Genomic DNA, 72,089 nt, shown 5'->3' on the forward strand with positions numbered 1-72,089 from the left:
AATTTTATTATTGAATTTAAATTTATAGTGGATAATAAGTATATAATTATTTTATTATTTAAATTAATTTAATATTAATAAAAAATTTAAATTTTGAGTTATATATAAATACTAAAAATTCAAATTTATTTTTTTTAAAAAATAAAATTTATAGCATAAAATTATTAGAATAATACATTTAAACATTAAATAATATTAAAAAAAGTAATATATAAAATTTTTAAATAATAATAATTATATACATAATAAATATATACCTATAAATATAATTCACTCATATTATAAATTTTTAGATAATATTTAATTATATGTATAATAAAAATATAGCTATAAATATAATTTGGTCATATTACTATAAATATAATTACTCATATTATAAATTTTTAGATAATATTAATTATATGTATAATAAAAATATAGCTATAAATATAATTCATTCACTTAATTAAGACTAGTACTATATATAAAAGTAGAAAGAGAGGAAATATTTAGACTTCCTAAATTATCCTTATTATATTTTATTAATTATAAATTTATTGTTATATAAATATTTTAAATTTAATTATTTAATTGTATTAATATTTTATTTAAATTCAAATTAATTGACGAAATCTCTTAACATTTAAATCATATTTGATTAAATTTTATCAAGGAAGTCTCTTAATATTTAAATTATTTATATTCAAATTTTATCATAAATTAAATTATATTTTTTTTAAAAAAATAATTATAGTATATTATTATTTAAAATTTTTTAATTTAATTATTTAATTTATACCATATATAAAGGTGATAAGAGAGAGAAATATTAGGACTTTCTAAACTATCTCTATTATATTTTGTTAATTATAAATTTATTGTTATTTAAAAAATTTTAATTTAATTATTTAATTATATTAATATTTTATTTAAATTCAAATTAATTGACAAAATCTCTTAACATTTAATTCATTATTGATTAAATTTTATCAAGGGATAATCCTCTTAATATTTAATTACTTATACTCAAATTTTATCATAAGTTAAACTATATTTAAAAAAAAAAATAATTATAATATGTTATTATTTAAAAATTTTTAATTATATTATTAATCTATGTAAATTTAAATTCATCGAAGATATTCTTGATTAAATTTTATTATAAAAAATTTTTTATGTTATGACCCAAGCCATCCAAGGTGTTGATAAGTTACCCATCTGCCTCAATCTTTCTCTTGGTCTCCCCTTCCTCACAATGTTGTCAAAATCAATTTTAACGGAGTAATGCTAGAAAGTTTAGCCCGTAGAGAACATTCTCCTGCTAGCGTTTTCAACATTTTTTCATCGAAGGAGATATACTCTCTCCAAGTAATACAAGCTATCAACCCTTCGATTGTTTTAAGAATTGTGCTTGATACTCTAGGACTAGCAAAATCTTTCACTTTAATTCACTCTAGAGTTTATTGCTTGGCCAAAAAGAGTCAGCATGATGATTCTTTTTATGTTAATTCTTTGACCCAATGTGACTTTGTTATTTCTTCCCTTTTTCTATGAGAGTAGCCAGACTTCATATATGAGAGTACAGAGTCTAATCGACTATCGTAGGCATCTATGAAGTCTGTTGTGCCCACTCTTTATAAACATTCTCTCTGTTTAGTTGATGCAAAAATTACTGTAACGACAATATCCGTATGCTTGTAAAATTACAATTTTACCCTTTTAATAAAAAAGTAATTCATTGATGAATTCTCACCATTGTTTTTTTTTTTTTTTTACTCTTGTGAGGCTTATCTTCATAATTAGCTTGCATAATTCTAGTGATTTAATTTATCAAGTGATTTTTTAGACCGACTTGATTAAGGTGTTCAAATCAAATGCCAAGCATCTAAAATGGGGACCCATAAGCCCCAGAAATTGTAGTTCATACATGGTTCTCAACTTGAAATTCAAATGGAAGCCAGAAGGGGATGCTCTCAATCCATGGTGAAAACAAAGCATAAAACAAAATCATAGTCGTTAAAGTTGAATTACCCAATTCATTGCTTCATGAAAAAGCCCTCCATTTACCAGAAACTCAGTTGAACACACCTTGTTCAAACTTGACTCAGTTTAACATCAAATTGAATAACAGTAATGTAATCTTACAGAAGACACCGCGATTATTTAGCTAGCAACCATGTCGTTCTACGACTAGATGCCAAGGCAACCCAAAAAAGGGAGGGGGACCTCTAGTCTGACACTACAGTGCGGAGGGGCAGAGAACTTTCAACTTCTTTGGCTTGAGCACTCCTTTCTGCAACAATCTTCGACATTCCAAACATCTGAAATTGAAGATCAGTAGATTAAATATGTAAGCTTCCAGACAAGGAGCAAATTATCATTGGATATGTAAGGAGTTTAACCTTTTGGATGGTCTTCTTAAAGCAGCTCTTGTGCTCATCCATAGATGCATGAATGAATTCATCAATGTGATCTTTCAAATCCTCCATAAAAGTGGCTTCTTCATTCTTCTTCTTCCGACATGAAGTAACAGCAGGCGATGGTTGATTTTGCTGTTGACTGTTTTGGGTTTCCATACTTTATATTTCCTGTGAACAAGAATTCATTTCCAATATAACATCACAAAAGTGAGAGATAAAGTGACAACAATAGTATCATTTCAAGTTACACATCCCACGCATAATCAATGGCCGGAAAGAAAGCTAGTATTCATATGATAAGTACTTAGCCTCACCCTTCTACATAATTTCCCGGAGTGCCCAAGCCAGACATAAGGAATCTTCATAGCAGACCAGCCCATGACTTGCAACAATGTAATGTGCGTAAAACTAGTTTCATTGCCAGAACAAACATTCTCCTATGACTTCTCATGGGTTAGAACTATTCACAAATCAATTATAATAGTTTGGAATATAGAGGCATAGCAGGTTCTTAAGTTCAAGAAGATGAAACCTGATAACTAAAATTTTAGTCCATTGGAAATTTACTTCATCACTCAGTTTGGAGAATAAGATCATTCGCATCAGTATATATTAAAGCCAACGTGCGACAAACTTTAACAACACAATATCAAGGCCAAAAGAAATAACAGAATCCTCTAGCACAACAGTTAATCAGTAGAAAATGGAAAATCGAACACAATAGGAAAGATATGTGTAACAATTAAAATTCATTCAGACATTTTATCGAACAACTGAAGTACAATATCCAAGTCCATCACAAATTTCACTAAGTACGACGCAAATCACACGGAGAATCACATTAATTGTAAAATTTAACAGGGTGCTTCATAAGACCAATCAAATTTATTGCAGCGAATATTAAGCAATCCTTGAAAAAAGAGAAAGACGGTGACAAGGGCAACTATTGGCCAAAGAAAGAAATATGCATAATCTGAAATCAAAACTATGAGACAGCTATACCCACCCAGTGTTTCTTCCAATTGAAAGCTTTGCTCGCCTGAAAAATCAAACGGCTAAAGAGATAGTGCGGGGGCGATGTGAAATGAAATTTTACTATATAGAGGAGAACCCTGTGGGCTGGGTTGGATTTCGAAAACTACGAGCGTTATTTCTTTTTCGTGGTGAGCAAGTTTCTTTTTGTTATTATTATTATTAAGTTCTTGGTGGGCAAGTTTGTGCCATATCTTTTTGGGATTTTCCATATAATCTGTTTCATTTATCATTTTTTTTAAAATTTTATCTGAATTTTTTTCATTTTAATTAAATCAATAATTATATTATTAATCTATTTTATAGTAGTGGTAATATAAGTTTCAACTTTCCTATTTTAGTTACTTTTTATAAATCTTTGTAAAATTGTAAATAATTTTTAAAAATTAATGATATTGTTATCCTTTTAATATTATTTCCATTTATGTATAATAGATATAATTAATCATATATTCTATAAATATTTAATTATTATTATTTCAATCTCTAATTAAATACAGCAATCGCTAATATTCGGCCAACTTATTTTTGCTATTTGTGATGCCTAGTGTATAAAAAAATTACTAAAATATGTATAAAGAAGATGAAATGATTTTGTCCTTAAATGCATTTATATTCCAAAATTAGCTTATTTAATTACCCAAAAATCAGTTTCCATTTTATTTTGGTCAATAAGCTTTGACTAATTTTTCAATAAATTAAATTCCATAATCCAACCAATCATGATAGAGCTCAGCTTTTATTTAGCCAATGAATTCTCACCAATCTCTCAACTAATAAAATTCTATCAAATCTTCAACTAATCAGTTTTCTCCAATCCCTCAACCAATCATAGCCTACCAATGTTTAACCAATTATAATTAATTTTATATATTTATATTAAATATTTTAACCTTTTAACTTATAATTAATAAATAATTAGTCTGTTCTAATATAGTTCAATAAATAAAGACATTTTACTTAGTTAAAATATTCATATTCGAGTACTCGTATCTTAATTTTTTATTTAAAAAATAATAATTAACTATATAATTAATTAATAATTAATTATAATTAATAACTAATTATAATTAATAGATTAAATTAAATAGTCAAAAAATATTTGTAATTATGTATTTAATTATATTCATGAATTTATTTTTGTTACCGAAAATCAATTCTTATATTTCGTCAATTAATTTATATTGCTTCAAATTTAATCTTATTATTTCATCAATTTTTACCCAAAATTAAACCCTTACATTTCACTAATTAATTTCATGTTACCCAAAATTTAACCTCACATTAATTAATTTTTTTAAAATGAAATTTAATCCCTCCTTTATTTCAATAAATTTTTTTCTCAAAATTAATTCATCGAATGAATTAATTGCTTATACATTATGATGATCTGAGATCCAATAGAATAGGGTTTTACAAGGGTTTTGGTATTGAAGAATAAAGCTTGTCCATCTCTCTAGAGGGGTATCCCTTTTATCCTTTCTGTCTGCTTGCTGATGACGTACAACGGCTCTCCTATGATTGGGCCACGCGTCTCTGCCATACAGATATGGGCGTACGAGGATATCAGGCGTCTGCTCCATGCGTAACGGCCTCTGATTCTCCCCCGTGCGTACGCTCGAGCGGATCTGCCAGGCTGTATGACGAGTCTCGTTCTGGATCCTGGGCTGGGTCGAGAGCTGGGCTGGACGCGGAACCCAGGAGGAGTAGGAATCCGTGGGGAGGTTATACGGGCTGGGCCGATCTCGATGAGGAAGAATCTGGTGGAGTCCAGCCTCAGGGGTCTGATGTTCTGGGCTTGTTTTGAGAGGGCGTGCGGGCCTTCCTTTCATGGGCCGTGGCCGTAATCTAGGCCCAGGAATGGGGGTAGGGAAATCCAGCGGTCATCAATTGCCCCTTCACCTTCTTGGCAGTTATTGCTCCGACTGCCGAGGGGGTGAATATCGAGAACCATTATGACCGCGCCTGTTCGAGTGTAAATGCCTTCATAACTCCCTTTCATCTTTTTGTCATTCCTTATTTCTTGAATCCTATCTGCCTCTTTCCCTTTCTGGCCTTTCCTTACCTCTCAGATACTCTGCTCTTATTTACTTTCCTGTCATTATCGCCTGGACATGCTTCTTTTTTCCTTTTCCATGAATATCTTTTAAAGATCCTGACATCGTGGGCTTAGAGTCTAGAGTTACTTTGCGCTAAGACTTCAGATTTTGAGTATATATCAGTGTTGACTCCTCTTCACTTCTAGGCCCTTTGTCGGAGAAAAGGAGTCTTTCCTTCCAGCCCTCTGTCTGTTTCCTTCTTCCAGCGAGATTCTCCTATTTTTTCTGCAAAGGACCTATTTGACGCCTTCTTCAAACGGATTGAGGTGAGCTTGGGGCTTCATTGCTTTGTTGCCCCAGAGGTTTGCTCTAATCTTGCTTTCATGATCTTGACAAAAGATTATCCTGACTTATCTCTGTTTGAAACTTTTTGGCAGTACCTGAGATAAAGATGGGTCAGTCCAAACCTCTTAAAAGTCTGATATTACCTCGAGGGAGTCTGAAGGTTTCCTCAGCGGTCCTCCTAGTAGGGCGGTTGATGGGTAGGGCCGTTTGGCAGGTCGTTGAAACTGTTTTACCCAGATCGTCTGGCTGGCCTCCTCCTCTGGTTGTTGTTCGAGCTCCAAAGAGGTTATGGGCTGTTGAGAGGTCTGCTTTGACTTTACCTTCCCCGATGCCCCTGTTGTCTGCTTTTGATATAAATGGAGGTGGCGAAAATGATCAATTTATTGTCCCATTTGGTGTGGAGTACCTGTATTATGAGAGGCTGAGATCTGCTGCACTCAGTCAAGCTTCCGTCGATGCCTTCGAATATATGCTCTGTGATCTTCTTGAAGCCGTAACTCGAAGACTTATGTTTTTCATGCGTGACATACGAACAACATATAATATCTGAGCTTGTTCGTATGTACCGTGCATCACATTTGGGCAACCGAATGTTTACCTATAGGGGGACAGTGAGAAATGCTTATGGGAATCAACTTATTCAGTTCCCCTATAATAACGAAGCAGGGCTCGGCCGACCTACGGAGCTCGTTTTCCGTATTCAAGAGTTCCTCTGTATCAAAAACTAGGATAGTGATAGGTGATAGTGATGTAAACGTAGACGATGTATCTGGTCATGTAAATCCTCTGAGGATAGCTTTTTATTCTGTAATGTGGGTATTCGTAACGTGCTGTAATGAAACTTTCGTTTTTTCGTTCATATCCGAACTGATCCTTCTTTATTATGAATGAGATGTTGAGACTGTTGTCTTCGTGGTTTTTTCTGAGAAGTCTGCGATATTGTTTTTTCCTTCTTGCCTTTTAATTGATCCGACCTGGAATCCACTTAGCCAGTCCCAGTTTTCAGTTTACTCTTTCCGAGCGGTACCAACTGATCTGCGAGCTCGGTTTCGGTTTACTCTATCCGAGCGAGACTAACCGACCTGTGAGCTCGCTTTCGGTTTACTTTATCCAAGCGAGACTAACCGACCTGCGAGTTCTGCTTTTAATCAAGGGGTTGTGCTTCTGACCCATAACTTTCAATTTACTTTTTTCGAGCTGGACTAACCGACCTGTGAGCTTTTTCTTTTAATCAATGGGTTGAGCTTCTGACCCATAACTTTGTAAGATTCCGAAGTGTCTTCATCGCTTCGTTCTGGGCTCCTGGCCTTTGCTTAATGATGATCCTTCTTAGGTGATAGGCCGGTTTGACCTTTATCATGCTTCCCCCTGTTTGTCTCCTTGGGTCTTTCTATGACTTACTCTTTTTCCTTAGTTTTTACTGCCTGGGCGGTGATGATGTGCATTTTGCATGTCAGGTCATCCTGAGGGAGAGATTCGACTGGAGCTTGGTTTCAAGGTTTTGACAACTTGAGTTTGTTTTATGCGAATAACGTGTGGGCCTTCGGCTGATGGGCTATTGTCGTGGGCCTGGCCCTTTGTAGGGGTGGAGAAGCCCAGCGGTCATCTCCCTGCCCCTTTACCTTCTCGTCGGTTATTATCTAACCGTTGAGAGGGTAAACTTCGAGAGCAATTAATGATCGCGCCGCTCCAAGACAAAACTGCTCAGAACAACGTTTCATCTCATTATTGCCTTTCACTTCGAATTCTCCCTGTCTTCTGAAGAAACTCGCTCTCTTCTGCTCTCTGTTTTCCTGCAACTTCTTCTGTTTTTTCCATCCTGATGATCTGAGATCCAATAGAATAGGGTTTTACAAGGGTTTTTGTACTGAAAAATAATCTTAAAAAAACTTATGCTACCTGGGGAGGAAGCTCCCCTTTTATCCATTTCGCTTTGCTTACTGGTGACGTGTAAAGGCCTCTCCGTGATTGGGACACGCGGCTCTGACATACAGATTCGGGTGTACGAGGGTATCAGCCGCCTGCTCCATGCGTAACGGCCTCTGATTCTCCTCGTGCGTACGTTCAAGCGGATCTGCCAGGCTGTCTGAGTAGGGCTCTGGACACTGGGCTGGGCCGAGAGTTGGGCCGGACGCTGGGCCCAAGAGGAGAGGACCTGCTTCGCGTGGGCTGGGCCGACCTGAGTGAAGAAGCTTGATCGAGCCCGGCCTTGAAGGATGAATGAGTTGGGCCTTTGGCTGTGGTCAAGGCCCAGGACTGGGGTAAAGAAATCCAATGGTCATCAATTGCCCCTTCACCTTCTCGGTAGTTATTGCTTTCAACTGCCGAGGGGGGGAATATCAAGAACCATTATGACCGCGTCTGTTCGTGTTCAGATGCCTTCATAACATCCTTTCATCTTTCTGTCGTTGCGCAGTTTTTGAATTTTATCTGCTTTTTCCCCTTTCTGGCTTTTCTCTATTCTCCGTGTCCTCTGTTACCTTTGCTTTCTTGTCGTCATTATCTGGACATGTCCTTTCTTTCCTTTCCCATGAACATCTGTCATTGCTAGCTTAGAGTCTAATATAACTCTATCTTGTGCTAGGGCCTCAGACTTCCGGGTATATATCAACGCCAGCTTTTCTTCTTTCTCGAACCCTCTGTTGGAGTAAGGGGTTCTTCCGTTTCCAGTTTTCTGTCTGCTTCCTTCTTCCGACGAGATTGTCCTGTTTTATCTGCGAAGGATCCATTTGACGCCTTCTTCAAATGGCTGGAGGTGAGCTTGAGTTTGTATTGCTTTGTTACTCCATAGATTTGCTTTAATCTTGCCTTTATCATCTTGATAGAAAATTGTTCTGACTTGTCTCTATTTTGAAACTTTTTGCAGTACCTGAGATAAAAATGGGTCAGCTCAAAATTTTTGAAAATTTGAGGTTACCTCTAAGGAGTCTGAGCGTTGTTTTGGAGGTCCTTCTGGTAGGGAGGTCGACGGTTGAGACCATTCGGCAAGTCGTCGGAACTATTTCACCCAGGTCGTCTGGCCGGCCTCCTCCTTTGCTTGTTGTCCGGATTCCGAAGAGGTTCTGGGGTGTTGAGGGGTTTGCTCTAATTTTACCTTTCTTCGGGAGAGACAAGGAAATTTCCCCGATGCCCCTGTTATCTGCTTTTGATATAAATGGAAGTGGCGAAAATGCTCAACTTATTGTTCCCTTTGGTGTGAAGTACCAGTATTATGCGAGGCTGAGATCTGCTGCACTCAGTCAAGTTTCTGGCGATACCTTCGAATGTATGCTCAGCGATCTCCTTGGAGCCGTAACTAGAAAGCCCGTGTTTTCATGGTACATACGGACAAGCTCGGATATTATATCCTATCCGTATGTATCGTGAATCACATCTGGGCAATCAGGGTGTCGACCTATTATAGGGGAACAGTGAGAAATACTTATGGGAATCAACTTGTTCAATTCCCCTATAATAGCGAGACAGATCTTGGCCTTTTCTGCCAAACTCACATTCCGAGCTGCGAGAGTTCCTCCGAGCTGAAGATTAGAGTAGTGAGGTAGGTGATGACGATGTAATCGTAGATGGTGAAGTATCCGGACATGTAAATCCTTTAAGGATAGTCTTCCATTCTGTAGGCCCGGACATGTAAATCCTTTAAGGATAGTCTTCCATTCTGTAGGCCCGGACATGTAAATCCTTTAAGAATAGTCTTCCATTCTGTAATGTACTTTTCTTTTAATGAAATTCTTGTTTTTCGTTCATACTTGAGCTTGTTCTTTTCTTTGTCGTGGATGGAGTACTGATATTGCTTTCTTCATAGCCTTAGCCAACTAAATATTGTTTTTTCCGAGCTGAACTGACCGTATTCGTGAGCTTTTGCTTTTGATTAATGATCTGAACTCCGGATCCACTTAGCCAACTGAGCTTTCGCGTTACTCTTTCCGAGCTGGACTTACAGACCTGTGAGCTCTGTCTTTACTCGATGGGTTGAGCTTTGAATCTCTTTAATCAGCTGAGCTTTTAAGTTACGTTTTTCGAACTGGACTGACTGACCTGTGAGCTCTATTTCGGTTTACTTTTTCCGAGCTAGAATGCCGACCTGTGAGCTCTACTTTTATTTCATAAGTTGAACTCTGAGCCCTTAGCTCTGTATGTTTCCGAGGTGCCCTTGTTGCCTCCGATCTCGCAGCATTTGTTCAATAACAATCAAATCTTATAACTTTTTAAGTGATAAGCAGGTCTGACCTTTATCATGCTCCCACCTGTTTGTACTTTTGAGTCTTTTCATGAATTGCCCCTCTATTTCCTTGGTATTTACCGTGGAAGTGGTAAAGTGGTGAATCTTGCAGGTTGAGTTACTGTGACTGACGAGTTGGGCTTGTATTATGTAGATGGCAAATGGGCTTATGTAGATGGGCTGTCATTGTGGACTTGGCCCTTGACGGGTGTGGAGAAGCCCAACGATCATCCTTTTGCCCCTTTACCTTCTCGCTGGTTATTATAAACCGTTGAGAGGGTAAACTTCGAGAGTAATTAATGATCGCGCCGCTCCAAGACAAAACTGTTCAGATCAACGTTTCATCTCATTATTGCCTTTCATTTCAAATTCCTTCTGTCTTCTGAAGAAACTAGCTCTTTTCTGCTCTCTGTCTCCCTGCAACTCCTTCTGCTTTTTTCACCTTATTGCATTTTCAGGTACGCTTCCTTGTTCTTCCATGGCCCTTTCAGAGCTTCCTGATGTTGTTAACATTGAGTCGCATATTATTCCTTCCAACATAACTAAGTATATTTCCCGGAGGCTCTTAGATACTCCTCTGTATCTGATTCGAGCGCCTCTTCCAAATGAAAGGATAGTCCTTCCTTACCCTCCCCCTTCGGGTTTGGTGGATCCCCAAGAGGGTCGTCGTATAGTGTTTTTCTTGAAGCAGAGAGAATTCGGTCTACCGTTTCCTTTTACCCCTTTCTTTATTGAGGTCTTTGAATATTTCGGGGTGACTCCTCGGATGTTATCCCCAAACTCCATTTTGTTCATGTCCTGTTTTGAGTCTATCTGCCTGGGTTGGGGTTTTACACCCACGGCCTGTCTGTTCGTTACTTTTTTCCGCCTGGTTAAGGCGATTCAAAACTTCTATTACTTTTCCCCCCGTAGGGGGTTATCTTTTCTCACAGGCTACAAGGATTCTATAAAGGGATGGGTAGAGAATTTCCTTGTGGCGGAGCTGAAATTAGGGTCCGCCAGAACGTGGGAGGTGGATCTAAGTTGGGGGGAGATCTTTCCGGGGTGCAACGAGTTGCCCCAATTGAGTCTTATTGAGCAGGTGGGGCTGCTTCGACTGAATTCTGTTGAGAAGAAGTATGACGTCGAGAAGTGTATGTTCGTGTCCAATCTTAGGGATATCCGGGACATGGGTATAGTGCCTTGTCCAACTATTCTGTTTCTTCTTTGCCCGTAATATCAGAAGATATGCTGACTCTTTGTACTTTCGTGTTTTTTGTAGCTTCTGAGGTAAAGATGAATGACATCAAGTTTCCCAAGAACTTTGTCCTATCTCGGGACAATATGCATGCAATTTTCGACGCTTTTGGGGCTGGGCGTTCGGTAACTGAGATTGCTGCGGAGGTGGTTCAAGCTGCTTCCTCCAAGAAAGTTAGTCGACCTCCCGCCAAAGCTCCTTCTCGAGCTTCAAAGCCGAGCTCCCGCAGCACCAAGCCATCTAGCCGTGGTGGGTTGAGCTCAACTCTTAGGCCTGCTGAAGGGTCTAGGTCTGCCCCAGCCTCCTCAGAGGGCGTGAGAGGAACTTCTCTTCCTATTGTGGAGCAGACCCCTATTGTTGAACAAGTGGAGCAGGGTATTACCCATTCTCCTGGAGGGGTGTCAGGGGGAAAATCTAAGTCCCCTGTTACTAAAGACAAGGAGGCCTCTGGGACAGGGCTGGAGATCGTCCTTATAGAGAACCCAATTCCAGAGGTTTCTACCCAGGATGCCTCTGCCCCTGTGAGGACTGAACCTGAGGGTTCTGAGGGCATTCCATCAAAGACCGGGAACAAGCGCCCATCCCCTCCTAGAACATCTGCCCCATCTCCTGCTCGGAAGAAATCCAGGGCTGCCGCAGGAGCTTCTCCAGCTCTTCCTTCCATTGGGAAGGGGAAAAGTGTTGCTGCCGAGTCTCCGTTGTCTTCCTCTGACAACTCTCTGAACGCGTCAGACATTACCTCCGAGTCTCCGACCAGTGCTGTCGCCGAATTTCTTAAGGAGCGATGTAACGACCTGAAAATCCGGACCGCTACCGGCGCTAGGATCCAGATCGGCATAAGGCCGCCGAGACCCGTAGCAAGCCTACTATGCATCCTGTACAGCTGGTATAATCCCAAACATGATCAAACATATCCATAAAACATTTAAAACTTTACCTTTAACCAGTATGACCTGTGTATGCATTATGACTGAACTCATAGAACCCCTAGGGTCAGCATACTCTATGTCAAACTCGGTTCATCACATGTAACAACATAAAATAAAACTCATGTACAAAGGGATTAACCAACTCGGGCCAAGCACAATACTATAACTCTGAACATATAACATAAGGTCATATTACAATACAACTCTTTTTACAACAATACATAATCTTATATTACATTATGTCCACTACTATTCTATTACAAAAACACGACCATGGACGTAACCTGCTGATCTCCTGACTATCTCTGACCCTGCAAACCTGGGGTTAGGGGAGAGGGGTGAGCTAAAAAGCCCAGTGAGCAGAAACCATAAAGAAAACAATTCATTTTTTACATATGCTTTCATGAAATGCGCCACAACACAAATATATCACATCAAGGATGAATTTGTCACCACTAGCCCTCTACATATCATAACATGTCCAACTACACCAGGGGCGATTAGGCCTCACCTAGTGCTCGCTTACATAACTCATATCATAACATGTCCGACTACACCAGGGGCGATTAGGCCTCACCTAGTGTTCGCTTGCATAAACATAGTACCAGGGGCGACCTGGTCTTTTCATCTCATATCATATCATCATCATCATTATCATATACTATCATGGTGAGGGCTAGAGGATCATTCAATATTCATCCACATCAACAACATAATATGCAATGCATCATATTCGTGAATACTAGTGCAGCACAACCTAATATATATATATCATGACATTTTATGATGCATGGATCATGCTAAAACATTCGTTTAACTTTTAAAACATAAGGGTTAGTTCCACTCACTTGTGACTAGCTCAGGGCCGACTCTGAAACGGCTAACACTGGTGGCCTCCTCGTTCCCTCGGGTCCGATCCTACACAGGTGGACTCGAATGAGGTGCCAAACATACTCTAAACAACTCATAAACAACTCCCCAAAAACCCCCTAAAACATCAAAGAAACATGCATACAGAATACTCAAGAAAAAGCTGGACAGGGCACTTTCGGCGGCACTTTCGGCGGCCGAAAGTCCCAGACAGAGACGAAAGTCAGGCAAGTTCGGCGGCACCTTCGGCGGCCGAACCCTCACTCCAGATACGAAAGTCAGGCACTTTCGGCGGCCGAACATTACCTTCGGCGGCCGAAAGTCTGCTTTCAAGCCAAAACTCAACTTTCGGGGGCAAGGTTAGGCGGCCAATCCCTGCATCCTCAGGCAGGTTCGGCGGCCGAAACCACCTTCGGCGGCCGAACCTGAGTTCATCCAGAACTCAGCCTTTGTGCATTTCAAGCCTCCCAAACCTTCCAAACACCACAAAACAAGCATCCAACTTCTCAAACACATGCATACATCCTCAACCATGCACAAGGGAGCTCAAACAAGCTTAAACTCCCAAAAACAACATCTAAAGCATACATAGATAGTTTATGACCCACATAGGCCAAAACCATCAAAACAAACCAAACCTCACATACTCTCTCCCAATCATGCATACTCTCTCCCATATGCTCAAGGGGCTTGAAAACTAACTTAAACCCCAACACAAACATCACATGAACATACATTATCATACATTGGGCATAAAACCCACATAAACCCTAACATGCATATCTACCCATCAAAACCATCTTAAAACTTCATGAAACGTAAAGAAAAGCATAGATCCACACTTACCTCTTGAAGATCGAGGGTTGGTGCGACCCAAATCTTGAGATGTGGAGAACCCAAACTCTTAAAGTCTCCAAGCTCTCCAAACCTTGATCCAAGCTTTAAAACTCTTCAAAACAACCATATAGCTTATAAAACGTGAAGGATTTGAAGAAAAAGCAAGAAAACGACTAGAGGAGGACATGAACACACCTGAGCTCGAGAATGGGGAGAAAACTCGACCATTTTCGGTCTGAGGGGCTTTTATAGGTGGCCAGCCAAACCTCCTTCGGCGGCCTAACGTGCATGCAAAACACCCCCATGTTCGGCGGCCGAACTTGAGGTTCGGCGGCCAAACCTGGTTTGTTCAACAAGGCTTTCGGAGGCCAAAAGCACTCCCGAAACCTTTTCATGTTCGGCGGCCGAACTTCACTTTCGGCGGCCGAACCTGGCAAAACCTCCTTGGTCTTTTCTTTTCCAAAACTCAAATCTTTTTCATTTAAAACTATGAAATCAGTAAAAATCATTTTAGAAAACACATTTTACCCCTCTAGAAGACTCTGGCATCATCAACATTCCATATTCCAACGGAGATTCCGCCGGAAGGTAGGGATTCCGATGCCGGAATCTAGCCGGGTATTACATTCTTCCCCCCTTTAAGAACATTCGTCCTCGAATGTTCAAACATCAAACATGTATCAAGCATACATCAACAAGCAAGCAACAAGCAAGCAAAACCTAAAAACCTCTCTTCTAAAAGAGAGACACGGTCATTGCTGGAGTATAAACTCTCGGTCTCCCTGGTGCACTTTTCATCTTAAGGTGATTCTAAGGGACTTTCACCATCGGAATTTCCCTGTTTCCACACTTTCTAACTTGTGTGTCTGCGGTCCGTACTAACTGTTCAACATAGGTGAGATCCTCTACGGTCCCCACCTCTGGTTCCTTTAAGAACCTCACTCGGACCCGACACGAACTCATATACCGTGGAAACATGGAAAAACGGATGAAGCTCTTCCTTTGAAGTAGGTAAATCTGACTCGTGGGATACATTCCCAAATCCTTTGCAGGATTCCAAAGGGTCCAATGTATCTGAGAGCTAATTTACCTTTCTGCCCATAACGAATCACCCTCTCTTTAAGAGACACCTCCAGCAACCCTCAACTTCCTCGAGAACCTCAACACGCTTCCGCTGCGCACTCTGACAAAACTCTTCTTCCCTTCTGAAACTCTACATGCCTCTTGCGGACAACTTCATAACTCTCCTGCTGACTCACAGCAGTTCTGATTCTCTTCATTTTCTGACTGTTGGCCTTCTTCTTACTGTACTAAGGGATGGGGTAAGCTGCCAAGTGGTTTTCGGTTGAGGGCATCTACCGAAATATCTGCCTCAGCCGAATATACCGAACCTTGAAGTCGCGAATACCACGCAGTTTTTACCCATCTACTATACCTCCTGTTCTTCTCCCTTGACTCAAGATGTATTGCAAGCTCTTTCGATCTGTAAGGATCTGTCCACATACCTTATACAGGTATCGCCTCCACATCTTGAGTGCAAGTATTACCATTGCCATCTCTGGATTGTGTGTAAGATGATTCAACTCATGCTTCTTCAGCTACCTAGAAGCATAAGCAATCATTCTACCACTCGCATTAACACACAACCTAGTCCCACACGGGACGCATCACAGGACACTGTGAAATCTCCATCACTGGCGGACAGAGCTACCACTGGTGCTGACATCAACATTTCCTTTGGCTTTTCAAAGCCCTCATCACTCTGAGTAGACCACACACCCTCTGGTTCTTCTTGATCCATCTGGTCATAGGAGCGGCAACTCTAGAGAAGTTCTAGATGAACCTCCATTAGGTAACCTGCCCAACCCAAAAAGCTCTTGATCTTAGTCACTACAAGGGGCCTGGGCTAGTTAGCTACAACTTCAACTTTCTCAGGTCTACTTCACTTTTCTTTTCTCCGTCACACATGACCCAAGAAGGATATGCTCCTTGACCAGAACTCACATTGGAGAACTAGGCATCCAAGCCATGTTCTTTCAGGGTCTGCAATCCTGATTTCAGATGATGGGTATACTCTTCTGCATTTCTGGAACTCGCCGAGATACCGTCAATGAAGACAATAACGGAGTGATCCAGAAACCGACTAAAACTCTGCTTATGAGATCCATGAATGATGTAGGGGCGTTCATTAACCCGAACGACATTCCTAGGAACTCATAGTGCCCATATCTGGTTCTAAACACTGCTCTCAGTACATCTTCTTCCTTGATCTTAACTGATGGTACCTAGACTTCAGATCTATCTTGGAAAGGCAACTAGCTCCTGCTAGCTGGCTTAAAATAGATCGTCGATCCTAGGTAACAAACACTTATTCTGGGTAGTGACTTTGTTCAACGACTTATAGTCGATACAAAGTCCTAGGGATCCATCCTTCAACCTCGTAACAACACTGGAACACCCCAAGGTGAAGTGCTCAGTTAGATGGGAACCCTTGTCTACCAACTCTTACAACTGATCCTTATAACTCCTTTAACCCTGTTGATACCATCCTGTGGGGAGGGATAGAGATTGGTCCAATTCCATGAATTACTTCTATTTTTAAACTCTATCTCCCTGACAGGTGATAGTCCTGGGAACTCGTCTGGGGAAACATCTAAACTCTCTAACAATGGGCACTGAGGCGGGCTCCCTGACCCGACTGCTATACTTTCTCTGAAGAGCTAGAATCCCTGACAACTTTTTTCTGAACAACCTACGAGCCTATAGGGTTGATACTGAACCTCTAGGTATCCCTATCCTGTCCCCTCTAAGGACTACCTCTGATCCATCCTGACCTCTGAACCTGACTACCTTGTCTCTGCAGACTAGGTAGTACCACTAGTAGAAGAACCAGTCCAACCCTAGAATGACGTCAAACAGTCAAATCTAGAACCACTAAGTCAGCTGGAAGGCATCTACTCACAACACATACTCTGACTATACCGGCAGACTGACTCTGCCACAGATGGATCACACTTGGGTGCACTGACCCCAAGGGGATACTCTAACCCATAAGCTATCAACCCAACCTCACAAGGGCTCACAAGCAAACAAAGAAAAGAGAAACATCAGGGTTCATAAAACAGACACACCAGAACATACCAGAGTGAGATTACCTGATCCCATCGGGTTCGATGTGTTAGCCTCCTGCTGGGTCATGGCGAAGATCCGCGCTGGAGCTGATGGACCTTCCCCACGGGAACCTGCTGAAGAAGGGGCTATCCCCCTGTCTCCGCCTCTACCACTGCCCTGAGACATGGATGGAGCTACTGGGTGAGCTACACTGCCCGAAACTGTCTGCTGGGACCGTGCCACCAAGGTCGCGGTGGGACACTCACGTGCCATGTGCCCCTCCTGTCCGCACCTGAAGCATGCTGTTGTCCCAATCAAACAGACTCCCTTGTGCTGCCTACCGCACCGTGTACATCTAGAGTTACCCGAACCAGAGCTCGAACCATCACCTAAACCCAGACCAGACTTTATCTGTTCCCAAAACTTGCTCTTCTTCGATCTTCTGAGGCCTCTGCCTCCCTTCTTACTCTTTGTGACAGCCTCGTTTAGAGGGGAGAGATCAACATCACTTGTCCCCGGGATTTTGGAACCCGAAGACTGTGCCACATACTGTTTAACTGTCCCCTGGACAATGGCACTAGCCTCCATTCTCTGTGCCATATCCACTATAGCATGGAAGCTCTCCCTTTCTGCTGATTGAACCAATGAGGAATACCTGGAGTGAAGCTTCATAACATATCTCCTAGACTTCTTCAGGTCTGTGTCAAGACCTTGTCCTGCAAACGGCAACAGCTCCAGGAACCTGTCCGTAAACTCCTCTACGCTCATCTCTTCCGTCTGCCTTAACTGCTCAAACTCAATCATCTTCAGTTCTCTGGAACTATCCGGAAAAGCCCATCCTGCAAACTCATTGGCAAACTGCTCCCAGGATAAGCTCTCCAACCTTGGGTCCACATAGTTTTTGAACCACTCCCTTGCCTTCTTGCATTTCAATGTGAACCCTGCCATCTGAATGGCTCTACTGTCACTTGCTCCTAGCTCATCTGTTATCATCTTTACCGTTCTGAGGTACTCAAAAGGGTCATCGCCTGCTTCGAACTTGGGGGCATCCAACTTGAGGTAATCTTTCATCTTTACTTTACCCCCAACTGATGAACCAGGTTTGGGTATCCGGACATCAGGGACTATTGGTTCTGCTGGTGGAGGAGGAGGTGTAGCATCCCCTGGGTTAGGGTTTGCTGGACCTGGGAAAAAGGGTGAGGATGGAAACATGGGGTACTGTGGGTAAAAGGGAGGATAGGGCATAAAGGTGGGATATGGGTTATAGCTGAAGAAATCCGATGTACCTCCCATCGGATACCTTGGCCCTTGCGGGTAGGGTGGATACTGTGGTGGAACAAAGCCCGAGGCCTGAGTGCCTCCTTGGGACTCTCCCATATCCTCTACTGACATACTCATGCCCAAACTACTATCTCTTCTCTGGTTATCCTCCTCCGTTTCCATCACATCCGCTGATATACCACCATGAACTGATCTCCTCCGACTTGCATCAAAAGACCTTCTAAGGTCCCTTGATGTACTCTCCCTGATCGTCCTACAAGATCTTGCCCTCTGCAGGGCAGGGGAATGGGCATCCATGCCCTCATTCTCTGGCGGAGCTCCAGTCAATCTCGCAGATCGACGAGTTCCTCTCATCTTGACTTCTGAAAGCATAACATAGCACATAAACATAAGCATCATATGGTTCATGTGGAAACACATGAACCTGCATCACATACATAACATACATATCATAGCATTAATGCACATGCTCATCATCATGGCATTTCACATCATCATACCAGACAGGACTCCATATCCTATCCTAGTAGACATGATCTTCCTATTGTGCTTGCCCTACTATAACCTCTATGAGCCCGACACACTATAGGTCCGACCATGTGAACCTAGGGCTCTGATACCATTCTGTAACGACCCGAAAATCCGGACCGCTACCGGCGCTAGGATCCAGATCTGCATAAGGCCGCCGGGACCCGTAGCAAGCCTACTATGCATCCTGTACAGCTGGTATAATCCCAAACATGATCAAACATATCCATAAAACATTTAAAACTTTACCTTTAACCAGTATGACCTGTGTATACACTATGACTGAACTCATAGAACCCCTAGGGTCAGCATACTCTATGTCAAACTCGGTTCATCACATGTAACAACATAAAATAAAACTCATGTACAAAGGGATTAACCAACTCGGGCCAAGCACAATACTATAACTCTGAACATATAACATAAGGTCATATTACAATACAACTCTTTTTACAACAATACATAATCTTATATTACATCATGTCCACTACTATTCTATTACAAAAACACAACCATGGACGTAACCTGCTGATCTCCTGACTATCTCTGACCCTGCAAACCTGGGGTTAGGGGAGAGGGGTGAGCTAAAAAGCCCAGTGAGCAGAAACCATAAAGAAAACAATTCATTTTTTACATATGCTTTCATGAAATGCGCCACAGCACAAACATATCACATCAAGGATGAATTTGTCACCACTAGCCCTCTACATATCATAACATGTCCAACTACACCAGGGGCGATTAGGCCTCACCTAGTGCTCGCTTACATAACTCATATCATAACATGTCCGACTACACCAGGGGCGATTAGGCCTCACCTAGTGTTCGCTTGCATAAACATAGTACCAGGGGCGACCTGGTCTTTTCATCTCATATCATATCATCATCATCATTATCATATACTATCATGGTGAGGGCTAGAGGATCATTCAACATTCATCCACATCAACAACATAATATGCAATGCATCATATTCGTGAATACTAGTGCAGCACAACCTAATATATATATATCATGGCATTTTATGATGCATGGATCATGCTAAAACATTCGTTTAACTTTTAAAACATAAGGGTTAGTTCCACTCACTTGTGACTAGCTCAGGGCCGACTCTGAAACGGCTAACACTGGTGGCCTCCTCGTTCCCTCGGGTCCGATCCTACACAGGTGGACTCGAATGAGGTGCCAAACATACTCTAAACAACTCATAAACAACTCCCCAAAAACCCCCTAAAACATCAAAGAAACATGCATACAGAATACTCAAGAAAAAGCTGGACAGGGCACTTTCGGCGGCCGAAAGTCCCAGACAGAGACGAAAGTCAGGCAAGTTCGGCGGCACCTTCGGCGGCCGAACCCTCACTCCAAATACGAAAGTCAGGCACTTTCGGCGGCCGAACATTACCTTCGGCGGTCGAAAGTCTGCTTTCAAGCCAAAACTCAACTTTCGGGGGCAAGGTTAGGCGGCCAATCCCTGCATCCTCAGGCAGGTTCGGCGGCCGAAACCACCTTCGGCGGCCGAACCTGAGTTCATCCAGAACTCAGCCTTTGTGCATTTCAAGCCTCCCAAACCTTCCAAACACCCCAAAACAAGCATCCAACTTCTCAAACACATGCATACATCCTCAACCATGCACAAGGGAGCTCAAACAAGCTTAAACTCCCAAAAACAACATCTAAAGCATACATAGATAGTTTATGACCCACATAGGCCAAAACCATCAAAACAAACCAAACCTCACATACTCTCTCCCAATCATGCATACTCTCTCCCATATGCTCAAGGGGCTTGAAAACTAACTTAAACCCCAACACAAACATCACATGAACATACATTATCATACATTGGGCATAAAACCCACATAAACCCTAACATGCATATCTACCCATCAAAACCATCTTAAAACTTCATGAAACGTAAAGAAAAGCATAGATCCACACTTACCTCTTGAAGATCGAGGGTTGGTGCGACCCAAAGCTTGAGATGTGGAGAACCCAAACTCTTAAAGTCTCCAAGCTCTCCAAACCTTGATCCAAGCTTTAAAACTCTTCAAAACAACCATATAGCTTATAAAACGTGAAGGATTTGAAGAAAAAGCAAGAAAACGACTAGAGGAGGACATGAACACACCTGAGCTCGAGAATGGGGAGAAAACTCGCCCATTTTCGGTCTGAGGGGCTTTTATAGGTGGCCAGCCAAACCTCCTTCGGCGGCCTAACGTGCATGCAAAACACCCCCATGTTCGGCGGCCGAACTTGAGGTTCGGCGGCCGAACCTGGTTTGTTCAACAAGGCTTTCGGAGGCCAAAAGCACTCCCGAAACCTTCTCATGTTCGGCGGCCGAACTTCACTTTCGGCGGCCGAACCTGGCAAAACCTCCTTGGTCTTTTCTTTTCCAAAACTCAAATCTTTTTCTTTTAAAACTATGAAATCAGTAAAAATCATTTTAGAAAACACATTTTACCCCTCTAGAAGACTCTGGCATCATCAACATTCCATATTCCAACGGAGATTCCGCCGGAAGGTAGGGATTCCGATGCCGGAATCTAGCTGGGTATTACAAGCGAATATTCGGCGGAATCACAGAGGCTTCGGATCCTCGTCTTATTGCCCCGACTGGTCTCTTAGCCAGTTCTACCAAGGAGCAAGTGTCCTTCCGATCTCGCTCTCGTGAGGAGCTCGGATCTTCAATTAGGGAAATGCTTCTGATGGTAAGTTTTTTTTTTTTTTTTTTCACCTCTCTTTAGGTTTGCTTCGTTTCTTTTTCTTGACAGTTGTTCTGCCTTTTTAGGTGACGGGCCTCTTTATGGAGGTGGATGCTCATGATCGCTCCCTCCAGGAGTCCATAGACCGCCGGATTGAAGAGGCGCGTCTGGAGGAAAATCTGTCTGCAACCAGTGATGCGAGGGGTAATCTGGTAGCTGCTCGGGAGCAAATCCAGTCCCTCCAGGTGAAGTTGCACTCTGCGCTGGAGGCCCTTAAAAAGGCTGATGAGAAGGCGGCTGAGACAGCAAAGCATACCGAGTCTTTAGAAGCAGAGCTGTCTCAGACTCGTAAGGTTCTCAAAGTGTCTGATGAGAGGGCAGCTGCGATGGAGGTTCGTTGTGAAGAAGTTTTGAAGCAGCTGTCCTCTATGACACAGGCTCTTCAAGAGAGAAATGAGGCTGTGAGCCAGAAAGCTGAGGTCCAGCGTCAATGTGATGCTTTAAAGGCCGATTTTGAAGGACTTCAGGCTCATCTGAATGAAGTGAAAGCTCAGAAGGAAAAGGCCCTAGCTCGGATGGAGGTCCTTGAGCAGGAGTTGAGTACGAGCTCTGATCGTATCAGAGACCTGGCTTCATCGGCTGAAGAGTTCAACCTTCGCCACCAGCAGCTCAACCATGAAGTCAGGACCTTGGAGCGTAAGTGTTCAGCCCTGCTTAAGGTAGTAAAGCATTTTGAAGACAAATCTCAGCTGGTGCGTGAGCAATGCATAGCGGAATATCAGGAGTCTGATGAGCTGAAAGGGAAGATCGAGCAGGCCTGTGAGGCTCACCTCCAGGACTACAAAGACTCTTCTGAGCTTAAGGAATTTATGGCTGAGGCCAGCGAAGCACATCTTAATGAGTATAAAGCTTCTGGTGAAATGGGAGCGGCTATTCTTAAGAAAGCCTTCCGTATGTATGTGACCGGCTATAATCGCGGTTTAAGAGAAGCCAGACACGCTCCTGATACTCCTTTGGCCGAGCTTCGCAAGTACGAAGTGGACTCAGATGGCGAGCCAGTGTTGTATGGGGAGGATCATTTCCCTATGCCCCGAGGAGATTGCCGGAGGAACATATGCCGGCCAGCTGAGTCTTCTTCGGAAGAGTCCGAGCTAGAGGGGGAGGACGTGGAAGTCCTTGAGTCAGGGAAGGATGACCCTAACTCTGAGAAGGAGGATCTCCACTTTGAGTCAGAGATAGCTCCTGTTGTAAACGTTGAGGGCTCTGATCCAAGGGATTCCGAGCTTCCTTCAGATGTGACTGCAAGTAGAAATAATGTAGGCGAGGGTGTTCTTACTGATGTAAGTCCTTTAAGGACTATTTATCCCCCCACTTCGTCAGAAGGATAATTTGTAATAGTTATTTGTAATGAAATATCAGTTTTCTTTTTCCTCAAAGTACTCTAATATCTTTTTTTCTCATATTTGTACACTATGTATTTTCATTCATAAGCTCTGAATTGATCTTAAGTTGCAAGCTTAGCTCTTAGCTAATAGTTTGAGAGATCAAATCTCATACCTTTTAATGGCGACTAGTATGTCTGCTTTTTGCTTTTAGCCCTTTCTTCTTGGTTGTGAATTTGGATGTCTGTTCCAGATAAACTGACTTGGGCTTGGAGTATGGTCCTTTTCTCCTTCATTTATCCTCTTGTAGGTTTCTTCCTTTATGAGCCTTTTTAGAAGGAGCTCGGCCTTTTTCTTTGGCCTTCATACCATGAGCCTTTGAGGATGCAAGTCTATCCGAGCTGGGAGCTCGACCTTGAGCTTAAAATAGGTCTATCCGAGCTGGGAGCCCGGCCTTTTGCTCCTCACCCCATCTTTTAGTATTGGCAGCTTATTTCGAGGTCGGCCTTTTTTAGCTATTATGCACCGAGCCTCTTCAGAAGGTCGGAACCTGATTTTGCCTTGGTAGTTTTGGGTTCCTCTCTTTTGTGAGGTCGGAACTGTGTTTTTATGAGTTTGTCCCTGCATGGAAAATTTTCATTTCGGGAGGCTTTTAAGCCCTTCACCGACCATTTTTGGTTTTCAGGAGATCTTACGAGATCCTGGCTGTTTTTGTTCCGGGGTGACCTCGGGGCCCTCCGGCAGTTTTTTGTTTTCCCGGGAGTTCTGGGGGATCCCGGTCTTCTTTGTTTACCCGGGAGTTCTAGGGGATCCCGGTCTTCATGCTCCAGGAGGCATTTTTATGATCCTCACCGGCCGTTCCGGGGTGACCTCGGGGCCCCGCCGGCTGTTTTTTTGTTTTGTTTTCCCGAGAGTTCTGGGGGATCCCGGTTTTCTTTGTTTACCCTGGAGTTCTAGGGGATCCCGGTCTTCATGCTCCGGGAGGCATCTTTATGATCCTCACCGGCCGTTCCGGGGTGACCTCGGGGCCCCGCCGGCTGTTTTTTTGTTTTGTTTTCCCGGGAGTTCTGGGGGATCCCGGTCTTCTTTGTTTACCCGGGAGTTCTAGGGGATCCCGGTCTTCATGCTCCGAGAGGCATCTTTATGATCCTCACCGGCCGTTCCGGGGTGACCTCGGGGCCCCGCCGGCTGTTTTTTTTTTTTTTAATTTTAGGAGATCTTACGGGATCCTGTTTGCTTTTGTTCCGGGGTGACCTCGGGGCCCCGCCGGATGTTTTTTGTACCTCTTTGAGGTTTTGCACAAGATTCAGGCTCATTGGCCTTACTGTCGCTTCGTCATCTCAGCTGGTTTTGGACCTAACTGAGGTCTTGTTTTTTCAAGGGATCTTTCTGAGCCCTGTTCTTTCTTTTTCATGGAAGAATATTATTCATAAAGACAATCATATTGTGTAGACAATTTTATTTACTCATATTCGTCAAAATACAATGTTTTTCTTTACAAATACTTCAAGGAAAATACCTCTTTAGGTGCTGGATGTTCCAAGCGTGGGGCTCGGGGTTTCCTTGCATATCTTCGATTCGGTATACCCCTGGCTTGACCACTTTTGTCACCTTGAAAGGACCTTCCCAGGTCGGTGCTAACTTGCCCGCGGCCGCTCTTTTTCCTGTAGCTTCCAGGTTTCTTAAGGTCAGATCTCCCACTTTTAAGCTTCTTTCTCTGACCTTTTGGTTGTAATATCTCGCTGCTCGTTGTTGATAAGCGGCAGTTCGGACTTGGGCTTCTTCCCTGACTTTCTCCAGAGCATCCAGGTTGCTTCTTAACTTATCCTCATTAGTATTCTTACTAACGAATTGGACTCGATGAGTGGGGATCTGCAATTCAACTGGGACTACGGCTTCTGTGCCATAAGCAAGTGCAAACGGTGTTTCTTTAGTGGGCGCTCTGGGAGTGGTTCGGAGTGCCCATAGTATGCTATTGAGTTCTTTTGCCCAATTCTCCTTTGCGCCATCCAGCCATTTCTTTAATCCTTGAAGGATAGCTCTGTTAGTGACTTCTGTTTGGCCATTAGTATGAGGATGAGCCACGGAGGAGAACTTATGCCATATGCCCATGTTCATCGTGAAGGCTCTGAAAATGCTACAGTCAAATTGTCTGCCGTTGTCTGAGATAAGTACTCTAGGTATGCCAAATCTGCAGATGATATGTCCCCATATGAAATCTATCATCTTGCGAGCTGTGATTGTGGCTATTGCTTCTGCCTCTGGCCATTTCGAGAAGTATTCCACAGCCACCACCAAGAATTTCCTTTGCCCCGTAGTCTTGGGGAAAGGTCCCAGGATGTCGATTCCCCATTGTGAGAAAGGCCATGGACTGGATATGCTCGCTTGAGGAGTGGCAGGGGTTCTGATGGCGTTAGCAAATCTCTGACATACGTCGCACCTTCGGACAAACTCTTCTGCTTCTTTTTTAACAGTGGGCCAGTAGTACCCTTGCCTGAATATTTTGTTGGCTAATGTCCCTGCTCCCTCGTGAGCCCCACATAGGCCTCTATGTATTTCCTCCATTACCTTTGCAGCTTCTTCCAGACTCACACACCGGAGCCATGGGCTAGACTTCCCTTTTCTGTATAAGGTTCCCCTTATTGCTTGGTAGTTGGCAGCACGAGCTGCTATCTTTCTGGCTTCATCTTTATCTTCGGGGAGCTCACCCTCCTCCAAGTATCTCAGGTATGAGGTCATCCAAGTTGGGCTCTGTTCTACCTGCAGTACCGTGTTTGTCTTTTTAAAAACAGGTGTACGGACATGCTGTATATATACTTCATCGGGAAGCTGTTCTAACTCTTCTTTGGTCAATCGAATAAACAGGTCTGCTTCCTCATTTTCATCCCGAGGTATTCTTTGAAATCTGACGATAACTCCCCGACCCGTGAGCTCGGCTTCTATAGTTTTTACTTTATCAAGATAGTTTTGCATGATGGGGTCCCTAGCCTGATATACTCCCGTCACCTGGTTGATCACCAACTGAGAGTCGCTATTCACCTCGAGGTCGGTTACCCCTACCTCCGAAGCTACCAACATTCCATTTACCAGGGCTTCATATTCGGCCATATTGTTAGAAGCCGTAAATTCTAGACGCAAGGCATAACATACTTTAAAACCTTCTGGCCCTTTAAGCATTATCCCAGCGCCACTACCCTCAGCACCTGATGCTCCGTCTACATACAGCTTCCGGCTAAATTCTTGGGGGGGCTCTCTCTCTTCCCCCTTTCTTGATATCTCTGAGGATGATCCTCCTTTTTCCTCATTGAATGCGCACTCCGCTATGAAGTCAGCCAGAGCTTGGGATTTTATGGCTGTTCGAGGTCGGTACTCTAGACAGTAAGGGCTAATTTCTACAGACCATGCCAACATCCGCCTTGAAGTTTCCGGCCTATGTAGAATCTTCTTTAAGGGTTGGTCTGTCATCACGACTCCTTGGTGGCCTTTTAGATAAACTCTGAATTTCCAGACTGCTAGTAATAAGGCGTAAGCCAATTTTTCAATGTTCGAATATCTGACCTCAGTGTCTCTGAGTACCTTGCTAACGTAGAAAACAGGTTTCTGCTCTTCTTCTTCCACCCTTACTAGCACTGCGCTGACTGCTTGTTCTGAGGCCGCCAGATATATCAGAAGTTCTTCTCCTTTTATGGGACTACTGAGCACGTGAGGCGAGCTAAGATACTTCTTAAGCTCTATGAAGGCCTTTTGGCAATCTTCTGTCCATTCGAAATTCGGTACTTTTCTCAACTTTTTGAAGAATGGCAAGCACTTTTCTGCCGACCTCGACATGAATCGGTTAAGCGCTACTACTCTCCCGGTTAGTCTCTGAACATCTCTTACACAGGTCGGTTCCGGCATATTCAGTATGGCTTCCACTTTCTCCGGGTTAGGCTCAATGCCTTTACCACTCACCATGTACCCCAAAAATTTTCCTCCCCTAATGAAGAAGGCACATTTTGCTGGGTTCAACTTCATTCTGTATTGATCTAACACCCCGAATATCTCCCTCAAATCTGCTATGTGTTGTTGGAAAGTGGAACTTTTGACCACCATATCGTCCACATACACTTCCAGGTTTCTACCGATCTGGTGTTTGAAGATTTTATTCATCAACCTCTGATACGTTGCCCCGGCATTTCTCAATCCAAAGGGCATAGCCCTATAACAATAAGTTCCATCTTCAGTTATAAATGAGGTCTTTTCCTCATCCGACCTTTCCATTGGGATTTGATGATAACCCGACATAGCATCCAAAGAAGACATATAATCAAAACCGGCCGTTGAGTCGACCATTTTATTAATATCAGGTAGGGGGTAACAATCTTTAGGGCAGGCCTTATTTAGGTCGGTAAAATCTATACACATCCTGTATTTGCCATTGGCTTTTTTGACTAACACAGGATTTGCCAACCACTGTGGGTATATGACTTCCCTAATAAAACCTGCCTCTTCTAGCTTCTGCACTTCTTCCCGGGTGGCCTGCTGCTTCTCTCTTCCCACTACTCTCTTCTTTTGCTTTACTGGTCTGGCCTCGGGGAGGACATTCAATCGGTGTGTCATCACTTTGGGGTCAATTCCCGGCATGTCTGAAGGCTTCCATGCGAAGGTCGGCGCGTGACTTCGAATCAGGGCCATGACTTCACCTTTTTGTTCTTTGGTGAGGCTGGCATTAAGACTGAAGACCTTGTTTGCATCTGCTCCTGATAAGGGGAAAGTTTCCAACTCTCCAACTGGCTCTGTCCGGGCTTCTTTTGTTTCATCTCTGACCTCCAGAACTTCCGAGTCGATTGCTTCTCCAGTTGAGCTCGGCTCTGTTACTGTGGCCAAGTATACCGCCCTTGCTTCTTCCTGGCTGCCCCGGACCATTCCCACTCCTTCTTCCGTTGGGAACTTGAGTGTCAAATACCTGATGCTAGTGACAGCTTCAAAGTCGAACAACGCCGGTCTCCCCAAAATCGCATTGTAGCTCAGTGGGAGTTTGACCACCAAAAACACCTCATGATGGGTGCGAGCTCTGGGTGCTTCTCCCAAGGTAAGAGCCAGCTTCACCTTTCCTTCTACAAGTACCGGTGCTCCTCCGATCCCCTTGATTGGTGACTGGTCCCGAACCAGCTGTTCCTCTGGGATTCCCATCTGCTGAAACACTCGGTATGGCAGCAAGTTGACTTTACTCCCATCATCCACTAAGACCTTCTTTACCCGATAATTATGAATGACGGCTTCAACGACAAGCGCGTCATCATGGGGCATCTGAATACCCTGAGCATCTTCTGAGGAGAAAGTGATGATCATGGGAGAGTGGTCAACGATTTGCATGACTTCACTATTGCTGGTCTCTCCTTCCCGGTTTCTCTTCTTTCCTCGACGGCTCATCCGTCCTCCCGTTCCTCCAACAATCATGTGGATGGTCCCACTGGACCCGTCATTCACTGGTCCAGCTCCTATTCTCCTAGGCGTCTGAGTTGTCGGACCAGGCTGAGGCCTCTGTCCCTCTGGTTTCTTCACAAAATTTTTGAGGTGCCCCCTTTTTATCAGCCTCTCAATCTCCGCGATTAACTGCAAACAGTTATTCGTATCGTGCCCATGGCTCCGGTGGTACTGACAATACTTGTCCGGATTTCTTTGATCTGCTTCCGACTTCATGGGTTTGGGCCACTGGAGGAATTCCTTATCCTGGACTGCCATGAGCACTTCGGCTCTGGAAGCGTTGAGGGGGGTTGGTTTCTCGGGAACCCAAGGAGGGAGCACTCTTGGTTCAAGAGCCCGAGGAGGTGGAGGAGGCCTTTGATCCCTTCTTTCCCAGGCTTGTTTGTACGGCTCAGGCCTCTTTCCATATTTCTTCTCGTGTCTCTCCGTCCTCCTCTCCTCCGGGGCTTTCTCTTTTCCTGCCATCCCTTTGGCAAATCTACTCGTCACTAAGGCGTCATCCTGCCTTATATACTTCTCCGCCCTCTTCATCAACTCAGCCAGTGAGGTCGGAGGTTTCCTGCTTAAAGAACCAAAGAACTCGGCAGAGGTTGTTCCCTTTTGCATGGCCTCCACCGCCCTTCCTTCATCCAGCTCGGGAATCTGCAGGGCCTCCGTATTGAAGCGGGCGACATATTCTCTGAGTGATTCACCTTCTTTCTGTTTCACTGTTTCTAGATAGCTCGTCTTCCTATCCGCTGGCACCCCGGCTATGAACCGGCTGATGAAGCGGGTGGCAAGATCTCCAAAACTTTTAATGCTTCCGGCCTCTAGGCTGTTGAACCACGCCCGCGCTGGTCCCGAGAGCGTTGTTGGGAACACCTTACACATTAAGGCATCTGACAGGGTTTGCAATTCCATGAAGGTCTTATAGTTCATGACATGCTCTCTCGGGTTACCAGCTCCATTATAGGCCGCCATCGGCGGCATCATAAACTTCTTGGGAACGGTCTTCTGCTGCACTATCTTTGAGAAGGGAGAAGAAGTGGGCAAGGAGGTTTGGCTCTGATCTTTCTTACCTAGCTCGGCTAAGAGCTGCTCTCTCAACCTTTTCAGCTTTTGGTTCATTTTCTCGTCTTCCGGGCTGGATCCTTTGCCCCAGCTGTATTCCTCCTCCTCTGTTTCAGTTCCCGTTTCCCTGGTTGTTCCGGCAGAATAGTTGTTCGCCTCCTCATTTTCTATCAACTCTCTTGCCCTTCTCCCATGGATTCGGGCCTCCGGTTCTTCCTATTCCCTGGCATCGTGGCTGTTAGTTTGGAGGCGGTCAGAGGTAGGTCGGGGTTCATTGGTTCTGGGTTCCTCCACTACTGGGAGTGTATTTACTGGGGTGCTAAGGCCCCTCTGTTGCATTGTCTGCCCCAACCAGTGAGCAGTAGTCTGTAGCTGGAGAGCCATGGTTTGAATGTCCTGGTTAGACAGAGTCATGGTGGGAGTATTCCCTGCCAGGCTTGGCGAGGGATTAAGAGGGATAGGCGTTTGGTTATTCAACGTTGTAGGGCTAGAAAAGGAGAACTGCTGCCCATCTTGGGCAGAGCTCAGGTCATTTGGAATGTTAAGGTTACTTTCTTGGTGGTTTGCCATCGTGGATGTCAGTGGGTTTTGAAAGTGAAAACTCCGGCGATGAAAAGATCTCCTTCGTTTCCCACAGACGGCGCCAATTGATGATCTGAGATCCAATAGAATAGGGTTTTACAAGGGTTTTTGTACTGAAAAATAATCTTAAAAAAACTTATGCTACCTGGGGAGGAAGCTCCCCTTTTATCCATTTCTCTTTGCTTACTGGTGACGTGTAAAGACCTCTCCGTGATTGGGACACGCGTCTCTGACATACAGATTCGGGTGTACGAGGGTATCAGCCGCCTGCTCCATGCGTAACAGCCTCTGATTCTCCTCGTGCGTACGTTCGAGTGGATCTGCCAGGTTGTCTGAGTAGGGCTCTGGACACTGGGCTGGGCCGAGAGTTGGGCCGGATGCTGGGCCCAAGAGGAGAGGACCTGCTTCGCGTGGGCTGGGCCGACCTGAGTGAAGAAGCTTGATCGAGCCCGGCCTTGAAGGATGAATGAGTTGGGCCTTTGGCTGTGGTTAAGGCCCAGGACCGGGGTAAAGAAATCCAATGGTCATCACATCCTATTGTGTTTTCAGGTACGCTTCTTTGCTCTTCCATGGAGGGTCCAAAGCTCCCGGATGTCGCTAATCTTAGGTCGCATATCACTTCTGCTACTATAAATAAACATATTTCTCGGAGGTATCTAGATACTCCACTTTATCTTATTCGAGCTCCTTTCCAAAAAGAAAGGATAGTCCTTCCAAACCCTCCCCCCTTGGTTTGATGGATCCCCAGAGGGGGCGTTGTATAGTCTTTTTTCTCAAACAGAGGGATTTCGGTCTACCTTTCCCTTTTACTCCTTTTTTTGTCGAGGTTTTTCGATACTTCGGAGTAACCCCCCGGATGTTATCCCCAAATTCTATTCTGTTCATGAGTTGTTTCGAATCCATCTGCTGGAGCTGGGGTTTCACACCCACGGCCTGTCTGTTCGTCACTTTCTTCCGTCTCGTTAGGGCGGTTCAGAATTTCTATTATTTTTCCCCCCGTAGTGGGTTATCTCTTTTCACGGGTTACAGGGATTCCATAAAGGGATGGGTTGAGAATTTCCTTGTGGCGGAGCTGAAATTAGAATCCGCCTTATCATGGGAAGTGGATCTAAGTTGGGAGGATGTTCCTCCGGGCTGCAATGACCTGCCCCGGTTGAGCCTTATTGAGCAGGTGGGATTGCTTCGACTGACTTCTGTTGAAAAGAAGTATGACGTCGAGAAGTATATGTTCGTGTCTAATCTTAGGGATATCCGGGACACTGGTATAATGCCTCGTCCAATGACTCTGTTTCTTCGTTGTAAATGATATTATAAAATGCGCTAATCCTTTATAGTTTCGTGTTTTTGCAGCTTCTGTCGTTGAAATGGAAGAGATCAGGCATCCGAAGAATTTAGTCCTGTCTCGGGATAATATGCATGCAATTTTTGATGCCCTTCGGGCTAGGCATTCTGTGCCTGAGATCGCTACAGAGGTGGCTCAAGTTGCTTCTTCCAAGAAAGTTAGCCGACCTCCTACCAAGGCTTCCTCTCGAGATCCTAAGCTGAGCTCTCGAGGCTCTAAGTCATCTCGGCCCTCTAGTCGCGGCAGGTCGGCCTTGACTATTAAGCCTATTGAGGAGTCTAAGTCTGCTCAAGGTTCTTCAGAAGGTATGAGGGAAGTTTCTCTAGCCATTGTGGAGCAGACTGGGGTCGTTGAACAGGCACAGTTGGGTCTTGCTCGTTCTTCTGAAGAGGTGTCAGGGGGAAAATTTAAGTCCCCCATTACCGAGGATGAGGAGGCCTCTGGGAAGGGAAAAGAGATCGTCCTTGTGGAGGATGACATTTTGGAGGCGCCTGCCAAAGATGCCCCTGCCCCTGTGGGGGTCAGGTCTGAGTCTGGAGACTCCGTAGGGAAAATCGGGGACAAGCGTCCAGCGCCTCATGGAACACCTGCCCCTCCTCCTGCCCAGAAGAAGCCCAGGGTTTCCAAAGGATCTTCTCCTGCCCTTCCTCCTATTGGGAAGGGAAAAAATGTTCCTGTTGTACCTTTATTGTCTTCTACTGACGACACTCTGAACGTAGTGGACATCACTTCTCAATCTCCGGCCAATGCCGTCGCCGAATTTCTTAGAGAACGGATGTTCGGCGGAGCTACAGATGCCTCGGATCCACGCCTGCTTTCCCTTACTGGTTTTTTAGCCAGTTCTACAAGGAGCAAGCGTCCTTCCGATCCCGATCTCGTGAAGAGCTCGGGAATACAATCAGGGAGATGCTTTTGATGGTAAATTAGTTTTCTCTCTCTTTCGGTTTTCTTTATTTCTTTCTTTTGATGGTTGTCCTCTCTTACTAGGTGACGGGTCTTTTTATGGAGGTGGACGCTCGCGACCACTCCCTCCGAGAGTCCGTGGATCGCCGGATTGAAGAGGCGCGCCTGGAGGAGAATATATCTGCCACCAATGATGCCAGAGGCAATCTTCTAGCTGCCCGGGAACATTTCCAGTCCCTCCAGGTGGAGTTGCACTTGCGTTGGAGGCCCTTAAAAGAGCTGAAGGCAGAGCGGCTGAGGCAGTAGAGCACACTAAATCCTTGGAAGCAGAGTTGTCTCGTACTCACAGGGTTCTCCAGGAGTCTGATGAGAGGACAGCTGAGGTGGAAGTTCGTTGTGTAGAAGTTTTAAAGCAGCTGTCCTCTATGACAGCGGCTCTTCAGGAAAGAGATGAGGCTATAATTCGAAGGGATGAAGTCCAGTGCCAATATGAAGCCTTAAAGGCTGATTCTGAAGGACTTCAAGTTCGCCTGAACGAGGTGAATGCTCAGAAGGAGAGGGCCTTAGCTCGGGTGGAAGTCCTTGAGCAGGAGCTGAGCACGAGCTCTGAACGTATCAGAGTCCTGGCTTCATCAGCGGAGGAGTCCCAACTTCGCCATCAACAGCTTAACCATGAAGTCAAGACTTTGGAACGTAAATGTTCAGCCCTGCTTAAGGTGGTGAAACATGCTGAAGGCAAGGTCCTGCTAGAATGCGAGAGGTGTCTAGCGGAATATCAGGAGTCGGAGGAGCTGAAAAGAAAGATTGAGCAGGCCTGTGAAGCTCACCTTCAGGACTACAAGGATTCTCCTGAGTTGAAGGCATTTATAGCTGAGGCCTGTGAAACGCATCTTGACGAATATCTAGCCTCTGCAGACATGAAAGCTGCTGTTCTTCAGAAAGCCTTCCGCATGTATGTAACTGGTTACAATCGTGGTATAAGAGAGGCTAGGCATGCTCCTGATACTCCTCTGGCAAAGCTTCGTATGGCTGAAGTGGACTCTGATGGTGAGCCGGTGTTGTATGGAGAAGATGATTTCCCTATGCCTAGAGGGGACTGTCGTATTGGAGGTCCGTCGGCTGTATCTTCTGAAGAAGAATCCGAGTCAGATGGGGAGGACCTGGGAGCCCTTGAGTTTGAAGGAGGCGACCCCAAATCTGGAGGGGAGGACCTCAATCCAGGGTTGGAGATTGCCCCTGTTGTTGATACTAAGACATCTGACCCAAAGGATGCCGGGCTTCCTCCAGATACAGTTGTAAATAAACATAATGTAGGCGAGGATGTTCTTACAAATGTAAGTCCCTTAAGGACTATCTTTCCTTCAACCTCGTCCGATAAGTAGATTGTAACAGCCCTGTATTCTTAATGAAATTTTAATCTTTTTACTTGAGCTGTTTTTCGGCCTTATAATTTATCTCTCCTTCTCGTAACTGTAATGCTTACATTGTATATTTTTATTCATAAGCTTTTTCTGAACTAGATTAGCCTTTAGTCATGAGCCCGATTCTTAGCTAACTGTCTGAACTTATAAGTCAGATCACATACCTTCTAATAGTGATTAGCAGGGCTGCCTTTTTGCTTTTAGTTCTGTCTTGCCAGGAAATGAAGCTGAGGTCCTTTCTTCCCAAATTGCCCCCTTTACCTCCTCAACCTTTCATTATATGGGTGGTGAGGGGGTAAATCCTTAAACTCTGTATATGCTTTTGTGGGCTTTTTAAATGACTTTTCCTTTCTTCTTGGTTATGAGCACGGTCCTTCGTCTTCATTTGCCTTCTATGTTTTCGAGCGTTTTTATGTGGCGAGTCTATCCGAGTTGGGAGCTCGGCTCTTTACTCTTTACTTGGGCTTTTATACCTATGGCCTGTGATGTTTCTCATACCCCTGGATGTTTTCCGGGCTATTTGCTGTCTCGACCTCTTTCTAGGCTAGATGAGCCAGCTTAGCGTCAGCGATCATTTCTCAATTTTAGTGCCTCTTGGTTATAGTGTTCCGAACTCCTTCGGGAGGTCGGAATTTGGCCTTTCTTTGGTAGTCTTTGGACTCATATTTCTTGTGAGGTCGGAACTGTATTTTTATGAATCGTCTCTGCACATGATATGGGGAATTTTTGCTTAAAGATGATCTTAAGGCCTTCTCCAACTGTTTTTTACTTTGTTTTCCCGGGAGTTCTTAGGGGATCCCGGTCTTCTTTGTATTTTCGGGACGACCTCGGGGCCTCGCCGGTTGTTTTTGCTCCAGGAGATCTTACGGGATCCTAGTCATTTTTGTATTTCCGGGATGACCTCGGGGCCTCGCCGGTTGCTTTTGCTCCAGGAGATCTTACGGGATCCTGGTCATTTTTGTATTTCCGGGATGACCTCGGGGCCTCGCCGGTTGCTTTTGCTCCAGGAGATCTTACGGGATCCTGGTCATTTTTGTATTTCCGGGATGACCTCGGGGCCTCGCCGGTTGTTTTTGCTCCAGGAGATCTTACGGGATCCTGGTCATTTTTGTATTTCCGGGATGACCTCGGGGCCTCGCCGGTTGCTTTTGCTCCAGGACATCTTATGGGATCCTGGTCATTTTTGTATTTCCGGGATGACCTCAGGGCCTCGCCGGTTGCTTTTGCTCCAGGAGATCTTACGGGATCCTGGTCATTTTTGTATTTCCGGGATGACCTCGGGGCCTCGCCGGTTGCTTTTGCTCCAGGAGATCTTACGGGATCCTGGTCATTTTTGTATTTCCGGGATGACCTCGGGGCCTCGCCGGTTGTTTTTGCTCCAGGAGATCTTACGGGATCCTGGTCATTTTTGTATTTTCGGGATGACCTCGGGGCCTCGCCGGTTGTTTTTGCTCCAGGAGATCTTACGGGCTCCTGGTCATTTTTGTATTTCCGGGATGACCTCGGGGCCTCGCCGGTTGTTTTTGCTCCAGGAGATCTTACGGGATCCTGATCATTTTTGTATTTCCGGGATGACCTCGGGGCCTCGCCGGTTGTTTTTATTCCAGGAGATCCTACGGGATCCTGGTCATTTTTGTTCCGGGGTGACCTCGGGGCCCCGCCGGTTGTTTGTGCTCTCAATTTGGTTTGTGGTGTCAGGAAATCTAGGGGATCCTGTACGCCTACCTTTCTTTTTCATGGAGGAATATTATTCATGATAATAAAGATAATCTCATTGTGTAAATAACTTGTTTCTTCCATATTGATCAGAATACAATGTTTGTCTTTACACCTATATCAAGGGAAATACCTCTTGAGGTGTTGAATATTCCAAGCGTGGGGCTCCTGGTTCCCTTGCATATCTTCAATCCGGTATACTCCTGGCCGGACTACTTTTGTTACCTTGAACGGGCCCTCCCAGGTCGGTGCTAGCTTACCAGCTGCCGCCCTTTTTCCTGTGGCTTCCAGGTTTCTTAAAGCCAGGTCTCCCACTTTCAAGCTTCTTTCTCTGACCTTTTGGTTGTAGTATCGTGCTGCCCGTTGTTGATAGGCGGCAGTTCGGAGTTGAGCTTCTTCCCTCGGCTGCCCATCCGTCCTCCCGTTCCTCCAACAATCATGTTGATGGTCCCACTGGATCCATCGTTCACTGGTCCCGTTCCTGTTCTCCTCGGCGCCTGAACCGCCGGACTGGGTTGAGGCCTTTGTCCCTCTGATTTCTTTATAAAGTTCTTGAGGTGCCCCCTCTTTATTAACCTCTCGATCTCTGCTATCAACTGGAAGCAGTTGTTGGTATCGTGGCCATGCGTCCGATGATACTGACAATATTTGTCATGATTCCGTTGGTCTGCTTCCGACTTCATAGGTTTGGGCCACTGGAGGAATTCCTTGCCTTGGACAGCCATGAGCACCTCGGCTCTGGACGCATTTAGTGGAGTTGGCTTCTCAGGGACCCAAGGGGGAGGCAATCTTGACTCAGGGACCCGTGGAGGGGGAGGCCTTTGATCCCTTCGCTCCCAGGCCTGCTTGTACGGCTCGGGTCTCTTGCTGTGTTTCTTTTCATGTTTCTCCGGCCTCCTTTCTTCTGAGGCTTTTTCTTTTCCTGTCATCCTTTTGGCAAATCGGCTTGTTACTAAGGCATCGTCCTGCCTTATATACTTCTCCGCTCTCTGCATCAGCTCGGCCAGGGAGGTCGGAGGCTTCCTGCTTAAGGAACCGAAGAACTCGGCAGAGGTCGTTCCCTTTTGCATTGCCTCTACCGCCCTTCCTTCATCAAGATCGGGAATCTGCAGGGCCTCCGTATTGAAACGAGCGACATACTCTCGGAGTGATTCACCCTCTCTCTGTCTTACTGTCTCCAAGTAGCTCGTCTTCCTTTCTGCTGGCACCCCGGCTATGAATCGACTGATGAAGCGAATGGCTAGGTCTCCGAAACTTCTGATACTTCCGGCCTCAAGGCTGTTGAACCACGCCCGCGCTGGTCCCGAGAGCGTCGTTGGAAATACTTTACACATTAATGCTTCTGACAGAGTTTGCAACTCCATGAAGGTCTTATAGTTCATGACGTGCTCCCTCGGGTTACCAGTTCCATCATAAGCCGCCATTGATGGCATCATAAACTTCTTAGGGACAGTCTCTTGCTGCACCCACTTTGAGAAAGGGGATGAAGTGGGCAAAGAGGTTTGGCTTTGGTCTTTCTTACCTAGCTCGGCTAGGAGCTGTTCTCTCAATTACTTCAACTTTTGGTCCACCTTCTCGTCTTCTAGGCTGGGTTTTTTCTCCAGGTGGTACTCCTCCTCCTCTGCTTCAGTTCCCGTCCACCCGGTTATTTCGGCGGAATAGTTATCCACCTCCTCATTTTCTATCATCTCTCTCGCCCTCTTCGCATGGATTCGGGCTTCCGGTCCTTCCTCTTCCCCGGCTTTTCTCCCTCTTTCTTCAGTATCGCGGCTGCTGGTTTGAAGACGGTCAGGTGCAGATCGGGGGTCATTGGTCTGAGGTTCCTCTACAACCGGGAGTGTATTTACTGGAGTGCTGAGGCCTCTCTGTTGCATTATCTGCCCCAACCAATGGGCGGTATTCTGTAACTGGAAAGCTATGTTTTGAAGATCTTGGTTAGACAGGGTAACAGTAGGAGCATTCCCTGCCAAACTTGGCGAGGGATTAAGAGGAACAGGCGTTTGGTTGTTTAATGTCGTAGGACTAGAAAAGGAGAATTGTTGCCCCTCTTGGGCAGAGCTTAGGTCATTTGGGACGTTAAGGTTACTTTCTTGGTGATTAGCCATCGTGGATCTCAGTGGGTTTTGTTAAGAGTGAAAACTCCGGTGATGAAAAGATCTTCGTCGTTTCCCACAGACGGCGCCAATTGATGATCTGAGATCCAATAGAATAGGGTTTTACAAGGGTTTTGGTATTGAAGAATAAAGCTTGTCCATCTCTCTAGAGGGGTATCCCTTTTATCCTTTCTGTCTGCTTGCTGATGACGTACAACGGCTCTCCTATGATTGGGCCACGCGTCTCTGCCATACAGATATGGGCGTACGAGGATATCAGGCGCCTGCTCCATGCGTAACGGCCTCTGATTCTCCCCCGTGCGTACGCTCGAGCGGATCTGCCAGGCTGTATGACGAGTCTCGTTCTGGATCCTGGGCTGGGTCGAGAGCTGGGCTGGACGCGGAACCCAGGAGGAGTAGGAATCCGTGGGGAGGTTATACGGGCTGGGCCGATCTCGATGAGGAAGAATCTGGTGGAATCCAGCCTCAGGGGTCTGATGATCTGGGCTTGTTTTGAGAGGGCGTGCGGGGGTAGGGAAATCCAGCGGTCATCACATTATATACTTGTATTATAATTATAATTTCATATTGTTTTTAGGTAAAAAAAATATTTAAAAAATATAATTTGAATTCTAATTGATGTAATCAATATGTTTAAGTTCAGTTCAGTCATTAAATCAGTGAATACTGAAAATTAAGGATTTAAGTTTTAATCAATATTGAAAAAAAAATAATCGGGATATTATTAAATAAATATTATAATGTTAATAATAATATTTTTATTATATTAATGCTTTATAATAAAGTTGTTTAATTGAACTTTAAGATGCAACTTGTTCTAAAAAAATAATTCAAATTTTAAATAATATTCTTTAATTTTTTTTCCACTTTGTTTTTCTATATAAATTAAGAAAAATAATTGTATTAAATTAAATTATTTTTTGAAAAATATATTCATAAAAATAAATTAGTGCCAAAATTCACATGGTTAAAAAAATACTTAAACAATAAATTTTATTTGTTAAATAAAAATTAAAAACACTAATTACTAAATTATTCATTATGCTTTTCAATTCATATCAAATAAAATTATATTATTTCTTCTATTTCATAACTTTTTTCAATTTATTTTTTGCGTATAGACTAATAAATGATAGTTATTTTAGTTAATAATTAAAATTTTTTATTGAATTTTCAGTTATACTCATTTTTAATATAATGAGAACATTAAATTATATTGAAAAAATGAAATTATTATTGATGATCTGAGATCCAATAGAATAGGGTTTTACAAGGGTTTTTGTATTGAATCATAAAGTTTAAACATTCTGAGGAGGGGACTCCCCTTTTATCCATTTCGTCTTGCTTGCTGGTGACGTGTAAAGGTCTCTCCAGGATTGGGCCACGCGTCTCTGCCATACAGATTCGGGCGTACGAGGGTATCAGGCGCCTGCCCCATGCGTAACGGCCTCTGATTCTCCCTGCGCGTACGTTCGAACGGATCTGCCAGGCTGTCTGGTGAGTGTCATTCTGGATACTGGGTCGGGCCGAGAATTGGGCCAGAGAGGAGAGGGCCTGTTTTGTGCGGACTGAGTCAATCTGGGTGAGGAGGCTTGGTCGAGCCCGGCCTTGGAAGTTGGATGAGCCGGACCTGCTTTGGGTGCCAAGTACGTGGGCCTTTACTTTGTGGGTTTTAGGTTGTGGACGAGGCCCTGGACCGGGATGAAGGAATCCAGCGGTCATCAATTGCCCCTTCACCTTCTCGGTAGTTATTGCTCTGACTGCCGAGGGGGTGAATATCGAGAACCATTATGACCGCGTCTGTTCGCGTACAGATGCCTTCATAACTCCCTTTCATCTTTTTGTCATTCCTCATTTCTTGAATTCTATCTGCCTCTTCTTTACTTTCTTGTCATTATTGCCTGGACGCGCTTCTTTTTCCTTTTCCATGAATATCTGTTAAAGATCCTGACATTGTGGTCTTGGAGTCTAGAGTTACTTTGCGCTAAGACTTCAGATTTCGAGTATATATCAGTGTGGACTCTTCTTCACTTCTAGGCCCTTTGTCGGAGAAAAGGAGTCTTTCCTTCCAGCGAGATTCTCTTGTTTTTTCCGCAAAGGATGTATTTGACGTTTTCTTCACACAGATTAAGGTGAGCCGGAGGCTTCATTGCTTTGCTGCCCCAGAGATTTGCTTTATCCTTGCTTTCTTTATTTTAACGAAAAATTATCCTGACTTCTCTGTTTGGAACTTTTTGCAGTACCTGAGATAAAGATGGATCAGTCCAAAACTCTTGAAAATCTAATATTACCTCGAGGGAGTCTGAATGTTGCTTCTGAGGTCCTTCTAGCAGGGCGGTTGGTGGGTGGAGTCATTCGGCAGGTCGTTGAAATTGTTTTACCCAGGTCGTCTGGCTAGCTTCCCCCTTTGGTTGTTGTTCGGGCTCCAAAGAGGCTATGGGCTGCTGAGAGGTCTGTTTTGACTTTATCTTCCTTCAAGAAGGAAACTTCCCCGATGTCCATGTTGTCCGCTTTTGATATAAATGGAAGTGGCGAAAATGATCAATTTATTACCCCCTCTGGTGTGAAGTACCCGTATTATGAAAGGCTGAGATCTGCTGCACTCAGTCAAGCTTTCGGCGATGCCTTCGAATATATGCTCTGTGATCTTCTTGAGGCCGTAACTCGAAGACTTATATTTTTCATGCGCGACATCCGGACAGCATATAATATCTGAGCTTGTTCGAATGTACAGCGCATCACATTTGGGCAACCGAATGTTTGTCCATAGGGGAACAGTGAGAAATGCTTATGGGAATCAACTTGTTCAGTTCCCCTATAATAACGACGCAGGGTTTGGCCGACCTACTGAGCTCGTTTCCCGTATTCAAGAGTTCCTCTGTGTCGAAGACTAGGATAGTGATAGGTGATAGTGATGTAAACGTAGACGATGTATCTGGTCATGTAAATCCTCTAAGGATAGCTTTTTGTTCTGTAATGTGGGTATTTGTAACGTGCTGTAATGAAACTTTCGTTTTTTCGTTCATATCCGAATTGTTCTTTATTATGCATGATTTTCTCTGATCTGTCCTGGAATCCATTTAGCCAGTCTGAGTTTTTAGTTTACTCTTTCCGAGCTGTACCAACCGACCTGCGAGCTTGCTTTCGATTTACTTTATCCAAGCGAGACTAATCCGACCTCCGAGCTCTGCTTTTAACCAAAGGGTTGAGCTTCTGATCCATAACTTTCACTTTTCTGTTTTCGAGCTGGACTATCCGACCTGTGAGCTCTGTCTGTGTTCAATGATCCGAGCTCTAAGTTTCCTTAGCTTTCGATTTTACTTTTTCCGAGCTGAACTGACCGACCTATGAGCTTTGCTTTTAATCAAAAAGGTTGAGCTTCTGACCCATAACTTTGTAAGATTCCGAGACGTCTTCATCACTTCGTTCTGGGCTCCTGGCCTTTACTTAATGGTGATCCTTCTTAGGTGATAGGCTGGTCTGACCTTTATCATGCTTCCCCCTGTTTGTCTCCTTGAGTCTTTCTATGACTTACTCTTTTTCCTTAGTTTTTACTGCCTGAGCGGTGATGATGTGCATTTTGTGTGTCAAGTCGTCCTGAGGGAGAGATTCGACTGGAGCTCGGTTTTGAGGTTTTGACAACTTGTTTGTCTTATGCGAATAACGTGCGGGCCTTCAGCTGATGGGCCATTGTCGTGGGCCGGGCCCTTTGTAGAGGTGGAGAAGCCCAGCGGTCATCTCCTTGCCCCTTTACCTTCTCGCCGGTTACTATCTAACCGTTGAGAGGGTAAACTTCGAGAGCAATTAATGATCGCGCCGTTCCAAGACAAAACTGCTCAGAACAACGTTTCATCTCATTATTGCCTTTCCCTTCGAATTCTCCCTGTCTTCTGAAGAAACTCGCTATCTTCTGCTCTCTGTTTTCCTGCAACTTCTTCTGTTTCTTCCATCTTATTGTGCTTTCAGGTATGCTTCTTTGCTCTCCTATGGAGGGTCCAAAGCTCCCCGATGTCGTTAACACTAGGTCGCATATTACTCCTTCCAACATAACTAAGCACATTTCCCAGAGGCTCTTAGATACTCCTCTGTATCTCATTCGAGCGCCATTTCAAAACGAAAGGATAGTCCTTCCTAATCCTCCTCCTCCTGGTTTGATTGATCCCCAAAGGGGTCGCTGTATAGTGTTCTTTCTCAAACAGAGGGATTTCGGTCTACCGTTTCCTTTCACCCCTTTCTTTATTGAGGTTTTTTATTACTTCGGGGTATCCCCTCGAATGTTATCCCCAAATTCAATTTTATTTCTGTCCTGTTTTGAGTCTATCTGCCTGAGTTGGGGTTTTACCCCCACAGTGTGTCTGTTTGTCACTTTTTTCCGTTTGGTTAGAGCGGTTCAGAATTTTTATTACTTTTCCCCCCGTAGTGGGTTGTCTCTTTTCACGGGCTACAAGGATTCCATAAAGGGATGGGTAGAGAATTTCCTTGTGGTAGAGCTGAAATTAGAGTCCGCCCGATCGTGGGAGGTGGATCTAAGTTGGGAGGAGGTCCATCCGGGTTGCAATGAGCTGCCCCAATTGAGCCTTATTGAGCAGGTGGGGTTACTTCGACTGACTTCCGTTGAAAGGAAGTATGACGTCGAGAAGTGTATGTTCGTGTCCAATCTTAGGGATGTCCGGGACACGGGTATATTGTTCTGTCTAGCGATTCTGTTTCTTCTTTGCTCATGATATCAGAAAGTATACTGACTCTTTATAATTTCGTATTTTTTGTAGCTTCTGAGGTTAAAATGGATGAACTCAAGCTCCCCAAGAATTTTGTCCTGTCTCGGGATAATATGCATGCGGTTTTCAACGCTTTTTCGGCTGGGCGTTCAGTGGCTGAGGCTGCTGCGGATGTAACGACCCGGAAACCGGACCGCTACCGGCGCTAGGATTCAGGTCGGCTTAAGGCCGCCAGAACCCGTAGCAAGCCAAACATACATCCTGTGAACCTGTTTAATCCCATACATGGTCAACAGCCTACATAAAAATTTAAAACTTTTCTTTCATTCAAACATTTCTTTGCCAAGCCTAGCCTGTGCATGCACAAACATAACATAAACCTCTCATTGGAGTCCTCATCAAATACTCCAATGGGGTAACATAACATAACATAGGCTTGGGTTACATAGGCTTGGGTTACATAGGCATCATAAAAATATTATATCTCATACAAGACCATGTGTACAGGGAATACAACAGACTCTAGTCAAGCACACTATTAAACTTTCATTACATTACGTATCATACTTTTACATTACAACAAACCATGTCCACAGCTAAGCTATTACATAAACTTCTCTTACTCTGCTGACTTCTCTATCTACTCTGCACCTGCAAGACTGGGGTTAGGGGAGAGGGGGTGAGCTATAAAGCCCAATGAGCAGAAACTAAAAACATTGATTTTATTATTTCCTTTATTATTATTATTTTTATTCATTATTTATTATTATTTTATTTTATTTTATTTCAACATATTATTTAACTTTTTTTTTTTTCATGCTTTCATGAAATGCAACACATCACAGCTAATCACATAAAGGATGGTATTGTCACCATTAGTCCTCTTCCTTTCCAAAGTGCCGGGACGTAGAATGGGTACAACCGGGCTTTCTCTTACATATCATAACATAACATTCCAATATGCCGGGACGTAGAATGGGTACAACCGGACTTTCTCTTTCTTTGTGCCAGGGACGTAGAATGGGTACAACCTGGACTTTCATACATAACATGCCATATCTCATCATACATATCGAGGACCATGGATCATCCAATCAACCATCCACATCAACATCAATTTATGCAATGCAGCATATTCGTGAATTCTAATGCAAACATCCTGAAATATTGCATGGCATTAGTGATGCATGGGCAATGCTTTATGATTCATTCATTTATTCATTTACTTTACTTTAAAACTTAAGGGGTTGTTCCACTCACCTGACGACTGAAGCTTTAACAACTCAAAGGCAGCTATCTCACTGCCGGGGGTCTCGGTTCCTCGGGTCCGAACCTACACAGGTGGACTTAGATGAGGTACCAAACAAACATAAACAAGACTCTAAACATACCCCCAAAAACCTCCTAAAAACACCTCAAAACACTCCTAGGAAGCATGCAAGAAAAGGCTGGACAGGGCACTTTCGGCGGCACCTTCGGCGGCCGGAAGTCCCTCCAGAGCCGAAAGTCAGGCAGGTTCGGCGGCACCTTCGGCGGCCGAAAGTCTCGGACAGAGCCGAAACTCCAACTTTCGGGGGCAAGCTTCGGCAGCCTAAAGCTGCCTCCCAAGCCATGCTCGGCGGCCGAAACTCCCTTCGGCTGCCGAACCTGGTTTCTGCCAAAGGGCAGAAACTTGGCTCCCTTAAGCAATATTTGCCTCCAAACTCACCAATCATGCATAAACTTGTTCTAAAACATGCATAAACACCATACATCACACCTAGGGGTCTCAAACTATCAAATACCCCAACTACAACACTTCAAACACACACAAACAACATACATTGTTCATCAAAACATCAAAACCCATAAACTCATCAACAAGCCTAAACATGCATCTCTACCCATAAAACAACTTAAAACTTACTTAAAACATATAAGGAGCTTAAGATCGGCTCTTACCTCTTGAAGATCGAGAGGGAGACGACCTAAACTTGGAGATCCACGAAAATGAGCTCCTGGGTTCCCAAAGCTCCAAAACTTGTTTCAAAAGTTCAAAACCTTCAATGCAAGCTTAAAACTCAAGAAAAATGGTGGGGATTTGAAGGAAGAACACTAGATTGGGAAGAGGGAGGTCGGAAGCTAGCTGTGGCCGAAAATGGGAGAAAGCTCGCCCATTTCGGCTAAGTGCCTCTTTTATAGTGGCTGGCCAGACCACGTTCGGGGGCCGAAAGTGCCTCCGCACGCATGCCATGTTCGGCGGCCGAACTTGACTTTCGGCGGCCGAACCTGAACTTACCTCACTCATGCTTTCGGAGGCCTAACGTGCCTCCAAAACGCATGCATGTTCGGCGGCCGAACTTGACTTTCGGCGGCCGAACCTGGGTTTTCCTCCAAAGACTTTTCATGCAAAAACTCATTTAATTTTCATACTTAAAACCATGAAATGCTTTAAAACATTTTATGAAAACATGTTTCTACCCTACTAGAGGCTTCCGACATCCGAGATTCCACCGGACGGTAGGAATTCCGATAGCAGAGTCTAGCCGGGTATTACATTCTTCCCCCCTTAAGAACATTCGTCCCCGAATGTTCACCAAACAACACATAACATGGCAAACATATAACATACATATATAGCACATCAACACATAGGGATCTAACCTTAAAAGAGATGAGGGTACTGCTGGAGCATAGACTCCCGTGTCTCCCAAGTGCACTCTTCCAAGTTGTGGTGGTTCCACAGGACTTTCACCATCGGGATTTCCTTATTTCTTAACTTTCTGATCTGGGTGTCTATGATCCGTACTGGCTGTTCAACATAGGTGTCTTGGACCTCCACATCAGGCTCACTAAGAACCTTGCTCGGATCTGACACAAACTTCCTCAACATCGAAACATGGAAAACCGGATGGATTCTTGCCTTTGAAGCGGGTAAATCCAGCTTGTACGACACATTCCCAATCTTTTGCAAGATTTCAAAGGGTCCAATGTATCGTGGGGCTAGTTTACCTTTCTTCCCGAAGCGAACCACTCCCTTCATTGGAGACACCTTGAGCAATACCAGATCCCCCTCCTGAAACTCTAACTGTCTCCTGCGGACGTCTGCATAACTCTTCTGTCTGCTTGCAGCAGTCTTGATTCTCTCTCTGATTATGGGTACCACCCTGCTGGTGATCTCTACTAGGTCAGGCCCTGCTAAGGCCTTTTCTCCAACTTCCTCCCAGCAAACAGGTGATCTGCATTTCCTTCCGTACAAAGCTTCATATGGAGCCATCCCGATGCTAGCATGATGGCTGTTATTGTAGGCAAACTCCACCAAAGGTAGATGCTGCCTCCAAGAACCGCCAAAGTCCAGCACACACATTCTAAGCATATCCTCGATAGTCTGGATGGTCCTTTCGGACTGTCCGTCCGTCTGGGGGTGGAAGGCAGTACTGAAATCCAACCTAGTACCCATAGCATTCTGCAGACTCCGCCAAAACCTGGAGGTGAACTGGGGCCCTCTGTCTGACACTATCGAAACAGGAACCCCATGCAGCCTGATGATCTCATCCACATACACCTGCGCCAACTTGTCCACAGAGTAGCCACTCCTGACAGGGATGAAGTGAGCAGATTTGGTGAGTCTGTCCACAATCACCCATATGGATTCCACTCTGTTGGACGCCGCTGGTAACCCTACTACGAAGTCCATAGCTATATTTTCCCATTTCCATTCTGGAATCGGTAGCGGGTTCAACATTCCAGCTGGCTTCTGATGTTCCAGCTTCACCCTCTGACACACTTCGCAGGCTGACACAAACTGTGCCACTTCTTTCTTCATAGCTGGCCACCAATAAACCTTCTTTAGATCTTGATACATCTTGGTGGCTCCGGGGTGAATGCTGTATCTTGCATTATGAGCCTCTCTCATAATGTCTCCTTTTAGCCCTATGTCATCTGGTACACATAGTCTGCTCCCATAGCGGAGGATCCCCTTGCTGTCGAATCTGAACTCACTATCATTGCCTGACTGAACAGTCCTGGCAATCTTTACTAACTCTGGGTCCTCATGTTGTTTCTGAGCCACCTGCTCCAGAAACACGGGTGCCACTCTCATCTGGGCCACCAAGGCACCTGTACCAGACAACTCCATCTGTAGACCTTTCTCAATAAGCTTGTAGAACTCCTTCACCACTGGCCTCCTCTCTGCCGATATGTGGGATAAACTGCCTAGTGACTTCCGGCTTAGGGCGTCTGCCACGACATTCGCCTTGCCCGGATGGTACTGAATCTTGCAATCATAGTCACTCAGCAGCTCCACCCACCTTCTCTGTCTCAAATTCAAATATCTTTGACTCAGGATGTACTGCAGGCTCTTATGATCTGTGAAGATCTCACATTTCACCCCATAAAGGTAATGCCTCCACATCTTGAGTGCAAAGATTACAGCTGCCATCTCTAGATCGTGTGTAGGGTAATTCAACTCGTGCTTCTTCAACTGCCTAGAAGCATAAGCGATCACCCTCTCGTTCTGCATCAGCACACAGCCCAGTCCCACACGGGACGCATCACAAAAGACTGTAAAGTCCTCATCACTAGATGGCAGAGCTAAAACTGGTGCTGAAGTCAACCTCTTCTTAAGCTCTTCAAAACTCTCTTCGCACAGGTCGGTCCACAGAAACTTCTGATTCTTCCTGGTTAACCTGGTCAGAGGAGCTGCTATCTTTGAGAAGTCCTGAATGAACCTCCTGTAGTAACCTGCCAAACCCAAGAAACTTCTAATCTCTGTCACTGAAGTGGGTCTAGGCCAGTTAGCCACAGTTTCTGTCTTCTTGGGGTCCACCTCAATACCATTCTCTGACACTACATGCCCCAAGAACGAAATGCTCCTCAGCCAGAACTCACATTTAGAGAACTTGGCATACAAGCCATGTTCCCTCAGAGTCTGCAAGACCAACCGCAGATGATGGGCATGCTCTTCTGCATTCCTGGAATACACTAAGATATCATCTATGAAGACAATAACGAAGTGATCCAGGTATTGGCTAAATACTCTGTTCATGAGATCCATGAATGCTGCAGGGGCGTTTGTTAACCCGAACGGCATCACTAGGAACTCATAGTGCCCATATCTGGTCCTGAAAGCTGTCTTTGGGACGTCTTCATCTCTGATCCTCAGCTGATGATACCCAGATCTCAGATCTATCTTGGAGAAACAACCTGCTCCTGCTAGCTGGTCGAATAGATCATCGATCCTAGGCAACGGGTACTTGTTCTTGGTAGTGACCTTGTTCAACTGTCTGTAGTCGATACAAAGTCTGAGGGATCCATCCTTCTTTTTCACGAACAACACTGGAGCACCCCAAGGTGAGGTACTCGGTCGGATGAAACCCTTATCTACCAGCTCTTGTAACTGTTCCTTAAGCTCCTTCAGCTCTGCTGGCGCCATCCTGTAGGGAGGGATAGAGATCGGTCTGGTTCCTGGCATCAATTCTATCTCGAACTCTATCTCCCTAGGAGGCGGTAAACCTGGCAGCTCGTCTGGGAAAACATCTAAGAACTCTCTAACCACAGGCACCGAGGCGGGCTCTCTGACATCTCTGTCTAGCTCTCTCACATGAGCTAGATAACCCTGACAACCCCTCCTGAGCAGCCTACGAGCCTGTAGGGCTGATATCAAACCTCTAGGTGTACTCCCCCTGTCTCCTCTAAAGACAACCTCTGACCCATCCTGACATCTGAACTTAACTACCTTGTCTCTGCAATCCAAGGTAGCACCATGGGTAGATAGCCAATCCATCCCTAGAATGACGTCAAAATCTGTCAAGTCTAGAACCACTAGGTCGGCGGATAGGCATCTTCCCTCTATGAAAACTGGACTGTACTGGCAGACTGACTCTGCCACTGACGGGTCACACTTGGGTCCACTGACCCATAGGGGACACTCTAACCCAGAGACCATCAAACCCAACCTCTCGACCGCTCTCGGAGAAACAAAAGAATGGGATGCACCCGGGTCCATTAAGGCATAAACATCTGAACAACCAATGATGATATTACCTGACACCACGGTGTTGGATGCATTCGCCTCTTGCTGCGTCATCGTGAAGATCCGTGCTGGAGCTGACGGACCTTCCCCTCTGTAACCTGTTGAAGAAGAGGCTGACCCTCTCCCTCGGCCTCTGCCACTAGCCTGTGTCGCGGCTGAAGCTGCTGGCTGTGCCACACTACCCGAAGCTGTCTGCTGGGGCTGTGCCGTAGGAACTGCTCTCGGACACTCCCAAGACATGTGTCCCTCTTGCCCACACCTGTAGCAGGCTGTCGTCCCAAACCGGCATACCCCCCGGTGTAGCTTACCACACCTCGCACAAACTGCGTTATCAGCACCAGAGCTTGAGCCACCTCCTAATCCCAGACCTGATTTGATCTTGCTCCAGAACTTATTCTTCTTTGTCTTCCTGGTGGTATTATTCCACCTCTTACTGCCTGAACTCAAGGATGAAGGGTCAATCCTTCCCCCACCTGGGGTCTTGGAACCAGAAGGTTGTGCCACTGACTGCTTGACTTTTCCCTCTATTACGGCACTAGCCTCCATTCTCCTGGCCATGTCTATAATGGCATGGAAACTTTCTCTATCAGCTGACTGAATCAAAGAGGAATACCTGGAATTGAGCCTCATGATATACCTCCTCGACTTCTTCGGATCTGTGTCCAGATGTTGCCCAGCAAACGGCAACAACTCTAAGAATCTATCGGTGTACTCATCGACACCCATCTCATCTGTCTGCTTCAGCTGTTCAAACTCAATCATCTTCAGCTCCCTGGAACTGTCAGGGAAAGCCCATCCTGCGAACTCATTCGCAAACTCCTCCCATGACAGACTGTCCACCCTTGGTTTCACATAGTTCTTGAACCACTCTCGTGCCTTCTTGCATTTCAGAGTGAAACCAGCCATCTGAATGGCTCTACTGTCATCCGCCCCTATCTCATCTATAATTGTTTTGACCTTCTCCAGGTACACAAACGGATCATCACCTGTATCAAACTGGGGAGCACCCAACTTCATGTAGTCGGTCATCTTGACTTTGCTCCCTCCAGATGAGCTAGGCTGAGGTATTAGGGTTTCTGGAACGGTGGGTTCTGCTGGTGGTGGTGGTGCAACATCCCCTGGGATAGGGTTTGCTGTGCCTGGATAGGAGGGTTGAGGTGGGTACATAGGGTATTGTGGATACTGTGGGTGGAAAGGTGGGTATGGCATGTGAGAAGGGTAAGGATTAAAACTGGGGTAATCCGATGTACCTCCCATCGAATACCCGGGGTATGGTGAAAAAGGTGGGTACTGGGGTGGTGGAACAAACCCCGAGGCCTGAGTGCCTCCCTGAGACTCACCCATGCCCTCTTCTGGCATGCTCACACCAAGATTACCATCCCTCCTCTGATCCACATCCATCTCTTCTCCCACATCCACTGACCTGCCTCCTTGAACCGTTCCTCTTACTGATCTGCTTCTACCCAGATCCAGAGACCTTCTAGGGTCTCCCACTGCTCTGTCCCTGTTGGACCTACTTGACATTGCCCTTGGCAATGCTGGAGGACGGGCGCTCGTGCCCTCATCCTCCGGTGGTACTCTAGTCAATCTAGCCGATCGACGAGTTCCTCGCATTCTATTTACTGAAAAACAGCACAGATCACAAAACATTAGCATCAAATGGTTCATGTGGAAACACATGAACCCACATCATATACACATCATATTCATAGCATATCTCAGGGCATACATACTTTCATTCTAGACAGGACTCTACATCCTATCCTAGTGGACATGATTTCCTATTGTGCTTGACTTTCTATAACATCTATGAGCCCGACACTCTAGGTCCGACCATATGAACCTAGGGCTCTGATACCACTCTGTAACGACCCGGAAACCGGACCGCTACCGGCGCTAGGATTCAGGTCGGCTTAAGGCCGCCAGAACCCGTAGCAAGCCAAACATACATCCTGTGATCCTGTTTAATCCCATACATGGTCAACAACATACATAAAAATTTAAAACTTTTCTTTCATTCAAACATTTCTTTGCCAAGCCTAGCCTGTGCATGCACAAACATAACATAAACCTCTCATTGGAGTCCTCATCAAATACTCCAATGGGGTAACATAACATAACATAGGCTTGGGTTACATAGGCATCATAAAAACATTATATCTCATACAAGACCATGTGTACAGGGAATACAACAGACTCTAGTCAAGCACACTATTAAACTTTCATTACATTACATATCATACTTTTACATTACAAACAAACCATGTCCACAGCTAAGCTATTACATAAACTTCTCTTACTCTGCTGACTTCTCTATCTACTCTGCACCTGCAAGACTGGGGTTAGGGGAGAGGGGGTGAGCTATAAAGCCCAATGAGCATAAACTAAAAACATTGATTTTATTATTTCCTTTATTCTTATTCATTATTTATTATTCATTTTATTTTATTATTCTTTTTTATTATTATTATTATTTATTTCATCATATTATTTAACTTTTTTTTTTTCATGCTTTCATGAAATGCAACACATCACAGCTAATCACATCAAGGATGGTATTGTCACCATTAGTCCTCTTCCTTTCCAAAGTGCCGGGACGTAGAATGGGTCAACCGGTCTTTCTCTTACATAACATAACATAACATTCCAATATGCCGGGACGTAGAATGGGTACAACCTGGACTTTCATACATAACATGCCATATCTCATCATACATATCGAGGACCATGGATCATCCAATCAACCATCCACATCAACATCAATTTATGCAATGCAGCATATTCGTGAATTCTAATGCAAACATCCTGAAATATTGCATGGCATTAGTGATGCATGGGCAATGTTTTATGATTCATTCATTTATTCATTTACTTTACTTTAAAACTTAAGGGGTTGTTCCACTCACCTGATGACTGAAGCTTTAACAACTCAAAGGCAGCTACCTCACTGCCGGGGGTCTCGGTTCCTCGGGTCCGAACCTACACAGGTGGACTTAGATGTGGTACCAAACAAACATAAACAAGACTCTAAACATACCCCCAAAAACCTCCTAAAAACACCTCAAAACACCCCTAGAAAACATGCAGGAAAAGGCTGGACAGGGCACTTTCGGCGGCACCTTCGGCGGCCGGAAGTCCCTCCAGAGCCGAAAGTCAGGCAGGTTCGGCGGCACCTTCGGCGGCCGAAACTCCCAGACAGAGGCGAAACTCATGCATGTTCGGCGGCACCTTCGGCGGCCGAAAGTCTCGGACAGAGCCGAAACTCCAACTTTCGGGGGCAAGCTTCGGCAGCCTAAAGCTGCCTCCCAAGCCATGTTCGGCGGCCGAAACTCCCTTCGGCTGCCGAACCTGGTTTCTGCCAAAGGGCAGAAACTTGGCTCCCTTAAGCATTTTTGCCTCCAAACTCACCAATCATGCATAAACTTGTTCTAAAACATGCATAAACACCATACATCACACCTAGGGGTCTCAAACTATCAAATACCCCAACTACAACACTTCAAACACACACAAACAACATACATTGTTCATCAAAACATCAAAACCCATAAACTCATCAATAAGCCTAAACATGCATCTCTACCCATAAAAGAACTTAAAACTTACTTAAAACATATAAGGAGCTTAAGATCAGCTCTTACCTCTTGAAGATCGAGAGGGAGACGACCTAAACTTGGAGATCCACGAAAATGAGCTCCTGGGTTCCGAAAGCTCCAAAACTTGTTTCAAAAGTTCAAAACCTTCAATGAAAGCTTAAAACTCAAGAAAAATGGTGGGGATTTGAAGGAAGAACACTAGATTGGGAAGAGGGAGGTCGGAAGCTAGCTGTGGCCGAAAATGGGAGAAAGCTCGCCCATTTCGGCTAAGTGCCCCTTTTATAGTGGCTGGCCAGACCACGTTCGGGGGCCGAAAGTGCCTCCGCACGCATGCCATGTTCGGCGGCCGAACTTGACTTTCGGCGGCCAAACCTGAACTTCCCTCACTCATGCTTTCGGGGGCCTAACGTGCCTCCAAAACGCATGCATGTTCGGCGGCCGAACTTGACTTTCGGCGGCTGAACCTGGGTTTTCCTCCAAAGACTTTTCATGCAAAAACTCATTTAATTTTCATACTTAAAACCATGAAATGCTTTAAAACATTTTATGAAAACATGTTTCTACCCTACTAGAGGCTTCCGACATCCAAGATTCCACCGGACGGTAGGAATTCCGATACCAGAGTCTAGCCGGGTATTACAGTTATGACAGGAAGACCAGGACCCCATGCTACGGCCTGGCACAATGTTAGCTTGGACTAATTGGTGACAAGTTCACCCAACCCTTATGTGAATTGTCTGTGTTATGATGCATTTCATTGGAGCATAGTGTTAATATGTTTTATAGTCCTACTCACTGGGCTTTTAGCTCACCCCTCTCCCTTTACCCCCAGGCTTGCAGGTACAGTATAGTGCGGGAGTCCGGATAGAGTAAAGAAGTCATGCTTATGTAATAGCTAGCAATGGACATGATCATATTGTATTGTAATGTTTTAATCAGTATAAATGATGTTTATAGATGCTAGAGGTGTGCTTGACCATAGATTGTTGTATCCTTTTTAATACATGATCTTGGATTTTTTTTTTATGATATTTATGCAAACCAACTCAATATATGTTATGTCACCCATTGGGGGCACTGATGAGATCCCACAGAGGGATCAATGTTATGATTATGTTATGGTGCATGCATAGGTTGAGTTGGCATATGAATGGAAAGAAAAGTTTTAATTTTTATGTATGTTGTTGATCATGTATGGGATTAAGCAGGTTCACAGGATGCATGTTAGGCTTGCTACAGGTCCCGGCGACCTTAAGTCGACCCGGATCCTAGCGCCGGTAGCGGTCCGATTTTCGGGTCGTTACAGAATGGTATCAGAGCCCTAGGTTCATATGGTCGGACCTAGAGTATCGGGCTCATAGATGTTATAGAAGGTCAAGCACAATAGGAAAGATCATGTCCACTAGGATAGGATGTGGAGTCCTGTCATGTATGATGATGTGAAATGCCATGATAATATGCATGTGCATTAATGATATGCTATGATATAATACGTATGTGATGCGGGTTCATGTGTGCCCACATGAACCATATGATGCTAATGTTTGCTTGTGCTGTGTACTGTTTTTCAGAAAACAGGATGAGAGGAACTCGTCGATCTGCACGATTGACTGGAGTACCACCTGAGGATGAGGGCACGAGCGCCCGTCCTCCAGCATTGCCTAGGGCAATGTCCAGTAGGTCTAGCAGAGAAAGGGCAGCAAGAGACCCTAGGAGGTCTTTGGATCTGGGTAGGAGCAGATCAGTTAGAGGAATAGTTCAGGGCGGAATGTCAGAGGAAGTGGGGGACCAGATGGATGTAGAGCAGAGGAGGGATGGCAGTTTGGGAGTTAGCATGTCGGAAGAAGGTATGGGAGAGTCCCAAGGAGGCACTCAGGCCTCGGGATTTGTTCAGCCACCCCACTACCCACACTTCTCACAACATCCCGGGTATTCGATGGGAGGTACATCGGATTACCCTAGCTTCACTCCTTATCCCACACAGATGCCATACCCACCATACTACCCACCATATTCACAATACCCAATGTATCCACCCCCACCTTACTATCCAAATCCAGCAAACCCTACCTCAGAAAATGTTGCGCCACCTCCACCACCTACAGAACCAGCAGCCCCAGTTGCTCAGCCATCTAAACCTAGCTCAGCCAGTGAGAGCAAGGTTAAGATGACTGACTACATGAAATTGGGTGCTCCCCAGTATGAAAAAGGGGATGACCCATTTGTATATCTTGAAAGGGTTAAAGTGATCACAGAGGAGATTGGGGCTGATGACAGTAGAGCCATTCAGATGGCTGGGTTCACGCTTAAGTGCAAGAAGGCACGAGAGTGGTTCAAGAATTATGTGAACCCGAGAGTGGACAGCATGTCTTGGGAAGAGTTTGCAAACGAGTTTGCAGGATGGGCTTTTCCCGATAGTTCAAGGGAGCTGAAGATGATAGAGTTTGAACAGTTGAGGCAGACGGATGAAATGAGTGTAGAGGAGTACACTGACAGATTTTTGGAGCTGTTGCCTTTTGCTGGGCAGAGTCTGGATACAGATTCGAAGAAGTCAAGGAGGTATGTCATGAAGCTTCATTCCAGGTATTCCTCCTTGATTCAGTCCGTGGACAGGGAGAGCTTCCATGCCATAGTAGATATGGCTAGGAAAATGGAGGCCAGTGCCATCATTCAGGGGACAGTTAAGCAGACAGTGGCACAATCTTCTGGTTCAAAAACTCCGGGTGGGGGAAGGTTAGATCCCTCTACCTTGAGTGCAGCAGCTTCAGGCAGTAAGAGATGGGGTAAGCCCAAGGGTAAGAAGAACAAGTTCTGGAACAAGGTTAAGTCTAGTCTGGGATTTGGAAGTGGCTCAAGCTCTGGTGCTGATAATGCAGTTTGTGCGAAGTGTGGTAGGCCACACAGGGGAGTATGTCGGTTTGGGACAAACGCCTGTTTCAGATGTGGTCAGGAGGGGCATATGGCTCGAGAATGTCCCAGAGCAGTCCCGATGGCTCAGTCCCAGCAGACCGCCTCAGGCAGTGTAGCGCAGCCAGCAGCTCCAGCCATGACTCAGGCCAGTGGCAGAGGCAGAGGGAGAGGGGCAGCCTCTTCTTCAGCGGGTTTCAGAGGTGAAGGTCCATCAGCTCCAGCACGGATCTTCACAATGACACAGCAGGAGGCAGATGCATCTAACACCGTAGTGGCAGGTAACTTAATCATTGGTTGTTCAGATGTGTATGCCTTGATGGACCCTGGTGCATCTCATTCTTTTATTGCTCCGAGAGCCGTGGGGAGGTTAGGTCTGATGACTTCTAGGTTAGAGTGTCCTCTCTGGGTCAGTGGACCCAAGTGTGATCCATTAGTGGCAGAGTCAGTCTGCCAGTGTAGTCCTGTGTTTATTGAGGAAAGATGCTTGTCCGTCGACCTAGTGGTTCTAGATTTGACAGATTTTGACGTCATTCTAGGGATGGACTGGTTATCTACCCATGGTGCTACCTTGGACTGCAGGGACAAGGTAGTCAGGTTTAGAGGTCAGGATGGGTCTGAGGTTGTCTTCAGAGGAGACAGGAGGGGTACACCTAGAGGTCTAATATCAGCTCTTCAGGCTCGTAGGTTGCTCAGGAGGGGATGTCAGGGGTATTTGGCTCATGTGAGAGAGCTTAGCAGTCAGGTTAGAGAGCCCGCCTCGGTGCTAGTGGTTAGAGAGTTCTTAGATGTGTTCCCAGACGAGCTGCCAGGTTTACCACCTGCTAGGGAGATAGAGTTCGAGATAGAACTGATGCCTGGAAGCCGACCGATCTCTATCCCTCCCTACAGGATGGCGCCAGCAGAATTGAAAGAGTTGAAGGAGCAGCTACAGGAGCTGGTAGACAAGGGCTTCATCCGACCGAGTACCTCACCCTGGGGTGCTCCAGTTTTGTTTGTGAGAAAGAAGGATGGATCCCTTAGACTTTGTATCGACTACAGACAGTTGAACAAAGTCACTACCAAGAACAGGTACCCTTTGCCAAGGATCGACGATCTATTCGACCAGCTAACAGGAGCAGGTTGTTTCTCCAAAATAGATCTGAGGTCCGGGTATCATCAGTTGAGGATCAGGGAAGAGGACGTGCCAAAGACAGCTTTCAGGACCAGATATGGGCATTTTGAGTTCCTTGTGATGCGGTTCGAGTTAACCAACGCCCCTGCAGCATTCATGGATCTCATGAACAGAGTGTTTAGCCAGTACCTGGATCACTTCGTTATTGTCTTCATAGATGATATCCTAGTGTATTCCAGGAATGCAGAGGAGCATGCCCATCATCTGAGGTTGGTTCTACAGACCTTGAGGGAACATGGCTTGTATGCCAAGTTCTCCAAGTGTGAGTTCTGGCTGAGGAGCATTTCGTTCTTGGGGCATGTAGTGTCAGAGAATGGGATAGAGGTGGACCCCAAGAAGACAGAAACTGTGGCTAACTGGCCTAGACCCACTTCAGTGATGGAGATTAGGAGTTTCTTGGGTTTGGCAGGTTACTACAGGAGGTTCGTTCAGGACTTCTCGAAAATAGCAGCTCCTCTAACCAGGCTAACCAGGAAGAATCAGAAGTTTCTGTGGACTGACCAGTGCGAAGAGAGTTTTGAAGAGCTTAAGAAGAGGTTGACTTCGGCGCCAGTTTTAGCTCTGCCATCTAGTGATGAGGACTTTACAGTCTTTTGTGATGCGTCCCGTGTGGGACTGGGTTGTGTACTGATGCAAAATGAGAGGGTGATTGTTTATGCTTCGAGGCAGCTAAAGAAGCATGAGTTGAATTACCCCACACATGACCTTGAGATGGCGGCAGTAATCTTTGCACTCAAGATGTGGAGGCACTACCTCTATGGGGTAAAATGTGAGATCTTTACAGATCATAAGAGCCTGCAGTACATCCTGAGTCAAAGAGATTTGAACTTGAGACAGAGGAGATGGGTGGAGCTGCTGAGTGACTATGATTGCAAGATTTAGTATCATCCGGGTAAGGCGAATGTCGTGGCAGACGCCCTAAGCCGGAAGTCACTAGGCAGTCTATCCCACATCACGACAGAGAGGAGACCAGTGGTGAAGGAGTTTTACAAGCTCATTGATGAAGGTCTACAGTTGGAGTTGTCTGGTACAGGTGCCTTGGTTGCTCAGATGAAAGTGACACCCGTGTTTCTGGAGCAGGTGGCTCAGAAACAACATGAGGACCCAGAGTTAGTGAAGATTGCCAGGACTGTTCAGTCAGGCAAGGACAGTGAGTTCAGATTTGAAAATAAGGGGATCCTCTGCTATGGGAGTCATTTGTGTGTACCAGATGACATAGGGCTAAAGGGAGACATTATGAGAGAGGCTCATAATGCAAGATACAGCATTCACCCCGGGGCCACCAAGATGTATCAGGATCTAAAAAGGGTTTATTGGTGGCCAGCTATGAAGAGAGAAGTGGCACAGTTTGTGTCAGCCTGCGAAGTGTGTCAGGGGGTGAAGCTGGAACATCAGAAGCCGGCTGGAATGCTTAACCCGCTACCTATTCCAGAGTGGAAATGGGAGAATATAGCTATGGACTTCGTAGTGGGGTTACCGGCAACGTCCAACAGATTGGACTCCATATGGGTGGTTGTGGACAGACTCACCAAATCTGCTCACTTCATCCCTGTCAGGAGTGGCTACTCTGTGGACAAGTTGGCGCAGGTGTATGTTGATGAGATCGTCAGACTGCATGGGGTTCCTGTTTCTATAGTGTCAGATAGAGGACCCCAGTTCACCTCCAGGTTTTGGCGGAGTCTGCAGGATGCCATGGGTACCAGGTTGGATTTCAGTACTGCCTTCCATCCACAGACAGACGGACAGTCAGAGAAAACCATCCAGACCATAGAAGATATGCTAAGAATGTGTGTGCTGGACTTTGGCGGTTCTTGGAGGCAGCATCTACCTTTGGTGGAGTTTGCCTACAATAACAGCCATCATGCTAGCATCGGGATGGCTCCATATGAAGCCTTATATGGAAGGAAGTGCAGGTCACCTGTTTGCTGGGAAGAAGTTGGAGAAAAGGCCTTGGCAGGGCCTGAGCTAGTAGAGATCACCAGCAGGGTGGTACCCTTAATCAGAGAAAGAATCAAGACTGCTGCAAGCAGACAGAAGAGTTATGCAGACATCCGCAGAAGGCAAGTAAAGTTCCAGGAGGGGGATCTGGTATTGCTCAAGGTGTCTCCAATGAAAGGAGTGGTTCGATTCGGGAAGAAGGGTAAGCTGGCTCCGCGGTACATCGGACCCTTTGAAGTCCTGCAAAGGATTGGGAATGTATCGTACAAGCTAGATTTACCTGCTTCAATGGAGAGAATCCATCCGGTTTTCCATGTTTCTATGTTGAGAAAGTTCGTGTCAGATCCGGGCAAGGTTCTTAGTGAGCCTGATGTGGAGATCCAAGAGGATCTCACCTATGTTGAGCAGCCGGTACGGATTCTGAACACTCAAATCAGGAAGCTGAGAAACAAGGAAATCCCGATGGTGAAGGTCCTTTGGAACCACCACAATATGGAAGAATGCACTTGGGAGACACGGGAGTCTATGCTCCAACGGTACCCTCATCTCTTTTAAGGTTAGTCTCTATGTGTTTTATGTGTACGATGTGATGACTCTATGCATGTGCTAGTTGAGGAACATTCGGGGACGAATGTTCTTAAGGGGGGGAGAATGTAATACCCGGCTAGACTCCGGTATCGGAATTCCTACCGTCCGGTGGAATCTCGGATGTCGAAAGCCTCTAGTAGGGTAAAATCATATTTTTATGAAATGTTTTAATGTGTTTTATGTTTTAAGCATGAAAGAAAATGAGTTTTTGCATGAAAATAGCATTGGAGGAAAACTCAGGTTCGGCCGCCGAACCTCAAGTTCGGCCGCCGAACATGCATACGTTGCGGGTGTGCTTTAGGCCCCCGAAAGCATAAGTGAGGGAAGTCCAGGTTCGGCCGCCGAACATGGCATGCATGCGGAGGCACATTCAGCCCCCGAACGTGGTCTGGCCAGCCACTATAAAAGGGTCCCTTAGCCGAAAACGGGCGAGCTTTTTTCCCCATTTTCGGCCAAGGTGAGTCTCCGCCGTCCCTCACCCATCTTTGATGTTCTTCCTCTAAATCTCTCAAGATTTTCACTTGTTTTCACGTTGTTTTGAAGATTTGAGCTTTTGAGCAAAATTTTGGAGCTTGGAGGTTCAAGAACTCAAGCTCTCCCAACTTCGAGTTTAGGTCGTCTCCCTCTCGATCTTCAAGAGGTAAGAGCCGATCTTAAGCTCATTGCATGTTTTAAGTAAGTTTTAAGTAGATCTATGGGTTAGAATGCATGGTTAGGTTATGGTTATGTTTTTGGAGTTTATGGGTAGAAATGTATGTTCATGAACAATGTGAGCTTCTTGATGTGTTGTAGATGGGGTTTATGTTGGTTTAAGGCCCCTAGGAACATGTATGCTTGTGTTTGTGTGTTGTAGAATAGGTTTGATGCATGTTGGAGAGGTTTGGAGGCGAAATGTGCAAAGGGAGCCAAGTTTCTGCCCTTTGGCAGAAACCAGGTTCGGCAGCCGAAGGACTTTCGACCGCCGAACATGGCTGGGGAGGCAGCCTTTCGGCTGCCGAAGCTTGCCCCCGAAAGGGAGACTTTCGTCTCTGTCTGGCAGTTTCGGCCGCCGAAAGTGCCGCCGAACATGCATGAGTTCGTCTCTGTCTGGGAGTTTCGGCCGCCGAAGGTGCCGCCGAACCTGCCTGACTTTCGGCTCTGGAGGGACTTTCGGCCGCCGAACCTGCCGCCGAAAGTGCCCTGTCCAGGCCTTCCTTGCATGTTTTCCTATGGTTGTTTCATGATGTTTTAGGGGGTTTTTGGGGAGTAGTTTATAGTTATGTTCAGGTATGTTTGGTCCCTCACTTGAGTCCACCTGTGTAGGTTCGGACCCGAGGAACCGAGGACCCCAGCAGTGAGTTCAGCTGCTTCGGTGTTGTCAGAATCAGCCAGAGGTGAGTGGAACTAAACTTAATCTTTTAAATTAAATGTTTTATCATGTTTCATGCATCATGATTATGCAATAGGATGATTGCATTAGTTTCACGAATATGCCGCATTGCATCGATTGTTGTTGATGTGGGTTGTAATACCCGGCTAGAGTCCGGCATCGGCATGCTGCTTTCCGGTGGAATCCGGGATGTCGAAAGTCTCTAGACAGGTTAGATTTATGTTTTTCTATAATGTTTTACTATGTTCATCAAGTTTATTGCATAAGGAATTGAGTTTTTGCTGAAAGTGTCTCCAATGAAAGGAGTGGTTCGGTTTGGAAAGAAGGGTAAGTTAGCTCCACGGTACATTGGACCCTTTGAGATCTTGCAGAGGATCGGGAATGTGTCGTATAAGCTGGCTTTCCCTGCTTCTATGGAGAGAATTCATCCGGTATTTCATGTTTCTATGCTACGGCAGTTTGTGTCAGATCCGAATCAGGTTCTGAGTGAGCCTGAGGTGGAGATTCTTACAGATCTCACCTATATAGAGCAGCCAGTGCGGATTCTAGACACAAAGATCAGACAGCTAAGGAACAAGGAGATTCCGATGGTGAAGGTTCTGTGGAACCACCATAATCTAGAAGAATGCACTTGGGAGACACGGGAATCTATGCTTCAGCAGTATCCATATTTGTTTTGAGGTTAGTTTCCTCCTTTTTATCTGTTCGTTATTTGTTTTTGGAACATTCGAGGACGAATGTTCTTAAGGAGGGGAGAATGTAATACCCGGCTAGAGTCCGGCATCGGCATGCTGCTTTCCGGTGGAATCCGGGATGTCGGAAGTCTCTAGACGGGTTAGATTTATGTTTTTCTATAATGTTTTACTATGTTCATCGGGATGTCGGAAGTCTCTAGACGGGTTAGAGGCACATCTGCCTCTCTGACTCTCAACTGATGATACCCGGATCTTAGATCTATTTTCAAGAAACAACCTGCTCCAGCTAGCTGGTCAAATAGATCATCAATCCTAGGTAGCGGATACATGAGTGTATGCAAGTGGAGGAAGTGTGGTGTGCAATTGGAGAGGAGTTTGGTGCATTTGGCGAGAGGCAGGGCACGTTTCTGCCCTACTGATGAACTCAGGTTCGGCCGCCGAAGGTACATTCGGCCGCCGAACCCCTGAAGAGGTGTGAGGAGGTGGCTTCGGCTGCCCAAGCTTGCCCCCGAGCTTTTGGACTTTCGGCTCTGGAGGGAAGTTCGGCCGCCGAAGGTGCCGCCGAAGGTTAGAGACTTTCGTCTCTGGCGTGCCTTTTGGCCTCTGAAACTTGCCCCCGAAAGGGTTCGGCAGCCGAAAGTAGAGATTCGGCCGCCGAAGGTGCTTGAGTTTCGTCTCTGGAGAGGACTTTCGGCCGCCGAACCTGCCGCCGAAAGTGTTCTGTCCAGTCTTCTTTTGCATGCTTTGCATGGATAGTTGAGTGAGGTTAAGGGGATTCTTGGGGAGTTTAATAGCGTGATTTATAAGCTCGTTTCATAAGCTAGTTTGGTCCCTCATTTGAGTTTATCTGTACCTATACAGACCAGAGGAACCAGAGAGAGCAGCAGTGAGTTCTGCTCCAGAGTTTTACAGAGCCTGCAGAGTCAGTCAGTCCAGATAGCCAGAGGTGAGTGGAACTAAACTTACTTCTTTTCTTGAACTTGCACAATGGAATGTTTTAGCATATCTCATGCATCATGATTATGCACTAGGTTGATTGCATTAGTATCCACGAATATGTTGCATTGCATAGTTATTTGTTGATGTGGGTGAATGCTGAATGATCCAATAGTCTCAGACAGGAAGACCAGGAGCCTTTGACTACGCCCTGGCAGGTATAGTAAAGACCAGGAGCCTTTCGTCTCTGGCGTGCCTTTTGGCCTCCGAAACTTGCCCCCGAAAGGGTTCGGCAGCCGAAAGTAGAGATTCGGCCGCCGAAGGTGCTTGAGTTTCGTCTCTGGAGAGGACTTTCGGCCGCCGAACCTGCCGCCAAAAGTGTTCTGTCCAGTCTTCTTTTGCATGCTTTGCATGGATAGTTGAGTGAGGTTAAGGGGATTCTTGGGGAGTTTAATAGCGTGATTTATAAGCTCGTTTCATAAGCTAGTTTGGTCCCTCATTTGAGTTTATCTGTACCTATACAGACCAGAGGAACCAGAGAGAGCAGCAGTGAGTTCTGCTCCAGAGTTTTACAAAGCCTGCAGAGTCAGTCAGTCCAGATAGCCAGAGGTGAGTGGAACTAAACTTACTTCTTTTCTTGAACTTGCACAATGGAATGTTTTAGCATATCTCATGCATCATGATTATGCACTAGGTTGATTGCATTAGTATCCACGAATATGTTGCATTGCATAGTTATTTGTTGATGTGGGTGAATGCTGAATGATCCAATAGTCTCAGACAGGAAGACCAGAAGCCTTTGACTACGCCCTGGCAGGTATAGTAAAGACCAGGAGCCTTTGACTACGCCCTGGCAGGTATATAGTAAAGTCCAGGAGCCTTTGACTACGCCCTGGCAATGGTAAGTACAGAGGTGTTAAATACACATATACATATATGACAGGAAGACCAGGTGCTCGATTCTACGCCCTGGCACAGAGTTATTGGGACTATATGGTGACAGGTTTACTCTTGATGTGGTTTATCTGTGTTATGACGCATTCCATGAGATCATGTTTTACTGAGATATTTTACTGTTCTACTCACTGGGCTATAGAGCTCATCCCACTCCCTTAACCCCAGTTTTGCAGGTTCAGTGTACAATGTACAGGGACAGTCCAGCAGAGTACGGAAAGAGTAAAGAGATTTGTAATAGCCTAGAGTGGACATGTAATATTAAAGAGATGTAATAATTGTGTGTGTAAAGTTAGACATGTGCTTGACTTAGTGATGTATGTTGTGTACATGATCTGGATATGTATATATGTTTTTCTGTATGTGAAAAACCAGGCTTAACAGGTATGAGTTAACCCATCTAGAGCAAGCTCTAGTCAGGGGTACAGAGTACAGAGTACAGAGTACAGAGATAGTGCATGCACAGGTTAAGCCTTGGTTCAGCAAAGAGTTTTTATTTTCACAGACAATGTATGATCATGTATGAGTTTTACAGGTACACAGAGAGTATAGCAGGCTTGTTACGGGTTCTGGCGGCCTTAAGCTGACCTGAATCCTAGCGCCGGTGAATCCTAGCGCCCTTAAGCCGACCTGAATCCTAGCGCCGGTGACGGTCCATTTTGGGGTCGTTACATGGGTGAATGTTGGATGACCCAATTAGTCCATGACAGGAAGACCAGGACCCCATTCTACGGCCTGGCACAATGTAAGGAAAGACCAGGACCCCATTCTACGGCCTGGCACGGTTATGGGACTCGAAGACCAGGAGCCCAGAGGAGGCCCTGGGGCAATGGTAAGTAATGTATGTTATGACAGGAAGACCAGGACCCCATGCTACGGCCTGGCACAATGTTAGCTTGGACTAATTGGTGACAAGTTCACCCAACCCTTATGTGAATTGTCTGTGTTATGATGCATTTCATTGGAGCATAGTGTTAATATGTTTTATAGTCCTACTCACTGGGCTTTTAGCTCACCCCTCTCCCTTTACCCCCAGGCTTGCAGGTACAGTATAGTGCGGGAGTCCGGATAGAGTAAAGAAGTCATGCTTATGTAATAGCTAGCAATGGACATGATCATATTGTATTGTAATGTTTTAATCAGTATAGATGATGTTTATAGATGCTAGAGGTGTGCTTGACTATAGATTGTTGTATCCCTTTTAATACATGATCTTGGATTTTTTTTTATGATGTTTATGCAAACCAACTCAATATATGTTATGTCACCCATTGGGGGCACTGATGAGATCCCACAGAGGGATCAATGTTATGATTATGTTATGGTGCATGCATAGGTTGAGTTGGCATATGAATGGAAAGAAAAGTTTTAATTTTTATGTATGTTGTTGATCATGTATGGGATTAAGCAGGTTCACAGGATGCATGTTAGGCTTGCTACGGGTCCCGGCGGCCTTAAGTCGACCCGGATCCTAGCGCCTGTAGCGGTCCGATTTTCGGGTCGTTACACAAGTCATCAGGTAGAGAGACTTTAATCTCACACAACAGCCAAAAGTACCAAAGCATCATGCCGATCTCAAGAAAATGAGTGCAGTACTGGTAAACCCAATAAGACAGACCGAATTAAGGCAAGGCGATTTCTAAGCAAACTGCATACCAAAATACAAAGCCAAACAGAGAATCAGGGGCAATCATAAGAGGCACCGAACTCGAGAATTGATTGCTCACACTAAACCAACTTAGCTGACCTAGAGAGAGGTCCAGGTAATAAAGAGCCCGCAAAAGGCTCGAGAGCAGACAGCCCATAAATACTCGGGGGCAAAAAACATACACGAGAGTCCAACGCTCAGATAAAGAATCAAGAAGGCAAGACGGTCAAATCCAAAAACAGATAGTCCTACCCCTGCAATCCAAGGTCGACCTTCCCGGAAGCCTGGAGGGGCCTCACACCTGGACCGGCAAGGCTATAAGCCTATAAAAGAAAAGTTAAAACTAAACAAATGAACAGTCAGACCGAAACACAGCCCGAATAAGGCTCGACAAGAAAGCAAGAAATTAAGTCCGACTTCACAAAAGAGCTCAGGGCACCAAAGTGAAGAAAGTGAAATTCCGAACTTCGGAGCTCGCGATATAGACACCGTCACAGGCTATAGGCACAAAAGCCTAAGCGAAAAGCAAAGAACCGAGCTCCCAGCTCGGACGAACTCGTAACAGGAAAACAACAAAAGAACGAGTACTCTATCCCAGTGGAGCTTACAGCTCAAACCACCCCGATTACCGGAAGGATATCTCAAGAGGAACAAGGTATTATATTCCTGAGCTCACGACAATGACGAGATCGCGAGCCAAAAACAGAAATGCCCTCATGAGAATAAGAAAAAATCGCAAGTTTGAAGCTTAACCAGACTCCGAGCTCTTAGCCCGGATCGGTTCAACCAACAAAGACCCAGTAGAGCCGGCCTGATCCAACAAATAAGTAAAGTTGACAAAACCAGAAGACAGTGTGAGTAGAAAATAATGATGAGGTACATGCCGAGGTAAAATATCATTCGTCATCGAACACACATTTCCATAACGCCATACATTCAAACATCAAAGTAAAGAGACAAAAATAATAAAAAGGGAAAGAAATGGAACTTTTGACAAGAGCAGTTCTCAGACCACACATGAATAGAAATTAAAGATTTATCCCCTCACCAGTCATGGAATAACTGCTGAGGAGATAAAGGGGCAATTGATGACTGCCGGATTTCTTCACCCCGGCCTAAAGGCCAGGCCTATGAAAACAGTCCATGATCCGAAGGCTTCAATATTCCCCTCGAGAGCCAGGTCTAGCCCGCTCAATCACAGGGCCGGACTCTGCCTAGATTCCTCAATCAAGCCGGCCCACACCTCTCGGCCCAATAATCAGGCCCTCACTAGGCTCAACTCTAGCCCTACCATTCAACCCAGCCCGGAAAGAGGAAAATGACTAACCTGCCCCGCTGGTGGGTCCTTCCGCATGCGTATCAGAGGAGAATTAATGGCCGTTATGCATGGAGCAGGCGCCTGACACATCCGTACATACGGAGCTGGGCGGCAGAAGACAGCTAGCATTGTGGCAGAGAGACAGATATATATATCACGGTAGAAACCACGCAAGGGGGGTACTCTCTTCTTCTTCCTTCTCCTTCCTGCTCCTTCCTGGACACCATTTTTATTCTTTCTGCAACTCTTGTCTAAATACACTACTCTGAGCCATAAAATCTGACTTGAGCGTCGAAGGGCCTCCACCGGGGCACCCCCGGTAGGCCCCTGACCATTCTTTCTTATTTTACAGGTCCTTTCACCAGGTGAAATATGGAGAGACCCATCAGGGAGCCCAGCAAGAAGGGACCCAGAAGAAAACCAGATCTATCATGGACCAGGAAGATGAAAAGATTTATCAATTATTAATAGCATAAAGGTTTGAATTAAATGTTAAGAAATGATTTTAGTTTTCATTTGAAGAAAATAAACAATTAAACAAAATTACAATAGACAATTTTATATTAATTATAATGTAAAAAATATTTTTTTTAAATATCTCAAAATAAAAAAATATTATTTTATTCATAAATATATGTCACTTTGAAAAAATTAAAGATAATTAATTACTTCTTTTAAATTTTACCTTTACCTCTACGCAATAACTATTTGTATAATTTTATTAAAAGTATCTTATTGTTATTTATCTTTAAATTAATAATATTTCTAGTGGTAGATTGAGACGACTATTGAAATTGAAATAACTAAATAAGTATTTTAATGAAATTAAGCTTTAATTACTTTATTAATCATCATAAAAAAACCTAGATAGTAAAAATAAACCTAGAAAGTATTAGATTAAGGGAAAAAAAAACTTAGTAGATCATATTTATCTATATTAATAGAGTTATTTAAATAATTTTTAAATGTACTTTTCTTATACTATTCCTCCGAAATTTTTTTATAAAATAATGTATTTACTTCTAAAAATATAAAGGGTAAATTAGACTTTTTATCTTAGTGGCTCTATTAAGGTGTTGAAGCTTCGTCCATACGGGAAGCAAATTGTTGTGCGAAGGAATCAATATCTCGACACGAGCCAAGAGGCAGATCTTGTGCCACTCCACCTGGTCGTATGAAACTGACATGCATCCTGGCTCCCGAGGCTCATTCATAGAATTCCAACAATTTCTCTCACTCCTCGAAAGGGAGAGATTTCTATATATAAATTTATTAATTAAATATATTTTTTATAAATAAATTATTATAAAAAATATTTTGTATTTTGATACGTATTTTTTCAAAATATTTTATATGAAAAATATTTTTTAACGAGATGATTTATTTTTTATTTTTTAATTTTAATTTAAAAAATAAAATATATTAAAAATTTTATATACAGAAATTTAATAAAATTTTTAAAATATAAATGATAACTTTATTTTTTTAAAAATAAAGTTATTTTTCTTAAAATATTTTAATTTTTTTATTAAGTAATTAAATTTTTTTATTATTCAAACATTAAAAAATATATTTTTCGGATTATTTAAACATTAAAAAATATAATTTTTTTCAGATAATATTTTCCAGTGCATTTGTCCGCATTAAAATTATAACTTCCTACCTAATATTGGGAAATCAATTTTAATAAATGAATATTTCAAACCATTAAATTGATAAATTAAATATCATATTTTGAAAAAAGTGATTAAAAATTTAAAACAAATAAAAAAAATTATAGTGTGTAACGGACAAATATATATATATATATTCCTAAAAACAAACACATGTTATGTGGTATTTATTAAAATTTCATTGCAAGAAATCTTAAATCTTAAATATAAGAATTGTCCTGAAAAATATATCAAGTTTTCCAGAAATAATTATTATAATACAAATTAATATAATTTTAAAAATATATATTTTAATTTATAATGAAAAACCTGTAGACTTTATAATAAATTTCATAAAATATTAATTAAATTGGCTTTCAAAAAATTGGAAAGGCTACACAATTTCTAAAATTAATCCATTTCTATTATATATTTCTACACCACTGTATTTAGTAATAATTTTAAAATATTTAATTTAACCGAAAAAATTATAAAAAATGTGAATTAAATAAATATTAAATAAATTATCAATATAAATACATAATTATATTATAAAATATTAATTTTTTACATGATAAAATTATGATAAATTTAAAATTTTAATTTAATTATTTAAAATAAAAAAACCTAGAATGTATAGCAAAACGTGAGGATTATTTTGAGTTTAATAGCTTTTTAAAAAAATAATTATATATATTATATGTGTGCTCTAGCTTAGAGTTTGAAGGTCAACTGGACATAGGATAAGTCGGCATCTCAAATCACGCGCCTGCATTTATTGGCCTTGAATCTACGTATGGTCGTAGGGGTGCTTTCCATGTGGGCGGCATTTTCTCCTCTTTTATTCATTCTAGAATTCTTACATATATATATCTATTTTTTTTTAGTTTCACACAGTTTATTTTTTAAAAAAATTAAATAAATTATTATAAAAATTATAACAAAAAATAATTATATTTTTTTAAAATTTTGATTTCAAATAAAAATTAATTAATTGCATATTTTTTTATTTACATATATAGGTGTAATTTACCTTTAATTCGAAATAAGTATTTAGATAAATTTTTTCTTAGTTATAATTAAATTTTATTTAATAATATTTTTATATAATAACACAATATTTACAGATAAATCAGCTAATAATATTAGTTTATAAATATTAAATGCTTCTATTTACAACTTCAAGTTTTTATTTTACTTACAAGTTTAACCCATAAACGAAAAAAAAATCAGTTACTGGTAAAATAATTTACATTTGTTTAATTTTACCACTCCAATAAATATTAAAATTAATAACAATTTTTTTTAAACAAAAATTACAAAAATTTTAATAGGAATATTAATTTTACTGTTATATAAATTAATATAAAATAAAAATATTAATAATAATAATTATTATTAATACATAAAAAATATGATAACAAATAAAAATTATAAATATTTTTTTAAAAATAAAAATTAAAAATTAAAAATTAAAATTTTTCAGATTTATTGAAATGCATTTATTATCCAATTAGGTTTGTAAAAATTATGAATATTAATAATTATTTTTTTAACATTAATTATAATATTAATAAAAAATAGAGAATAAAGGTAAAAAATAGGGAATAAAGTAAAATGCAAGAATCTTATTTTTTTATATACTCCTAAAAGATTAATAATTATATTGTTTTTTACTATAGACTAATAATTATATGCTAAACAAGGTAATAAAAATAAAGAAAATGCTTCTTAAAAAAAAAAAGAAAAGAAAATGTCATGGGGAAGGCACATCTAACAGTAACTATGCACGTGGTGAAGTATAATTTTATCATGCAAGCTCATCAATGCAGATTTAGGAGTCTGACATGGATGTACGAATCAAATTTATTTTATTGTTTTAATTTAATTTTAATTTATAACTTATTGTTGTTATTAATAATAATAATTAATAACTAATTTATAATTATAAAATATTTTAAACATTTGATAACACACACACACACACATATATATATATATATATATATATATATATATATATTATTTCTTATTAAAATATATATAAAATTAATAATTTATCATATAATATATGTTTAACTAATAATACAATTTATTTTATGTATATATTTTCTTAAAATATAATTACTAATAAAATACAATTTATTTCATATATATGTTTTATTATATAAAAAATAAACAAACATTATTATTAATATAGTTATTTTTTATAATATTTATATTTATTTTGTATAAATAATTTATTAATATATATTAAAATTTATTTATATTTTTATAAAAATTTTATAATTAATAAATACTAAAAATATAATATAATTTAAATAAAAATTATTATTATCAGCTCTTAATAAATAGAAAAAACTTTAAAATTAGAATTGCTAGAAAGACTATTAATAATATATTTATAAGCACTGACGGATAGATAAATTTAAATAAGAAAACTCAATTTTATTTTTTAACTTTAATTTCACTTAATTCGCAAAAAAGTATTTATTTACACCCATAAATTTTTAAGTTAAAATTTAATTTTAAATACAGAAATTAAAAAAATTATATGCACAAAATTTTATAAATTAAATTAATTTAATCACATTAAATATTAAATATAATTTTTAATATAAATTATTTAAACTAATATCAATTTAAAAATTACAATTTAATTTTAATATTTTGATTTATATCTAATATTTTTTAAAATTTTAAATATAATCGTTAACTATTAAACTTATTTTTATTTAAAATTGAATAGTTTATAAATTTCATTAAACAATCTATCTATTACTCTTAAAATTTTATTTTTTACAAATTTAAAATTTACTTTTTAAATTTAAATAATTTAATATATAATTTCAATCACATAAATAAAAATAAATAAAAATAACTTCACTTTCAAATAATAAAAAATAGTATATGTAAATAAATTAAATTAAATTAAATATATATTTATACAGTATTAATTATGCTTTAAATTTTTACAAATAATCAAATTATTTTCATTTAATTTTATTAATTTATAAAAATTTAAAATACTATAATTAATAATATACATAATTAATTTAATATTTTTCTAATAATAATTAATTTATATTTAACTATTATAATTTTTATAATTTCAAGTATTCAATAGATTAATTTCAATTATTATGACATTTACATATATATTAAGTTAATAAATTAAATAATTAGTAAATAATTTACTTTTTAAATATTTTAAAAAATAAGTAGAACGCGTGAAGTTTAAATTTCAAATATTAAATATAGTTTTTTTAAATAAAAAATAAAGAAAAGACATTAAATTAGAATGACTATTTTAAAATATTATTGGTTTTGAGACTTTATTATATAAAAGAATTATTATTAGATTTATAAATTTTTAAAAATTTATTAATTTTACTCTTTATAAAAATTACTCAATTAAAATATTCACGTATTTTATGAAATCAAATAGTTTAATTTATTTGTTAAAATAATTATTAATCAATTTAATTTACTTTTAGTAAAAAAATAAATAACACAAATATTTAAATTATAAAAACTAAATAATATATATAATTAAAATTATATGAATTAAATTATATAAATATTTAAGATATATTAATAAATTTATAAAAATAAAAAATTTATTTTATAAAATATAAAAAAATTTTAATTAAATGATTTTTAAATAAAATAAATTAATAATTTTTTAAAAAAATATAAAGACTGAATGATAATTTTTTTATTTATTTAAAATTAACAAAAATTACATAAATATCCCTATGACTTTTCAATAATTCAGGCCCTCGGTCATAGATGGGTCCATAATGTCTATAAGCTATATGATGTTTTATAAAAAAATACTTGAAAGTTGATAATTTAAAATGTGTATTATATGATATACAGATAAATATTCAATTTAAATAATAATTTGTAATTTTTTATGAAAATAATTATAATTATTTTAAGAAATGAAATTTGAACCAGAAATCGCATTATATCCAATTAAATGGACAAATAAAAAATAAAAAACTGAAAAATATAAAAAATAAACCGAATTTTAACTTTTTTTAAAAGATAATCTCGGACTCGGAATCAGAATTGCTACCACACATGCCTGGTAAGATGATCACAAAGCAAGACCATACATTTTTATTTATAAATTTTTTTGAAAATATTGCAAGAATGAGAAAATTAAAAAAAAAACATTTAATGTCGCTTTCTAGTATATTTCTAGTTTTCAGCTGCCAACCAACAACCATAGCTAAAACCAGGATGAGCTGGACGAACAATCTCCCCTTCATTCCTCTTTCTTCTTCCATGTTCAAAGACGTGCAAGAAATGGCCTTTTCATGTTCTTCTCCATCCCCATTCTCACATTTGACCCTTCTCTCCATTAATGATTTTTACCACTACTTCCATTTTTTAATTCAATTTCCATCATACCCATATAAATATAAATACCTACATTTCAAAACAAGGAATCAGTTCACAGATTGCTTCCTTCTCCAAGCTTCAAGAACCCTTTTTTAATTTCCTATGTACGAGTATTACATAATCAAATCAGTCATCTGCCATTTCTACGTGGTGGTCTTTAATCGTCGAGAAGGGATTTAGTGGTCGTTGTTGTAGTTGTATCAAACTTTTCTAAAACCCACCCACCTCTTTGCTTATTCCTTTTCACGGATCCGTATTCTCTACGTGCACTTCTCTTGTACACTATTTATACTTCTCTTCACTTCAAAACCCACTTCGCTGAATCATTTTACTTTTGTTTTAGACCCCCAATATGAGCTCTCAATCGACTTTATCATCCTCCGCCGCTGCTGCTGCTGCTGCTGGTAGTGGTGGTGGTGTTCGGATGAAGCAGTCTCGACGATTGCCTGATTTTCTACAAAGTGTGAATCTTAAATATGTGAAGTTGGGTTATCATTATCTTGTGAGTCATTTATTGACTCTCTGTTTGATCCCTTTAACGGCGGTCATTGTCGTTGAAGCCTCTCAATTGAATCCGGAGGATATTCAACTCCTCTGGCTCCAACTTCAATACAATCTCGTTATCGTCGTTGTCTGCTCCGTTTTTGTTGTTTTTGGATGTA

General features: G+C 42.9%; 3 protein-coding genes across 4 annotated transcripts in view; 2 read left to right on the top strand and 1 right to left on the bottom strand.

Moving 5' to 3' along the window:
- Positions 1-1,991: 1,991 nt before the first annotated feature.
- On the bottom strand, positions 1,992-3,563 carry LOC110604645. 2 transcript variants are annotated; one of them, XM_021742905.2, is made up of 3 exons: positions 3,406-3,563; positions 2,382-2,567; positions 1,992-2,300 (listed from the first exon to the last, which is right to left on the bottom strand). In XM_021742905.2, exons 2-3 carry the CDS (start codon positions 2,553-2,555, stop codon positions 2,208-2,210), a joined length of 267 nt encoding a protein of 88 aa, XP_021598597.1. In that variant the 5' UTR covers positions 2,556-2,567; positions 3,406-3,563; the 3' UTR covers positions 1,992-2,207. The 2 variants fall into 2 exon arrangements, with proteins under 2 accessions (XP_021598597.1, XP_021598598.1); XM_021742906.2 differs by lacking the exon at positions 3,406-3,563 and adding an exon at positions 2,714-3,383.
- Positions 3,564-11,202: 7,639 nt separating this feature from the next.
- On the top strand, positions 11,203-33,639 carry LOC110604942. Its single transcript, XM_043952457.1, has 8 exons — positions 11,203-11,206; positions 11,296-12,057; positions 21,749-22,113; positions 22,606-22,872; positions 31,347-32,231; positions 32,342-32,490; positions 32,607-32,992; positions 33,128-33,639. Exons 1-8 carry the CDS (start codon positions 11,203-11,205, stop codon positions 33,637-33,639), a joined length of 3,330 nt encoding a protein of 1,109 aa, XP_043808392.1.
- A 37,629-nt stretch (positions 33,640-71,268) lies between these two features.
- The window catches only part of LOC110604381 (3-ketoacyl-CoA synthase 4), a 2,366-nt gene continuing 1,545 nt past the window's right edge, over positions 71,269-72,089 (top strand). Inside the window, exon 1 of the mRNA XM_021742522.2 lies at positions 71,269-72,089. This exon is cut by the window's right edge and continues 1,545 nt beyond it. Within this exon, the coding sequence (XP_021598214.1) occupies positions 71,780-72,089 (310 nt within the window). The 5' untranslated portion in view covers positions 71,269-71,779.

This window comes from Manihot esculenta, chromosome 17 (genome assembly GCF_001659605.2).
Source record: "Manihot esculenta cultivar AM560-2 chromosome 17, M.esculenta_v8, whole genome shotgun sequence".
Classification (NCBI taxonomy): Eukaryota; Viridiplantae; Streptophyta; class Magnoliopsida; order Malpighiales; family Euphorbiaceae; genus Manihot; species Manihot esculenta.

What these genes read in the sequence shown, in the direction of transcription:
- LOC110604645 (XM_021742905.2), bottom strand. Translation starts at nt 2,555, where the DNA reads ATGGAAACCCAAAACAGTCAACAGCAAAATCAACCATCGCCTGCTGTT. An exon ending in TTAAGAAGACCATCCAAAAG is followed by an intron (nt 2,301 to 2,381) that starts GTTAAACTCCTT and finishes CTTCAATTTCAG; the next exon opens with ATGTTTGGAATGTCGAAGAT.
- LOC110604942 (XM_043952457.1), top strand. An exon ending in GCTGCCCGGGAACATTTCCA is followed by an intron (nt 32,491 to 32,606) that starts GTCCCTCCAGGT and finishes TCGTACTCACAG; the next exon opens with GGTTCTCCAGGAGTCTGATG. An exon ending in GGTGGTGAAACATGCTGAAG is followed by an intron (nt 32,993 to 33,127) that starts GCAAGGTCCTGC and finishes AGGCATTTATAG; the next exon opens with CTGAGGCCTGTGAAACGCAT.